Source organism: Dermacentor variabilis, chromosome 2 (assembly GCF_050947875.1).
Source record: "Dermacentor variabilis isolate Ectoservices chromosome 2, ASM5094787v1, whole genome shotgun sequence".
In the NCBI taxonomy this organism is placed as follows: Eukaryota; Metazoa; Arthropoda; class Arachnida; order Ixodida; family Ixodidae; genus Dermacentor; species Dermacentor variabilis.
The window spans coordinates 63,681,085-63,739,454 of record NC_134569.1 but is presented as its reverse complement, the minus strand read 5'-3'; the positions used below and the strand labels follow the sequence as shown (position 1 = coordinate 63,739,454).

At 47.6% G+C, this 58,370-nt stretch overlaps 1 protein-coding gene across 1 annotated transcript; it reads left to right on the top strand.

Annotated features, from left to right (window-relative positions):
- Nucleotides 1-16,559: 16,559 nt before the first annotated feature.
- On the top strand, nt 16,560-57,832 carry Vdup1 (arrestin family protein Vdup1). Its single transcript, XM_075680794.1, has 6 exons — nt 16,560-17,603; nt 48,876-49,001; nt 50,218-50,441; nt 51,320-51,502; nt 52,965-53,150; nt 54,542-57,832. Exons 1-6 carry the CDS (start codon nt 17,483-17,485, stop codon nt 54,716-54,718), a joined length of 1,017 nt encoding a protein of 338 aa, XP_075536909.1. The 5' UTR covers nt 16,560-17,482; the 3' UTR covers nt 54,719-57,832.
- The last annotated feature ends 538 nt before the right edge of the window (nt 57,833-58,370 follow it).

Below are 58,370 nucleotides of genomic sequence, written 5' to 3'. Positions count from 1 at the left end.
TCTCGCCGTTCGGGCTTCTCCATGTCCAGTTTCGGCTATCCCGCTTGGGGTAGAAGGTATTCATTATCCGCGTATTATTCTTTTCCGCAAACTCTACTAATAACTCTCCCCTGCTATTTCTAGTGCCTATGCCATATTCCCCCACTGCCTTGTATCCAGCCTGCTTATATATATATATATATATATATATATATATATATATATATATATATATATATATATATATATATATATATATATATATATATATATATATATATATATATATATATATATACATATAGCCAGAATGCAAAAATGCTCATGTACCGCGCTCTGAGCTCACAATAAAGAACCCCAACTACTCAAAGTTAGTCGAGAGTCCTCAATGCGCTGCAACTCATAGCACCTTTGTTAGTTTTGGACGTTCTTACCACAACCGCAACTGCGACCTATCGTTGGCGAAAAGTAAAGAGCATTCCTGCAGCCAATCGTCCACAAAAGAGAGAATGGCCCAGAGGCAGCAAACCCTCCAGGTACCGTCTCACTATGGTGCATACGACGAGAGGACTATAAAGAATAGCGTTCATAGGGCAGCGAGCCAGTCTACACCATATTCCTTGGGTTTATTAAGGGCAACAAGCCTTATAGTTTCATTTGGTGAATAGGCCCTGAGGCTGTGCGTAAATTAATTTTCTCATCCTTCGTTTTTTTTTCCTTGTATTCATTTAGTTTTCAATAGAGACGTTTTGATCGCTCACTCACTTTTTGACGTTAAACGTATTACTAAATCAACCTACTTGTCGAACCTGTTTGGCTGCATTATCTGCTTCAGCTGCAATACGCCGACAACTTGCCAGAGTTTCAAATGATCCAACCAGCAAGCCGGCTGTGTCGCAGATTTAGTCTGTCCCATTATCTTAAGGAAACAAGCAGCCCCTTTCTGTTTTATAGCTAAAGACCGCAGTGATCTGCGAATTCACGCAGCCTTCAAACCATATCCATTCATTTTTGGCCTTAAGCTTTCAGTTTTCTCGAAAGGCTCAAGGGTAGACAGGGGATCGGATGTTGTTGCAAAGCAGCTATTTTTATTGATTCACGCGTTTTTTTGCGCGGCTCGTTTCATCTAACGGTACCAAACGCAAGCATGACGGCAAAAATGAAGCCACGAATACTCGTCCCACCTGTAGAGTTATTCTTACGCTTTCTTTTTGTTCGTGCCGCGTCGAGTGCTTCCACAATGATAAAGAAAAGCGCGAACCACCGCTAATGTGTAAGGAGGAGGAGGAAAGAGAAAAGAAGAAGGCAGGGAGGTTAACCAGAATAACGTCCGGTTGGCTACCCTACACCGGGGGAATGGGAAAGGGGAAAGCAAAGATCACAGGGAGAGAGAGGAGGGAAGGAAAGAATGAAATTGTGGCAAGTTCGCTGACGCGTGCGGTTTTACAGAAATTGCCTTAATAGTCACAGGTGGTCGCACAAACCCGTCGTCCTTAAGAAACACAAAAGTGCCTTCACCGCTTTATGGGCCGATGGGCGATGGGGGCGGTGTTCCAGCAGCACCTGCACAGAAAGCGGCCGATTGTCCAGTTTTTGGAAAGCTTTGGCAAGTTCTTGTCGCTCTAGAGCATATCTTGGACAGTGGCACAGCAGGTGGTCGATGTTTTCTTCGGTGCCACAGACCTCGCATGCTGCACTGTCAGTCACCCCAATTAATGTAGAGTATGCCTTTGTGAAGGCCACTCCTAACCAAAGGCGACAGAGAAGCGTAGCTTCACGTCGAGGAAGTCCGGGTGGAGGTCGGAGCTGCAGGGAGGGGTTTAGTCGATGTAGTCGTGTAAGTCGTAAGTTTTGCGAGTTCCAGTCGGTCACTGTGAGGCTACGTGCCAGGTGTCGAAGCTGCCTTGCAGCGTCAGTCCTCGAAAGCGGAATCGGAATGCTGTGCTCTTCTTGATGAGCTGTGCGAGCAGCGTTATCGGCGGACTCATTGCCACTGATTCCACAGTGGCCAGGTACCCACTGAAAAACGACTTCGTGGCCTTTTTGTTGGACATCGTGGTGAAGTTTCACGACTTCGTATGTGAATTGGTCATGACATCCGTGTCGGAGAACTGACTGCGTGCACTGTAATGCCGGTTTTGAATCACAGAACACAGCCCATTTTCTGGGTCTTTCCGAATCAATGAATTCCAGTGCTCGACGCAGGGCTGTTAGTTCTGCCGCCGTTGAGGTCGTGACATGCGATGTCCTGAACCGCAGTGTCATTCCTCGCGTTGGTATAACCACGGCACCACCAGAACTGCACGACGTAGTCGATCCGTCGGTATAGATGTGCACGTAGTTGCTGTACTTTTCATGCAGAAGAAGTAAGCTCAGCTGTTTTAGAGCAGGGGCCGGTAGATCTGTCTTCTTCTGTAGTCCTGGAATCGTTATCTCAACTTGTGGACGGCTCAAACACCACGCAGGAAACGCTGGCTTGGCCGCAGGTGCGTACCCTGAGGTAAACGACGCACGATGTGCACTGAGAATACCGCTAAATGTCGAGCAGGGCCTTGCAGCAGTGAGGCTCGCCAAGTGGTGGGAAGGGGTCCTAGCATAATGCCTGAGATGCATACGCAATGTCTCAACGGCAATGTGCGTCGTGATCGGGTAATCCTGCGCTAGGGCAATGGTTTCAGCCGTTGATGCACTGCGTTGTAAGCCAAGACATATCTTAAGGGCTTGGGCTTGAATACTCTGAATCGTACGCAGGTTAGTCTTGCAGGTGTTGGATATTGCAGGCAGGCTGTATCGCAGGAATCCAACGAACAACGCCATGTACAACTGTAACATAGCGTGTATAGATGCTCCCCAACTTTTTCCTGCAAGGAACCTGAACAGGTGACAGATAGCAGTCAGCCGCTTTTTCACGTAATTGACGTGCGGAGTCCAAGACAGGTCTCTGTCAATTACGACTCCCAAGAACCTGTGGCTTCTGCTGTATGGTATAAGTTGTCCGTTAATAGATACGCCGTAACCAGACATTGGCTTCCTCGTGAATGCCACCATTGCGCACTTTCCGCATGAAATTTCAAGTCCTTGTTGACGAAGGTAGCAAGATGTCATTGTGGCTGCCTTCTGAAGCCGAGCACGAAGCTGAAGTCGTGTCACACCTGATGCCCAAATGCAGATGTCGTCCGCATAGATGGAAAGTCGTACGGTGCTTGGCAGGTTGTAAACTAGTCCACTGAGGGTGAGATTGAAAAGAGTCGGGCTAAGCACTCCTCCTTGAGGGACTCCTCGGCTACCGTAATGCTCGGACGTCGGGCCATTTTCTGTGTGCATGTAGAATGGTCTCCTCTGTAAGTAGTTGCACACCCACATATACATCTTACCACCAAGTCCGACGGCTTCCAACGTGCTAAGGATGGCTTCATGGGTGACATTATCATAAGCTCCTTTAACGTCTAGAAACAGAGCAGCAGATAGTCGCTTACAGGCCTTTTGGTGTTGCACAAATGTTATCAAGTCAACAACACTGTCTGTTGACGAACGGCCCCGTCTGAATCCGGCCATAGCTTGTGGATAGATTTCATAGTACTCTAAGTACCATTCCAGACGTGTTAAAATCATTCTTTCCATAGTTTCTCCGACACAGCTGGCAAGTGCCAGCGGACGGTATGAGGAAATGTCCAAAGGCGACTTGCCAGCTTTGAGAAGTGGAATGAGGCGAGTTGACTTCCACTCTTGCGGAACCGTACCCGTCTGCCAGGAGTCGTTGTATAGGAGCAAGAGTGCTTTCCGAGCTTGGTCTCCTAGGTTACACAGGGCACGGTATGTAATGCCGTCAGGTCCTGGCGCTGAAGAACGCCTGCACAAAGCCAGCGCAGCTTCCAGTTCTTCCATAGAAAAAGGGCATTCCATGCGGGGATCGCGTGAGAACAGTGGGTCGTCGAGCGTTCCCGTACCCGTTCCATCGGAATTTGCCTCGCCAGCAATCTTTCTGCAGAAAGATTCAGCGACGTCAATATCTCTACATTGTAGATAAAGTGCCAAAGATTTAAACGGGTGGCGCTGACCAGAGGTTGTGCGAAGGCCACGAACAGTCCTCCATATAAGCGACAAAGGTTTTCGCGGATCCAGGGACTCGCAAAAGGATGCCCATTGTCGCGAAGCCAGCTTGTTCATGTGACGCTGTATTTTCTTTTGTGTTCGTCTAGCCAATCTCAAATCATGATTTGACTTCGTGCGTCTATATCTTCGCTCCGCACGACGGCGAATGGCGCGAAGTTTTGCTAGTTCAATGTCGAAATCGGTGCGGGAAGAACTCCTCGAAAGCAGATGCGTGGTTGTTTGTATGGCATCCTTTATCGCGCCCTGTAGGTTATAAGAGGTGCCGTCACGACAACAGTCTTCCATTATTATTTTGTATTTAGGCCAATCGGTGCACTGGACGGTTCTGGAAGACTTGGAACTAGTCAAACCTTCGATCTTCAAATAGGTTGGGATGTGGTCGCTACCCCGTGTTTCTAAATCGGAAAACCAGTGCACTCTTCTCGAAAGCGACCGTGACACGAAGGTTAGGTCCAAGCAGCTGCTATACGCTGATCCACGCAGATAAGTGGGGCTACCATCATTTGACAAGCGAAATTCGCGTTCAGAGGCAATGGAAACCAACGTTCGGCCTCTAGAGTTAACTTTGGAGCTTCCCCATAGATAATGGTGGGCGTTAAAGTCACCAGTGAGTACCCACGGCTCTGGAGTCGATGTCAAAATTCCCCGTAGGCGCTCACAATCTAGACGGCTTGCTGGAGATATATAGGCTCCAAGAATTGTAAACGTGAGCTTTTTCTTCTTCACTGTTAAGCAAACGTATTGATTTGCTTCGTCAGGAGGCACTGGGTGATGTACATAAGTCAAGTCACGGCGTATAAACACAACAACCTTGCTGCACTCTCCGTAGGTAGAGGACATAAAGCACTCATACCCGGACAGTCTGATGGGAGCTGACAGGTTGGGCTCGCAAATCACGATAATAGGGAACTGGTGCGTAAAGACAAACTGTCTAAAGTCGGACATGCGTGACTTAAGCCCTCTGGCGTTCCACTGCAAGACAGATGCATGCTTGACCTCCTCTTGAAACGACGGCATCTCTCGTGCCATGGTTTTACCCTAGAGCCGCAAGCACCGGACTCAAGGTGTCCAGCACCTGCAGTGCGCTCTTTGCCGACGGGGTTTTCATGCTGCTCAGTAGAATGCGCATGGCGTCCATAAGTGACTTCAGCATCACTATGACTTGGCGATCCTCAGTCGTCGTCCCATCCGCGGTTCGTGAGGTTATTGTGGGCGGCGCACTTTGGTGTGACTCCGAGGCAGGTTGTGCTCTTGGAAGTGTAGGCCACTCTTCAGGAGGTGAGCGTGTTGCCGCAGTCTTCGTTTTCGCAGTATCTGTTTTTGTGGAAGTCGGCGTTGATACGGTAGCCGCTTTGCCGGAAGATGGCGTATATCTTTCAGTAGACGTAACTCTTCGTGCTGCTCTTCGGGGCCGATGTCGTCGTCGCCTGAGAGTAGCGGCAGCCTCTTTGTGTGTTGAATGGTCCCGTACCATACGTTTGAGTACTGCTCGCTCGTTCCTCACCCGCGGGCAATCATTGGATGAGGCCTCATGAGTACCATGGCAGTTAGGGCACTTTAACACAGTTGCGCGGCAGGCATCTGCTGAATGGGATTCGGCACACCGTGGGCACACGAGGTTATTCCTACAGACACCTTTTACGTGTCCCATCTTGCAGCATTTGTAGCATTGCAGGGGCTTCGGTATGTATGGGCGGACTGGATGGCGGACGGGGCCAACTTTGACATGTGAGGGAAGGCTGTCTCCATCAAACCACAGCTTCAGGCAACGGGTGTTGCCAAGTCTTGTGATGTGCGTGATAAGAGTGCCTTCTGTAGTTGGCTTTATTAATATTGGTAAGTCGTCGGTTGGTATAGAAATATCAACATCATAAATGACGCCGATAGTCCCATTGCAGCCAGTAGGTATCATGGATCGCACCTGTACTTTGTCGATCTCCGTTACGTGCGGCAGGTTTTGCAGTGCACTACGGTGTAGAACATCTACTGCAAGGACATTCTTCCGTGTGTTTATTCTCACGTCCTTTATCTCATTTGGCGCGACTCCCTCAAGAAACGCAGAAAGGACTTGCCTGTTTAGGAGTCGCAGATTTGACACTGGGTCCACAGGCATGAAGAGCATAGTGTGCGGCCAGCGCTGTGATGTTGTCTTCACGGTAGAGACACTTGGCGACGATGACCTCCGCAGTAGTCTTCTTTTTGTGGTTCGGCTCATGACACGCGTGAAACCGTCGTCCGACGAGTCGACGCTGTCCGAGTACAACTCGGTTGCCTCGCTGTCCGTGTCACTTGACGCATTTCCGCGTTTCCTGGACGCGACCGCACGTCATGGCTTGGCTCCAGGAAGATCTTCGAGGGCTTCTTCGTCCATAGCCACAACACGGGAGCGGCAGCTCCCAGATTTTGGAAATAAACAAAGCGAGACAAAGGTACAAGCGTTCTATGATAGAAACACTTCGTCCGCTAATGTGTATCGTGTGAATGTTGCTATCACCTAGCGACCTGTACACATGTCCCTGTGTACAGACCACAGAGCTAGAATGTGAAGGACATTTCCGTGGGAAACGTTCGAACTTTTTTTTCGCTAATGTGTATCGTGTGAATGTTGCTATCACCTAGCGAAAAAAAGTTCGAACGTTTCCCACGGAAATGTCCTTCACATTCTAGCTCTGTGGTCTGTACACAGGGACATGTCTCAGCAATCGAGAAATTTTTTTTCTGTTTTTCTTTCTCCGACGAGCGAGAAGGCCTTTGCGCGAGCCTGATTTAGGGTCTAGCGAATCGCATGTCTGGCCTCGCTTGGAGAGCGAGACCGGCGAATAGGTGATGCACGCGCCAGATATTGAGGATACGTGTCTGATGATGCAGTCCGCGTTATCATATGGCGGTCGCTCCGTGACCGCCGTTACTGTGTAAACTGTAAAAGGCGAGCACACGTGTCTGGATGTCCCGGAAGTGAAAGAGAGAAGTCAGTTCCTGCGGTAGCGTTTCGCTTAATCCACGTAACGCTGAGCATTCTTTTTTTTTTTTATTAGAATTCCAGATGCTTCGCGCTTCATGATAAAGGTTCGTTAAACCCGCAAAGTTGGCTTGGCGCTAACATCAGCTATTTCTAGGCGCACTTAACTGCTAAAGTGCTCGTAGCACAGAATCTGAGAAAGAAAGAAATTTCGTAGCAGCCAGTATATCCTTGAATTAGAAAGCTCAGTGCACAATTGCGTGTACTGCTATCCCATTTCTAACCTACACTACTGGCTGACTTTAGAAATTATGAGAAAAGAACATTTATTTCTCGACGTCCGTGAACCGGAAGCGTTCGCGATTGGCTACTTCCACCGCTATTTAAAAGCTAAGAACATTAAAAACATTCTTGCGATCTTGGAACGTCTCTAGGCGCTAACAGGTCTGGACACGGGACGTCGATATGTGAAGCACGCGGAGGTGCGCTGGGGCCGTGTTTGAAACTCACGATGTGCGCAAATAACTCAAAATCGAGACATTTAGAAAGTAAGTGAAACTTTGCTCCAATGTGCGTAGCCTACAAAACTTACTTCGTCAAGGGTCTCTCAGGGTTAGGTCAAGAGCCTTCGAGAGTCGTAATGGTGGTGCCTTACTTTTATTATTATTATTATTATTATTATTATTATTATTATTATTATTATTATTATTATTATTATTATTATTATTATTATTATTATTATTATTATTATTTTAAGGACGGAAGAGAGAGCGTCGCACTGGGACGGGGGTCCAGTGGACCGATGGACAGTGCTACTTGAGGATGGGTGTTATATTTTATTATTTCTGTGTGCCGCTTCTTTTTAACTACTGTGAAACTCATCGAGTAATCACAGCATGTAAAACCTCGGCCAGCTTAGCGAGACATAAAAACTGACGTAGCAGCACAGTTTCCTGTTAGTAACAATGACGTAATGTAGGCATCAATATTTACTGTTTCATCGTGCTGCTCCTACATTTTAACTTTAGAGCTTACTCTAAATAAATACCGGTTTATCAGCCTGCAAAACCTCGGCCAGCATAGCGAGACATAAAAACTGACGTAGCAGCACAGTTTCCTGTTAGTAACAATGACGTAATGTAGGCATCAATATTTACTCTTTCATCGTGCTGCTCCTACATTTTAACTTCAGAGCTTGCTCTAAATAAATACAGTTTTATTAGTGACATGCATATCACACTTTCTATAGCGCTTTCAAGGCCGCTTCCATGTGAATGTGTGACCTACTCTAGGGCAATGATAGAGTACTCACCGCCTAGACATAGAATCACAGTCAAATACAGTCATCGTATACCGTCACCACACAGCACAGTAGCACTTGCAGCACTATAAACATTTGTTCAGGCTGCAGCCGCTTGTCGAATTCTGTTGCCCTTAAAAAGTGCAACAGTGCCCTCGTCGTCCTACGCTGCGATGGTCTGTGATTTCGGCATTCTAAAATAAGTTCCTCTCTTAGAGGTCTTTGGTCAAATCGCGATTTCGAGCGATCGTCTGTAAATCTCTCCCTCCCCAGCGTAGGGTAGCAAACCGGATCCACCCATCTGGTTAACCTCCCTGCCTTTCTCCTTTCTTCTGTTTCTCTCTCTACTCAGCGCCTTTGTAATGTGCTTACCGCCTTTTTGTCTTCCCGTCGTATGTAACAGAATCTCATCCCTACGCACATGATGGAGAAAAGCAGCGCCAGTCCAGAAAACATAACAAATTCATATAACAAAAGTCCACTTCGGGTCGCAAATGATGACTGAATAGTCAGAATGATCATTACTACGCAAAACTGTGCTTTTTATTCCCTTCTCAATTGTGCAAGTGATCACTCAGCATGCGTCATATTTATTCTAGTACAGACGTCAATAACCCTGAAAGTACCTCCCTTCACTATCACCCTGTCTCAGGCAAACCTTCCTACCAGTACAAGGTCACCAGTTGTGTTTAAGGGCAAGTATTGATATTTTAAACTGCGCGCATCGTGGATGTAAGGACTGTGTGTGAAAAGAGTAGAGATTCTTGTTTTCTGAGATGCGAGGGAACATCCGAAAGATGCCCAAATTAAAAGCGACACTTGTTCCACAACGTAACCCCGTATTTCGCGTGAGCATACTTCCTCTCATGTCTGCGGTCATTGTTTATCTAATTATTATTTCATTGTTTATTTGTTTATCTTATTGTTTGTCTAATTACTTCTCCCATTTTTTAGCCCGCTCCGCCGACTGCGCGATGACTTGGCGCGGTATTGGGCAGGACGGGAAGCTCCCCGGGGGGTCCTCTTGGCACGTCTACCCCGAATGTATTGCCGACCATGGTCGGGCCGGGCTTGGCGTTTAGCGACGATTTTTTGACGTTGTTCTAGACGGTGCTTGTATACGAAAGATAAAGAGGGCGCGCTGTGGGGTCGTTCTTTGCCATCTTGTCGATGTTGTAAATTCTCCGTAAGCATGGTCAATCGGGAGTAATCATACGAGTAGAGGAAAAACACAACGACACGCATGCGCACCCACACACACGCCCGCGCGCGCGCGATAACATATACACACACACAAAATACGTTGCGTATTTCCTGGCGTCTCTTTCAAACTTGCGTGCGTTTAGTTATTCAGAACATTCAGAAGGTAAATTGTTGTTTAAATGTACCGAAAATTTACCCCTTTTTAAAACGCAACCTCTGAGCTTCGTTCTTCAGTTATTCAGTGGTTACCATGGTGGATGCACCACACACTCGGTATGTTCGACGTGCCCTTTCAAGTAGTAAGCGATGTGCAAACCCCATTAACCTTGCGAAAAACTTGCGTTATTTATTCGCTTTGTTTTCTCGCGTCATTTCTTAAGGGTAATAGAGGGGAGTAATGTTATTTACTGTAGCATAACCAAATTTTAATTGCCATTATTTTACAGCATTTCAGTCACCCTTGCGTGATAGTTCAATGGCTACGGCGTCCTGTTGCATATCATACGGTACCGGACACGATTCTCTGCTTATATATCGACCAAGCAATAAATAGTTTATTCGGGCCTGCTTCGCAGCGAGCAGCATTCATTAGAAACAACGTCCCACACATCTAGAAGGGAAAAAAATCGAATCGGTTGACCAAATGATGCCTGCCTGTGCAGTAAGAGACTGCCTATTGTTGCACTAATGGCTACTCTTAGATTAATACCCCGGTTTCGAAAACGTTCTTGTTTTTGACGCGTTTCGCTGATCGGATTCCCGGTAGATGAGAGGGAAAAATTATTTTCTCCCCAGCAGCACCGTTATTGCACAGTCTAGTGCTTTAAGCCTCGACACATTGAAGAAACGGCAGCATGTGCGGTAGCTAGGTATCATACAGAGTGGAGAGACTTATCCGGGTCTGAACGTGATATCGACGAGGGCTCCAGAGCTGGGTCATACGTTGCAGAAACTTTAGTACGACACGATTGGAGCTTGAACCTTTTCCTCCTGACATGAACACTGCAACAACCTTACACTCTTACAAACCATAATAGCAGCAATATACCTTGACTGCTTAAAATGATATCCTCCTCCACGACCTCACCCCCCCCCCCCTTTTTTTTTTCAACTCGGGTATTTTGGGGGTGCGCGGGCAGACTCATTTCACCACCAAATGGACACACACAGTAATACACTTTACAGTTTGCGTCATCTCGTGTATTGCGAATGTGAAAAGCCATGCTGCGAGGTGGAGACCCGAAACTCCGCTCAAATGTCTCTGATTCTCAAGGGATATATATATTTAAAGGACTCACTGCTCACTCTGGATCTTCTCACTATGTGCAGAATTTCATCTCGATACTCAGATTCTCTCCGTCTGGAGATTTTTTTCTTCTTTTTTTTCTAGAAATGTGTTTAAGAACATAACTTGAGGTCTGTGACTCTCCGAACGGAACTTTGCCATAGGTTACTCTCGCCCCAGTGTGCTTACACGAGGCTTCAATGTTTCTTGCAGCGTTTCTATGTGATATTGTAGGCTTCAGAATTTCTCCATACAGATTTTGAGATTCTCACCACTTTTTACATATATTCTAGTCTCTTTATTCGAGGTTTGAATTCGCTGTGCGTACTCGTATCCCTTTGCGAATTCTTTCAAAATCATCCCTGATGCCACGACCACTTGGAGGATGGAGGGCGGAAGCGGCAAAACGTGAATGAGCTTTTAACAGCTGACGCTGCGAAACCAACTAAGGCGGTGACCGATCCTGACTTCTATGTATCGGAACATGCACTGTGCGAATTCTTTGAGCATGCCTTCGTACTTAACTTGCGCACCAAATAGACCAAAAGAAGCCAAGTTTTGGGGTATGTCGCAGCCCCGACCGGCGTTACTCCTGTGCCACACATGTCGTACGTCTGAATGTCTTTCATAAACGGGTGTTTTTATTTCATTTAAATTGCAGCATGTAGAGTTGTTTACCTGTTTCCCTCTTTTCGGGCGCAAGGACCAGCGTCATGCAAAAGAGCGACGTATGCGCTATAAGCGAAATTATAAAGCTATCAATATGACACAAGTTTATGTGCTTGCGCAGCGTTCTTATATTTGTTTATGCGAAAGCTGCTCATTAGCACAAAGCCTCTTACGCCTCTTCTCTAGTACACAAAGCCTCGTACGCCTCTTCATTAGCCTCGCTATATAACTTGGCCACTCTGGACTTACAAAGGAAAATTTACAATTTCGGCACTCACATATAAACAATGTGTACTTGTTGGGAATTTGTGTTAATCGTTATGTAAAAAATGATTTTATTCCGATAGAGATGGCGGCCTGTAAAAGCAACCCGTTACTCCCAACATGATGTGAAGATTGTAAAGCCGAACCGCCGTGATTGCTGTGTGGTGGCGGTGTTGGGCAGCTAAGCACGAGGTCGCGGTATCGAATCCCGGCACCGGCGGCCGCATATTGATGGGGGCGAAATGCAAAAACACCTGTGTACTTATATTTAGGTGCACGTTAAAGAACCTCAGGTGGTCCTAATTTCCGGAGTCCTACACTACGGCGGGCTTCATACTCAGATCGCGGTTTTGGCACGTAAGAACCCGATAATTTAATTTTAATTTAATTGTAAAGCATGCTGCCTTAGGTACAAAATATCATTCTATTATGAGAAAAAAGACGGTATAAAGCTTTCTGTAGATTAAGCTTAAGAGGACGCCTGTTTGGTTTATTTTCTTTCGCACCACAAAACCGTAGCAAATCTTGCCTATACATATACGGTAAGTTATACGCTTACGATGAAAAATAAAGCTGATACAGTTACGCGATGTTTTTCGAGACGCGGGAGACTTGAAAAGAAGCGAAGTAGTTTCGAAAAATCTAGCCAAGCAACCACTCTATGCAAGATTTCCATTCCTGCATCTTCCGTGACGCCTGTCGTCCTTGAGCTTTATATTGAAGCAGCTAGTCAAAGAGAATTACTGCAGCTTATACCACGCAAAAGAAAAATATTACCGCGAAGCTCTCTTTTGTTTGTCTTTTTAGCGAGTCGCCAGCTCTCGTCTACACTCGAAAATCCTCGACCCGTCGGTGTCTGATGTTTCACAGCATGCACCATCGGTCGCTATAACGCTGCTACAGGTACGTCCGCGGGCTCTCGGCAAAGCTCTGAGGCACGTTTGTTCCCGGTGGAGAACTGGTAAATCCTCTTCGTTCGACAGCGCCAGGATTAGCACCTGTGCAGGAAAGAAAAAGAAAAGAGGAAGAAATGTAAAGACCCCGACCTGTCTTTTTCCTTCCCGTCGAATGGCGTCCCAAGGTGAACAGCGATCTGAAGTTGTCCAACAGACGTTCTGATCTCGCCTTCTTCGTTGCCTTCTTTCGCAGCTTCCGTGGTTTCTTTTTCATTCGATACAGCTCGACCGCTGGCCACCGCCGCTTTCAAGGCGGCGAAGGACGGAACGACGAAGCCTTTAATAATGGGTATAGCGTGCGGCTTCATTTTTTGCGGTCTATCGCTATCCTTCTTCCGGGATGGGGGACACAAACACAGCCTTCGTGTTGCTCTTCCAGTTCCTTGACCCCTTCCAGCCAGATTAACATGAAAGGTTTCTCGATGATGCAGACATATATTAATTTTGGCTTTGTGCGTTCGTGATTACCATATCCTCACCCACAAATATTCCTTCTTGTGCCCACCGAGATACAAATTGTAATGATAACAGGAAATTGTGAATGACGTGATAGAAATTGGTCGCAGGCTTTGCATGCGGCACGAAATGCAAGGTGAGCGATAAAGTGGCACATGCTGCGTATACGGACAACGCACGCAAACTGGCGAGCTCAAACTGAAATATATTCTTAAAAGCCTCTCTGAGATGTACGACCTTAAAGCGAAACTCAGGAGAGGCTCCCCTCGCAGCAATGTTCACTGCAGACTTTATATCGACATTGCAGTGCCCTAAACCAGAAAGAAAGAGGGCTGTAGTTTTCAGCCCTGATAGATGCAAGGCTGTAATACTTAAGCTGTAGGTGACTGAAGCTATAATAAAAGAGTGCAGTAATAATTAAAATTTATTGATAGCAGTAATTCAGACACACAAATCAAGTCCGTGCATTGAAATGTCAAAAGGTTGTTCAATAACGAGGAATTCTTTTAATTCTTTCGGAAGTTTTGTGCCCAGTAGCGCACATATGTTGCTTTCTCGCAGGCTAAAACGCTCATTGATGGTTATGCCAACTGTCTTATTAAAAATATAACTACCGTTCATATTTTTCGCTTACTGGAGCTTATCCTAACGTCCCGAAAGATGCGATTGAGTTATTGCCGTCGCTATAGGCGTGTTGTCCCTCTTTGCCGCTTTGTTGTCCGGTCACCGGGAAGCACTCATGCGAAGCGAACGGCCTCGTTCTCTCCTCCGCAGCGTAGCATGGCTCTTCGGCGCATCTAAGGTGCGGCCAAGGTATACGCCTTGTTCGACGGGAGCGTTATGGGCCGCATCAAGCACCGTCCCGTGAAGTGGGCAAGATTGCATCTTACATGTTTAGCTTCGGCCAGTCGGAACCTGTTCACACCCTCACACTTATTCGTGCTGCTCATATGCTGTCCATCTAGTGTAGCAAAGAGAGCGAGAGAGGAGAATTGAAGCGTGACGAAGCCGTGTTCTGCCAGGTCGCCCTACCGAACCCGAACGGGCGCTGCATCGGTCAATGGGCCAGGCCGCTCCCTTCTTACAAGTGTAATCGCTATTGCTATATGTCGGAGAAGAAGAAGCGCCATAACTGCAGAACACGGCCGTTCCATCGTTTTTCTTCCAGAACCATAGCCGTAAAGCACGTGAAACACGCACTGTCCCGTCTGTACATCGCCGCATAGTATAGCCAACAAGAACATCGTAACGAGGCTAGCGCTGTGTGTGTTTGCGCTAAAATTCTAGTTTCGTCCTAGTTTTGATACTCTTGTCTCAGTAACAGCTAGTCCCTTGTACAATGTTAGTGAACAATGAGCGCAGAGAAGAATAAAATGAAGCGATATACTTTGCTTGCAAGCGCAAGCGCTATTCGGGTGAAAGCCACGTTGCTCTCTTTTTCAGTTTTTTTTTTTGCGCACTGAGTTTATTTTTCTTAGTGATGTATCTCGGGCGTCTGCGAACGATGAGGTTTATTTACGGCCTCGTACCATGTCTTTGAGCTCATTAATTAAGGTACAAAAGGGAGACAGCTTAGTGGGCGGCAGGCAAGTTGATCAAGCGTACGTCCAGCTGTTAGTGACCGCATGGGTAATGGTAGACGTATAAAGGAAGCTGCCAACAAAGGATACCGTTATTGTTACTATTATCAGGTTTAAAGACGAAAGAAAAACAAATTTTGTAGCGAGGAAGCAAAAAGAGCTAACGCGGTCAACTCACGCCCAATTACAGTTCATACAAGGTTCTGTGCTACACATAGTTTGTCTTTGGGCCGCTTCTTCCAAAGCAATGAGAATGATCAGGAACTTTCTGCGAAACCTGCTTTCTGTCTCGTCTGCTCTTCAGCGCATGTTATTAACTTGTTTTATTATTAACAACTTTTGAAAACAATAGCATGAGGAATTACGCAAGCAAAGTTGTAACGCAAGTGTCAAAATTCCAAAATGAAAGTGAAGTGAGTGGTTTTCGTGAAACTTCTGTAAAATATTTCTCACTAATTGCCATGCGTGGGGAAGTCAAAGGGCTTACACCCCTCTGGATCCGCCAATGTTCTGATGTAATACAGCTATGACCAAAAAGAAATGATAAACCAGGAGTTCCCCGTGAGTTCTCCCAATGGCCTTGCGGTATCTGCACTACAAATATTCTTCTACAATTTGTTGGGCTGCTATAAAATTGTTAGATCGCAGCGGTTACCAACCGCCCTCCACCGACTCATCTGCTTTGACCGGTTTGCGAAGTTCTTGCGTTTGCTCAGAGCAGTTAATAGCATTCAACCATTAGCGGCAGGTCAGGCGAGGTTTAGATGCTATTTCAGTGTGCACCTGAAGATAACTATCTGAACCAATCGCCGTTAAACTGCGCAGTTTGCATCAGAAATGTACCCTAGAAAAATGGGTGGAGTTCACGCAACAAGGAAAGCTGCTTTTCTCTAAAAAGGAATAACCATACAGACGACAGGTAACTGGCGTATGCAGCCCTCACATACAGCCAGCCACTTCGGAATTCTCGTAGATTACGATGATATACACATAGCGCCTGTAAAATAAAATCTCAACTAGAAGTCACGGCACAAGACACATTCAACTTACTCGACCATTTAGCGTTATGACACATCCAATCATCCGCCCTGTTGGCGCTTCAATCGGGCTCGTTTACTTGGCCAGCCCCAGCTGAACGCTCCATCCATCATAACGACGAGCGCCGCTCGGCCGCGACGCCCGAACACGTACGCGTGGCCCAGAACGCTTAATGAACGGTTATCCGAAACTAGAGGCCGACTGAAGGAGCCGGCTAGTTTGGCACGAGTAACCCGCTTCCGCTGCAGCGTGACCTATGGCCAGCCGCCACCGCCGCTCGCCTTGTGAGCGACGCTTCGAGGTCACGGACCCACTTCGGTCCACCGGGGGTGCGCACATAGGAAGAGGAGGGCCCCCCCGCTGCCCCGCGAACGGCTATAGGCAACGAGCACACCCATTGGGAATGACCGCTCGCCGGAGGCCTCTTGAAGGAGAACAGTTAGCCGGACCGTTGCCTAGACGCAAACAAACACCCCGCGCACGCTCTCGCGCAAGAACGAGGGGGACGAGGGAACGCAGTTCTCGGCCAGTTCCGCTGGGACCCCGGCAAGGGCCACGGCGTTCCCGCCGCCCCTCGCCCCAATGCCAGCCCGAGGCAAAACCTGTTCGGCAACTGCGTCGCCGCTAGTCGTTGCGCTGGAAAGACGCTCGCGAGCGCGCGTACCTGTCACGTGCGCCTCTCCCCCCTTTTTCCCTCCGCTGCAGCGGCGTCGTTGCCGCTACCTACCTGCCTACCCCCTCCTCGGCTGCCATCGAAGCGGCGCTGAGGCTCTTCTCGTGGCCGGGAGTTGTCCTCATTCCGGGCTGGTGTACGTACGCGAACGCGAGCACACGCGCCGGAGAGAGAAATGCTGCGCGCTTCACGGTTCCTGGTCTCGCCGCGCGACACACGCGCTCCGTGAGCGCCTGGTCGGCCGTCCACGTACTTCTGTGCACGTTAACCTTTCCCCGAGTGAGACTGCCGCTGCAGTGAGTGTCCAGACACGCGAATCTGTCACGGCCTGGAGTGTGGCGGGAGTGAAGGTCTCGAGCGCGCGTGTTGGACTCAAAAAGGAAAGTTCTCGCTCCCATGAAACGTCCGGTCGACGCTGAGAAAGGCTCTCGACGCGCGCGGAAGTTGAACGAAGGGTCACGTCACTGGTGAGCTCGCGTTGCCACCGCTTGCATCTGTTCTCTTCTGAACGTGCTGCAGAAGAAAGTTTGCGCGGCTGAAGGCGTCGGGGCGCCAACGAGCTGTGCGGTCCTCCAACGTATCCGGACAGCTGTTATTTCGGAAGGTTGTGTGCCCGTTTCGCCTGCCTCCTTTTATAGACAGATATTCCAAGGCCGTAAACAAGCCTGTCTGCTGCGTGCGATTACAGACGGAGACAACGCCCTCGTCCAATATGGAACTCTCTTAGGGCAACCCCAAAGGCCCGGACGCGTCACACGACGTGGGAAGTGGCCGCCTCGCAGGAGTTTGCTGTCCGTGTTGCGCTTCTGTTCGTGGGACTGCGGTAACTACCAGCAACACGCAACTGCCAAATTACAAGCGAACTGCCTGGAAGGTCGTGTGTGTATGTGGTACCAAGACTTGTTGATGATACTCAGGACCGTGTTCTGAGATCCGTGGGTGGCTTCCGTGTGACGTGACCGGCGTGTGAGTTCGGCAGAGTAGAAGCAAGTGACGTCACGTCGACCATGTCTCGCAAACTACAGAAGTTCCTGGTCCTCTTGGACAACGAAAGCCTGCTATACTTTCCCGGCTCCTTCCTATCGGGAAAGGTTGTGGTGGAGCTGGATGAAGAGATACCTGTCACAGGTGGGGAGCTCGGCAGGCATGAGAAGGCCGGTGAATGCTGTTCATGTTTCGCTTTCACAATGCTATCAGCTAAGTAATAGTGAAACGCCCACTTTCGTCAATTAGTATTTATTTTTGGCCGTACTAGTTCTAACATCTTCGTCACCGAGGTCTGGCAACCTGGCGATGGCACATTGCTAATCTCTATGCTCAATTAACACTTCATAAATGCTCACGGAATACACTTCGTGGGCGCAAGTATTCTGACGTTCTGCTGTTTTTCGACAATTTTCGTAAAGTTCACGTATCACTGAAAGCAGGCTATCGGATCATAAAACTACTGTTATTCTCAAGACATCTTACACAGGGCTGTTAACAACAAGAAAAGTAATGTTGGGCATTATTTTTCGTGTATCCATGCACTAAAACGCATTATGATCTGTGTATGGCCGGAAATTTGTGACGTAGCATTTAAGCACTGTGTTTCAGCTTTCAAGTAAACAGTGATTTTTGAATGTGCACAGCTAGTTAGTATACTGGTATGGGTCCTGGGTTGGGGGAAAGCGTAGCATGGCTAAAAGGGGGTCTCACTTCGAAGTTGCTGAGAATGTGCTACCTACAAACAGATCTATCGCCATCATTCGTAATTCATACATGCCTCTGGTTCGTTCAAAGCCGCGCACACTTAGCTTTAGTAAATCCTACTTCGATGGCAGCACGCAACAAGCTGATCAGCTTGTCGAGTTAATTAAAATTATGGGGTTTTAAGTGCCAAAACCAATTTCTGATTATGAAGCACGCCGTAGTGGAGGACTCTTTCAAATTACCTGCAGGACACGGATGTGGCCTCCACATGGTGAACTTAGGAGTGACCATTTGTAATTGTGAGGTCTGTGTCTGATTTATTTGACTTATTTATTTTAAGTGTCGCTACGGTGGAGCAATTGCCGGCAGCAATTGCAAGGCTAATCCCACCATGTAGCGTACAACCATTCAACTCAACTCAACTCCAGAAATTTCGACCACCTGGGGATCTTTAACGTGCACCTAAATCTAAGTACACGGGTGTTTTCGCATTTCGTCCCTATTTAAATGCGGCCGCCATGGCCGGGATTCGATCCCGCCACCTCGTGCTCAGCAGCCCAGCACCACAGCCACTGAGCAACCACGGTGAATCGTCGAATTAATCAAAAGCAGAATTTCGTACTGCTGTAGAGTCTTGCTTTTTTCAAGAGATAATATCAAGCGACCATGATATAATCAGCTGGTTCTACGGATAGATAATGTTTCACCACTCCTATAAGCCAGACTCTACCATTGAGGACCTCACAGTTGGTACTACATTTCCCCGAGTACGAGACGAGTTTATCTGAGCTATTTCACTTGTTTACGCACTACTGAACTTTGACCATTCGTGAAGAGTCACAGGAAAACACTGTTTTATCGATTTCCTTTTTTTCTTTTTGCATAATTGTTGCGAAGAGTTGACATTGCTGAATAAGGTGGGTGTTGTAGTAAAGCTAATGTCTCATTCCACAGTAATCTCTTTCTCAGCGTGAAGGCTTTCGATTCAATTGTTTTCTCACTTTATTTTTCTTAGTTTCATTAACTATATATACTAGAAGTGGGCAGATATTAACTTTCTCGAATACGAATCGAATACAATATAGCGAGTATCGTATATCAAATCGAATAACGGATAGCCAAACTCAGACGCATATATTTATAGCAGAAATACAGACGAACAATGAAATTACCTGTACAAAGAAGACATAGTTATGTCCCAATTCTATTGTGAATGGTGCGCTGCATGATCTTTACAACGAAGTGACGTGTATAACGAATGATTTCGGAGGACCCAATAAGCACTCCGTTATAAAGGCATCCGACTGTATTTACTTCGGTACAATTAGGTACCACGCTTGAACTAACTAGCGCAAAAAAAAAGAAAGACAGCCACTAATCACAAAAAAGTAGGATCAGTTTTAAAAGCAATATCACGAATAGCTTCTGGGCATCCTTAGAGCCTGGTTGCAAACAAGCCTTCCAAAAACTAATGGCTGCTGTTAGTGCACGTCCGGTCTACTTTCTTGTCCGTGTCAATTCGGGGCTATGACTTCAATGACGGTTGTATGACTAGCTTTTAAAGAACGCTAAATAAAGGGCTGCTGAAGAAATATAATAAGCTGGAGAGAAAGAAAATGAGAGCTGCTGAAGGGTTCGTGTGCTGCAGGCGCGTTTAAGAGGACCATTTCCAAGAAAAACATTACAGATTGCAGTGTAAAAGACAAAACTGTCACATATATCATGGCTAGACTGCAAGGAACACTAAATTCCACACTATTAGCAAAAAACAGGTTGTGATGTCGGCCGCAAAACCAAAAACAAAGCTTTATGCGTTGCCTATTTTGATTCTGCACTGCTTCAAAAGCTTTTGCTGTTTCATTTCAGATAATGGGCGATAATTTGTTCAGCAGACGGAGAGCAACAACCCGACTTTAACATTCGGTCGTTGCAAAGTGTTTGGTTGGTTGCGATATTCGAAGCTACCGCATAGTTCATTTCCGAATGCGAATACGAATGGTTAGTGTGTAATACTTGATACGTGTTCGAAACTTCAAATAATCGTCCACCCCTAATATATCGGTGTTGGAGAAATTAGCAATCTTGAATTTTTCTTTTCTTTTTTGGAGGAGCGGCGAAAGCTTCTGTCTATAGAGAAGCTATTCTAACTGGTAACACCGGCGAAGGAACCTACGATAAGAGTGTCGAGGCGCTCCATTTTGCATATTTGTGGGTGGGCGGTGGCCTGGAGACGTCCCTGCGAACAAGCTGGATTCCACGCGAGCACTGCATAAGTACTTTGGGCGCACTTCGTCGCATCCTCACACTTGCCTCGCCCATGTCGGTGTCGCACACGAAGCTGCATAATGTCGACACAGGGATGCGACGCATCCACCACACACGATCATGTCAAATGTGTGGCCAGCACCGCTTCGAGCTGCGGAAGGTTTACGTAACCAGGGGAGTCGCGAATCATTTTTTTTTTTCGCCTTCTTCCAACCGCGCCATAGTGCGTTCCGGAGCAACCCAAGCAACCTTTACAGTCGAAATGCAAAGCCAGAAATCGTACACCATGAATATCAATAGGATCGGAAGGAGACTTGCCCTCTCTGAGCACTTTCCGGCGTTGGAAGCCGAATTTCTAAAGCAGCAAATCCCGTTCATGCATGTGCTAATTCTCGTAAAGACTACTCAACAGCGCTATAGAAAAGTCGTGTTTACTTAAAAGGAATTGTCTATGTCATCGCGCATCATGTTTCTTTTTTTTTTTTCAATGCGCCAATGCTTACATGGATTTCCTAAAGCCGACTTCTGCTCCTGATCTATACACCCGCTGGCGTTAAGGCTTCTGCCGCATTCCCGTAAACTCGCCTAATGGCACGATCTTGATTATGAGCATATTCATACGTTCGGAGTATTACGCGTAATGCAATATGTCGCACCGTAGGGCCTATAGTAGGCGCTGTAGCACAACTGAACAGCTTTCCACTATATATTTTTCTATATATTTCTATCTATTTTACTATAGTGAGTAACGAAAAATGTTTATCGATTTCGTTGCCTCGAAAATAAATTTCATCGGCTCCATGTCTTTAGTGACCGTAACGATAAAGCTTCAGCTAATCATGAACGATGCAGCCGAACCTTTCACCTGGGAATTTCACACGCCTGCGGCGTGTCTGTGCTCAAACACGAGAATTAAAAGCCTGCGTAAAGAAGCTTGACTGCAACAAAAGCTGTTTTTATTTTCGAAAGCTGCGTGAGATTTCGCTGATTCGCCAACAGAAAAACCAAACCGTAAAGCATTCACTTCTTACCTAGATTGATATGAGAAGCTTATGTGTATGTTTTGAGGGTAAACAACCCAGGCCGCCCAACTAAGCTGCCAATTGCGTGTCATTGAAGTACGTTATCGATGAACGTCGATCTCACGGAGCCGGTGCCAGTGTCCTTGCCGGCTTCTTTCCAGTGATTTTAGCAATCGTTTACGGATAATTGTTGTCGAGTGTCGGTAGCTTATCGAAGTCAACGCGTAGCACTTGGAGCACGTGTTGCGAAGGAATTTAAGTACCCGGTGCACCTTGTGGTCGATTTGTGGTCAGGAAAAGTGCTAAGGCGAACTACCGTAGAAGTAAACGGCCGAAAAATCTACAGAAGGTTGATAGGAATTGAAGCTATTAGATTGCAGTGGGGCACTAATACTACGTATCTCTGGTGCGGAAAGTTTAGGTACGATGAAGAAAAATATATTGTAAAGGTACTGATCTATTCGTCGCTGTGACGTGTTGGTACTTCCTTCTATTTTCTCGTACGGTACGAACAATCTCGCTAATAATAATAATAATAATAATAATAATAATAATAATAATAATAATAATAATAATAATAATAATAATATATTAAGAGACATGGAGACTGTCACAAAGAAAAAGGAAAGAACAGGCTGGCAAATGCACCGAAAGGGATACAATACCCATTCCTCAGAAAGAAAGATACCTCTATTAAGGGAGAACGCTGACAAACTTCGGAATAATCCAAGTTCTGACCAGCTACTCAGCATTTAGGAGTGGGAATAAAAGTAGCAAGAGAAAAGCTCTTCGTGGTGAGGACGGGTGAAAGAGGGGGCAAGGTTTGAGCTTGAACAGCGGAGCCTATTCAGCGTATCAAATCGAATCCGGAAGGAAAAAATAAGAGGAAAAGAGGAACAACACAAGAACAATGCTTGATTCCCTATTCTTGGCCGAACCACCACCCTGGGTGAAGTCGTCGTCGGCATCATCATTTCGAATGTGAGCACTTCGGGATTCCTCTTTGCCTTCCTGGGTGATGTGGCGCTGGGTATCAGCGTCCTTGCGTCAAGGCTCCATTTCGCGTTGCTAAAGCGGGCGCGTGGGCCGAGCTGTCCGGACGACGAGAAAACGCAGGTGTGAGCTACGTTTTCTGTGCGGACGCTGCCTCGCCAGTCGGAATAGGGGATATGGGAAGTTCCGCAAGCAGGCTTTCCCACACAGCTAACTTCTCCTAACCAAGATGGCCGAGCTCTAGCTAATAACCCTGTTAAACCTGAGACACGCGTTTTGAAAGCTTGGATGGTGCGAAGGAGGGAAGGCAGCAGGGATGGTGTCAACAGTCCGCTATCAGACGCCCTAATTACGATTCTAACCCGACGCCCGCCGTCTTGGTTAGGTCAAACTAGGTGTGTGGGAAAGCCTGCTTACGGATTTTCGCGTATCCCCTGTTGTCAATGCCTGCTCCCGTATGCACGCGCGTTGCCGCGCCATCGGCCGCCGCTGCCGTGCGCCGCGCGCTGCCCACAGTCCCCGCGGCGCCACCGCCTTCGCGGCTGCTGCTGCCCGCGCTTGGGTGACGCGACACAAGGTCGGCCCGATACATTTGGTCATGCGCTCGGCGGCTTCGCTCGGAGCCGCCGTCACGCCTGGGTGGTGGCCGCCTCCGTCCTTGCAGGGCAGACGCCGCTGCGCTTCGGACCGCCTGCGACTGCGCCCGCCGGGACGATCTGCGACGAGCGCTTGCACCGCAGGTGTCATCTCTCTCTCTCTTGTAAGGAGGCTACAAATTAAACAAAGAAGAAAAAGAAACGCGGTGACAGACTCTTGGAGCGTAGGTACACTCGTGTAAGGAACCCGTCCGATGAGGGCTGCCAACATTTCCATTTCCATCAAATAATTAAATAAATGGATCTACCAATCAGCTTTGACTGGCACTAAAGAAAAAGAAATATTGACAAGCAGGCTACTCGCTTCTATCTGACTTCAGTGTTTGAGTTATCCAAATTTTTCAATGGTGCTTATTTTTATATTCGTTTAATCTTTCTTTAGTGAGTCACCCGATTCTTCGCCAATACCCCATAGTGGGTATGAGCCACTCGTAGAGGCACGCAAGCAAGCAAATAAACAAACAAACAAACGAAATTCAAGTTATGCGAGTCTTGAGCAGAGGCTCGGTAAGTCAAGCACCTAGAAACAAAAAGCGGCCGGTGGGCGCGCCCACTTCGAAGTTTCCACTCCATCTCCTAGCGACGTCACGAATTTCGGCAGCGTCTACTCGGCGCTATTTCGACGTTCAGCGGAAATACAAGACAAACTTAGCCTACAGCTAGGGGCTTCTGCATCTTTATGCTGCCTTCGAGTGGTGGTATGCACATTCGCTGGAGAATGTGTTCATTGATCAATGTTGCAAATCTGACCATAGTTCGCTAAATCTTCTTAGAGGGGCGCCTATGTAGTTTGCACAGGACAGGAGCATTGCCTCCTCAGAGGGACCGGGAAATTGAAAAGTGGGCGTTGTTGTTTGTGTGGCGGTTTTTTGCTAGCTCCGAAGTATAGGGAAGTTTCACCATTAAACAGCCGGCTGCCCCGAAATCTTAACTAAGCAATCAAAAGATCAGTTGCATATTAATAGTAATATAAAGAGGGGCAAAGAACGCCAACATATCTAAATATTAAGCTTGTGAAAGTCGGAATTAATTTCTTTTTAATTCAAATTTTCCATGCATGCACGTGGGCCCTTCAATTGTATCGAGTTTTGCCAGTATAAATCCCGAAAGCTTATTTCATAAGAAGCCAACAAACACTGACGCCAAGGACAACATAAAGGGAATTACTTGCGCTTAATAAATGAAATAAAGAAACGATAAGTTAATGGAAATGGAAGTGGATGAAAAAAACTTGCCGCAGGTGGGGAACGATCCCACAACCTTCGCATTTCACCCCTCGGTTAACCCCCTTTCTTCCCGAAAGCTTATTTGGAATATGGCTCTCTAGAGTCTTCTGTTCCTGGCTGGCCTCGGGAACGTGGTGGTTCGGAGCCGTCTGCTCAATTTTTCTAAGCTGTGTCATATCTGTAACACCACTGCGTTGCCCCCGAAGTTGTGTGTCGAGTTCAGTGTATAGGGATTATTATCTCTTGTCTTTCGTAGCCACTGTACGCTACAAATGCTTGGCTTGTGCTACGATATTGAGCAAGCGAAAATATTCTGGTGCCAACTGCGTCGCGCAAGCATCTATGTCTATAGATGAGCATAAATTCAAGCGACCGCGGTAAATATGAATGAAAACTCCATTTAGGTGTTATTAATTGACAGCGTTAGCCTGAACTGTTTGCGGAACCTCGTTTAGCGTCAGTATTAGCCTCTGGACCCATATTTCGGAAGTTCCCTCCAGACGCAAAACCACACTTTAACTAAACTTGAATGCTGACGCTGCGTTCTCCCAGCCTCCAGCCCTCTCGGTTCTCTGCACTTCTGCTGGGCACCGCAGCATCCATGGACGCATGAACCGTAACATGGCTAATTTCGTGCAGGCTAAATTACCACAAAGACCAGCACGACAAAAATTACTTCGTACAGGAGCTGATGCTCCTAAATTGCAGTGACGCTTTTTTGCCCTTCCGGGCCATGACTTGTTAGATGCCGTCGTACGAATAGTTCAGATTGGAAATGAGACTCTCAACTCTTTATCCGAAGTTCTCACTTGATTTCTTGGCAAACAATGTTATGTATATCATAAAGTAATTCAGTGCGGCCGTAAAATGTCAAGAGCAACAGACGTCGGTCCCCTATGTACAAGTAAGCAAGAGAAAAATCAATGCAGCTGGAAAGCTTACTGTCACCTGTCGCCAAACGACGGTTGACAGTGGAAAGCAGCCGCAGCAGCAGTCGTCGAAAACCATATACGAGAAACCAGGCCGCCCCGCCCGCGGTGCTGAATTATGCCTCGAGAAAGAAACAACGCTGGCAAGTAGCAATCGCAGAGCGTGAGGGAATGCGGAAAAGCTACCACTTTTCCGCGTAGAAAGCGTTTCGGTAGCACTGGGCCGTCACCATCGAGGGCTCACGCATAAAAGCCGACAAGTCGCCAACGCGGTCCTGGTCGGGCTGGCCGTTTCTGTATTGTCCGGCTCCAGTTTTCCAAGAAAACAGCCAAGGGCGTATTCTCCGCTGCTCTATAGGCATAATATACAGCTTGTCTCAAAACAATTGCCTGTGAACAAAGAAATGGGCCGTCGAAAGGACGCCAGCCGTTCGTAGCTATATACTATGCAGCGGCGCGGCCATTGTACGTAGGCAGAAAACGGGCTGCGCGGCACGCACGAAAGATGGATTGGTTCGACGTTGACGTATACACGCGTGCCTGCGCCTGTGCAAACGCCCTTGAGGGCTAGTATATAATACAGCCTCTGTCGATCACCGCCATGGCTTCGAGAGAAATGTGCGATAGCTGCGGCAAATGCTTTAGGCAATTTTTCCCCGATTTCCAGCCCTTGCTTTACGAGTGCGTACACGCGGCTTACGGAAGGCGCGAAGTTGTCGATGTCCTTGGTGGACGCGCGACGGCGCACTGAAGCAAGTGCCTGTGTTATGCTGTCGTTCTCTCCTTCTTTATATTTCGTCTTATGTTGGGGCACATCTCGCGATCCTAGAAGCGATCATCGCTTTCCTGTAGCAAAACACCCGGTCGATGGCAATCTTTACCGGTTCAATGACAGCTTTATGGCTTTTTTCGCGACAGCCTCGTGTATCTGACTTGACCTGCAGGCCGCCGAAGCACTGGCGCTCTCCGGATAGCTTTGCTGCTATGAATCGAGCGGCGGGGTGAGCTGACGCCACACGCGGGCACGTCGCATTTGCCAACGCTTTGCTTATACGCTGAAACACCGCCACGACCCTGCAGTGGTTGCCGTCTGAGACTCATCCCTCTCCATTCCTGGATTGCAAAACGCGAAACAGGTGAGGAGCGCGTCTCCATTCGCGATCACCGACGCGACGGGTATACAGAAAAAAAAAAAAGAAAAAAAAAAGAAAGTGGCGCTTCCAGTCGCCGCCGTCTGCGCCGGTTGCGGAATACGCGTTGCCGGCGACGGTGTTTCTTGAGCTATACTTCGGAGAAGGCCTCACCATCAGGCACGCACTGGCGTCACACTTTCTCTGTCGTTCATCCCGTCGTGGTGCCTTCTCCATCGAGGGAAAAAAGAATAACGAAGTGGGCAGTGTTGCGCAGCAGCAACGTCATACCCTGAGCGCTTTATGCTTCTCGCATGAATGCTTCTCCTTCAGCATAGAGTCCACCAGCGCGGGAGGTGCAATTACGTTCAGGGGAAAATGTCGGCACTTCATTCCTTATAGAATAACACGAAAACAACCCGCGCTGGAACACATGTAAAAGACTAGCATACATGGGACGACAACTACACACAGCTTACAACTTATGCTCATTTAGAAGAGATGAAAGACGCAAACACTAAGTGCATACGCCATGCCACATAGCAGAGGAGGGAGCAGTCGCGAACAATATTGAAATCATCAAAATTAAAAAGAAATATCAAGGTAGCAGTCCCCTTTGTCAAACAAAGCCAATGAAATCACACTGAGACATTCTTCCTGCAACCCCCATTTTGTGATGTGTATACAGCGTGTGAGATGACACAAACTTGAACGTAATTCATTACTTGGACTTAATTACTTCTATTATTAATTATTTTTTTGTTAGTTGAGTACCTGCATCGCCTTGGAAGGCATTGCAGCAGGGGGGCGGGGGGTGCACACACATATCTACATCAGTTGACACTCATTTCAACACACAAAGCGCGGTAAAACTTTTCATTACATTGTATGCGTACAATATTTGACGGGAGAGCATTCCACTCCCTCGTGGTCCTATAAAAAAATCATAACGCAAGGTGTCACCTTTAAAAGGAAATTTATGAAGTTTCAAGGCATGGTCTCTTCTACGTGAGATATACGACGGTAATGTAATATATTTGTTCCTGTCAATGCCTGTTTTATAAAAGTAAACACTGTGAAAAAATTTGAGTCTGAGGCCCTTTCTTCTGTCCTTTAGCTAGGACCTGCCAATGAAGTCTGCGCTTGCCTTCGGTGATACTGAGGTTTATGTCGTAATTCCCCAGAACGAATCGAACCGCCCTATCCTGAATTTTTTTCAAGTAAATCGACTAACTGACAGGTATGAGGATCCCAGCAGATACAAGCGTACTCAAGTACCGAACGTACGTGAGTAAAATACAGCCGTTCTTTCAATTTACTAGGTAATTGGCCAAAATTTCGATGGAGGAAGCCCAACTTTTGTGCCGCCTTCCTTCTTACATCCTGTACACGCCTGTTCCACCTTAAATCCGAGGTAAACCAAACTCCCAAGTATTTGCATTCCGTAACACTGCTTAGAGTAACGCTATTTAATTTGTACTCGTATGTCTTGTATGAATGTTTCCTTGTAAAGGTGATGTTTAGACATTTTGAAACGTTTAGCGACATTTACCATTTCGCACACCAAGTTGAAAGTCTATCTAAATCACTCTGAAGTGCATAAAAATCACAATCTCTATCAATTCCTATATACTACGCAGTCGTGTGCAAACGTCCTGAAAGATGACGTAATATTACTAGTGATATCATTTATATATAATAAAAATAAGAGGGGCCTCAAGACAGAGCCTTGGGGTACTCCAGAGGTCACTGCAGAAAGATCAGAGGAGATGCCATTGTGAACCACAGACTGTTGTCTATGTGAAAGATATGCAGATATCAATGCAATTACCTTTTTGTGCAACTTGTGTTGCACAAAAATATCACTTCAAAAATCAGTTCTATATTCTGGTAGTTTTGTAATTGATTGATTACCTTTCTTTTTTCAATGACCAATTGCATGTAACGAGTTACTTGACTGACGATACAAGCTGAAATAAACGACGCAGCTTTGAGCGCATGAATTTGGCTGAAGTTACGGTAGAACGACCGCAGTCGTACCAAGCAGCAGCCTCGTGGGTGCGCATGTTCAGGCAGGCAAACCCGGCGCTAAGTGTTTGTTTCCTCATCTCGGAGACAGCTCACGCGACCTTCACGGTGAGCACCAGACGTTTCATCTCGCCGTATGTTTTAGCGTTTCTACGCGTCACAAGTGAGACCACGCCAGAAAGATCATGTTCGGTGAGTTTATACTTCGCCTTTTCCATTGTCGTGAAATAGTTTCCCGTCTGCGTTCGCCAATCCCAGCGCCCGGTGTTCCCACAACTACTCCTTTCCCTTTAGCGCTCCCATCGAGCGAGTGCTCCGTGTCTCTGCTTATTTAGTCACTCGAAAACGAGGGAAGACGGCCGTCGAATATTTTGAAGAAGCAATCGCCTGTGAAGATAAACAGGGTGTAAAATTCTTCAGAGGAGGCACTCGAAACTAATCAGTCCAATCCGTTCTGTTTACTGTGCTTTTTCAATGTTAAAAAGGCTGGGAGCAAAGTGTGCAGAAGTAATTGATTGCTATTTAGCATTTGCTCAGTACTTTCGAGGGGCAGTATTTGGTCAGCGTAATCAATTATATTTCTCAATAAAGTAATTGTGATCGGCTACATTTGCTTTCTGCAACGTGTACAGGCGTGCCCGGCCAACGTAGGTCAAGCTAATAAATAAACAGGCTAGATACGAGGAGGACCAACGGTGTCCTCTCACGGGCCGTTTTCTGCAAACTGGAGCATCTTCCGTCTAACTTCAACTAATTTAGCTTCGTCCAACAAACACCTACAGAGGGATGGAGCCATGCAATGAACACTAATCGGTAGCACTGAGAAGAATGTTGTTCGAGATCTTTAGAAATATACAGGCTGATATTATAAGGAACGTTGGCGCATTGAATGGGTGCTGACTATTACATATCTTACTCAAGAGTAGTTCAGCAACACGCGCACAGACGGAGAGTAACGCATACAACGCTACACAGACAGTCCAGCACACGAAACGAGACACGTTACACGCACGCACAACGCGCCGGACACCGAAAAGGACGCGAACGGGGTTGCCAGAGGCGTCTAGTGATTATCGCCGTCCGAGACCACCCGCCATCCGAGAAATTTGCATGTGCGTGGCGATGGCGCCACGAAGAGGTTTACGCATGCATACGAAACCCCCGGCGGGCAAGCAGTCTCCGCATCGGGGACGGAGAGTCCGGCCGAGAGACGGCGATTTATCCCCGCCATTGTGTATCGCACGCTTACGTGCGGCCGATAGCGAAGCCACGCGCACGACGTATACGCGAGACAGTCCGCACAAAACGGGCGGCAAAGATCATTCAACCGCGGAGGGCCTGCCGCCGAAACACAAAGGGCGCAAAGGCCGAGCACACCCTGCTCCTCTTCCTTCCTCCTCCACACTCCTTTTTCTTTTTTTCTTCTCTTTACCTCTAAATCATCCAGTGCACAGATAAGAAGGAAAGAAACCGCCGCCAGGCCAAGTACAGCAAGAAAAGAAGCGGGCACACACCGTAGTGTCGAAGAAACCGCAAGGTACCCCGTTCGTGTTTTGCTTCGGGCCATCTCATTGTATATCCTTCCCGTTCCGCCGCCCGGCGTGCTATAAAAAAACAGGAACTTCCGCGTTTTCTTTTCCCCCACGTATTTTTTTTCTTTTATCTCGTTTTTCCGGCCAGTGCGTGCATGTGCGTGTGTGTCTCTCCCTTTCCTTCGCCCCCCTTTGACTTCGAAAACACGACTCGGGTGAAGACCTCTTCGAAAAAGAGAGAGGGAGGAACAACGCTCGTCCCTGGCGGCCATCGCCTCTCCGGAAGCACGACTCGGTCGTCTGAGCAGCGGAGCTCCCGAACGGCACTTCAGTTAACGACGTCGGTTTCGTCATAACTCACGCGTGTACTCCCTGCGTGGAGGCACCAGCGTGTCCGCTGGAGAATGAGAAAGAGCCGCCTGGTACTTCGAAGGAACCGCGCTCTGTGCGCGCGTGCGGGGGATTACAATGCTTGGGCGGTGCGGCGAATAACCGTTATCGAACAAAGGAAGCTGAGTCTGCGAGACGAGTTAAAAGACCCGCGGGTGTTGATACAGAGCTCGGAGTCAGACATCCATACCCTGAAACGACGTGTGATTATCGCGTCATGCTGTGTGCTGCAACGAAAATAGAAAACCTATTTCACGCCCTGCACGAATAGGAAACGTCGACAACATGTCTTCGTTTCCAAGAACTCTGCCCACCTCGCCAACATCCGCTAAGCTGATTAGGAATTTCGGGCTGTGAGTCAATTTTGTCTCCCGCTGCACCCTCTAGTAAATCCTGGTTAGCTCTGTCAGTCAAACACCTTCACTTATCGCCTTGGTGCTGTCGGACGAGAGTCTACAATTTGAAGGAGGTGATTTTTTTTTAAATTATAAAATGCCCATGAATGGTTTCTGCTGTTTCCGGGTAGTTTAGGTGGTCATGTAGCCATCGCTCGATCGTATAACGGGCAACCTTAGATTGTGGGGGTCGACGTGGAGACATATGAGGTGTGACTGAAAGCAACGGCTACTGTTCTACACTAGTTGAGCAGGAAAAGCAATTCGCTTCAAGAAATTCGGTGGGTGCCAGCATCGGCGTTCCCAACATACGCGTACATGAATGATTATGCGCGGCAATTTACGGCTGTGTGTTTGCGAGTCATACGGTAGATTCGGAGAGCGGCGATAAACTTTAAATGGGGTCCCATTAGTCTATGGATGCAACTATGATTACGTAGAACAACCAAGCCTGACTAACAAGCCCTACGACGTGCGCAATTACGGAATTATTTTGATATATGAATGAACGCTTTCACGGAGAGGCATGTAGCCCTAATGGTTATGAGAAGCATCTACCTTTTATGGTTATCCTTCATACCTGACAGGCTGTTTAGTCGAGGAATACGATTTCTTTGTTTGGTTCCGACGCACAAAACAGACATCGTAGATACAAATGTAGCGATATCTTTTTTCGTTATTTGTATTTATCTTATTTGTACCTGCTCGATATACGCACAAGCAGTTTCAAACGATCGCGCACCTTCTTTGCGAGTGCTCCCGTTTCAATCCGCAAAGAGCAGCCCTCTCAGCCACGCTAGACCAACTGGACAAGCGCCAACCCATAACAGACAACATTCTTGGAAACTGGCCCACACGAACATGAGTGCGAGTGCTGTGAAGGCACTGCTGCGTTACTTAAAATACGCCGGACTGTGTGACAAGCTGCGACTTGGCACTGTTGGGACGTTGACATTGTGTAACACTATGTAACGCCTTCGCAGACTATGTGACAGCGCCCACAGAAACTGCTCTGTATTTTATTTTCGCATTTTTTTCTCTCTCATCTATGGCATCCCTTTTCCCCTCCCCCAGTAGAGTGTAACGAATCGGAGATGTTCTCTGGTTAGCCTACCTGTCTTTCATTTGCCTTTCTCTCTATCTACCTCTCTTCATGTTATACATATATTCCAGGCACTCTTGCCACTTCCACAGTGCAGAGTAGCTAACCAGGCTCAGTTAGGCTCAGACAGTTAACCTCTCTGTCTTTCCCTTGTCACTTTTCTCTCTCTCTCTCTCTCTCTCTCTCTCTCTCTCTCTCTCTCTCTCTCTCTCTCTCTCTCTCTCTCTCTCTCTCTATCCCATTCAAGCTGCGCGCCCTTCCTATTGGACACTGTTCACGCCGTTCCGTGGTGTCGTTCAGCAACAACAGGCAACGATCTTCGTGGCACGGGTAGCAGGTTGGACCCGACTCGCATGCGCCACGCGCACGAGGTGTCACGCGAGGAGAAAGAAGATGGTTCGAGGCCAGTTTTGAGAACACGACTGCCGGGGATTTCTTCGCGACCTCAGTGACTTTAGGTTGTGGGCACAAGTTCGCCCTTAATAAACATTGTTGTTTTATTAACATCGTTACAATATATACGGCAACTTTTCCACCCTTATCACAGGATCATAGTCTCTCGCATATGATTATAAAGTGCGCTTACCTGCGCCACTGGTAACAACAACAATGTGACATCTGCCATTTTATACAGTTGCCTCTGCCTTGTAGTGTCAGGCTTATTCCATTGCTGTCACCACGGTAGCTTCATTTATATACTTTTCTTTTTGATTTCTTCTTTCTTTTTGGTCACGTCTTCTACTCGTGTTCTGCATTCGTTGTTAGGCCACAGTCCTCCTCCGTCGCTAGTTTAGACCTGCAGCGCAACTAGGTCTCTTATCGGGCATCAGAAATTTACCCCGATCTCCCTTCCCCATTACCCACTTCCTCAAATAGGCATCTAACCGTCATTTAAATGGGTTACTCTCTCTATCAGCCATCCCACGATGTTGTTGCCGCAGCAAATCGTAGTATAGTGCCCACTTGAGGAGACTGGATAATTTATTCCACAACAGCCCATCTCGATGTGTCGCCCTTGACCAAACCAGTATTCTGTCCCTTGATGACGTAGTTTTGCGAAGTAAGCAGTAATCTCCTGCGGTGCAGTCTGTATAAGTGGCCGTGGAGTCTATAGACGCGATTCCTTGCGAAGACCCACGAGATAGGCATCTAGGGGGTTTTCAGAAATACACTTGTTTAGAACTTGAAGCTCGATCGCGTATATATCAAGCGGTCAAAGTTCGTACATCTCTGGCGCACCGTCATTTCTCTTGCGTCTGAATTTGTGTTTGAAGGTATGCGCCGTTCCTTCGAGCGCACACAGGCCCTCGCATAATTGTCATACTTTGCAGATGACGCAATGTGGAAGGACTCAAAACAACGGTTTCTTAGGGTGTGTTGTTTATTACTTACAAGCAACAGTAAAGGGGAATGCTAAGCTGCATTAGTAAAGTACGTTTCTGCAATAACAAAAAGGTCCTTTTTAACATTAGTGAATGTTATACTTAAGCCAGAAGAAGACACGAAAGCGAAAAGGCGGTTTCAAAACTCGACGTCTATGACGTGTTTCCGGCTCCTTCAATCGCTTCCGGCGCATGCAGTCGACCAAAGCATAATCTTAGAGATATTTTTATATTACTCAGAAACTACTGTCGCTAAGGCTCGCTAAGGCATGGATTTGTACACTACCCAATTGCTTATCGATAGTGAATCATGGCGTTTCACTCTAAAGGAACATACGAACATGACAATCTTCGAAAAATTTTCGTGTGCTAAGGCAGCATTAACACAAGAAAATACATTGTAGTTTGTGACAACACGCTAACGTAATGTGTGGTGCCTTGATTTAGGCGCGTAATTCAAAGAAGGGAAAGTTCGCCTTACATTTCTCTGGTAGTAATCAACCTTTTTACCCTGTATGTATAAAAGTGGAGTTTTCAAAGATCACGTTACCATTATAGGCTGATTTAGTGTTCCAGTTTAGTGACCCTATAATATGCCTTCTTTTCGAAAGTTCTGCTAAGCAGACGGTTTCTTGGCTGCATCCCTGCCCATTATCATTATTAGCTTAATTTTACTGCCTCCCCTCCGCCCTCACCTTCCCCTACTTACGCACTCATATGGCAGTGTGAAGGCGAGGATGTACACAAAGGCAATAACACTCGGTATAGAATCCTGGCTGGGGACGCATAGCATTTTCTTTTCTTGACGCTTCCTATTATAAGGAAGCATAAATTATGATAAACTCCGTGACGATACTTGAGACAGACGCCACAAAAAACTGGCTGAACTAACCTTAGTACGTACGCATCGCTGTAATATACAGGATTGGCCAAATTGGAAAAAAAAAAGAGAAACACTAGAAACTGTCTCTCGATGCAGGCGTAATTAATTCACTCTGCTTCTCCGTTCCTCCGTCAAGGACGCCCGTCTATCACCGCGTACGCGCTCTCCTCGTCTGGTCTGCGAACAACGATATTCGGCGCACAGCATTTCCTTCCTTCTGGCGACCTTGTCACTGCCGCCGTCCATCCATATCCGCGCTCCGCGAGGCTCTCGAACGGTGTGCGCCTGCTCTCCGGCGCTCGTCAAGAGCGGGGCGCACGCACATGCACGCAGGCGCACATGCGCTACGCGACACGTCGTCCACGAAGGAGAACGTGCTGCCGCTGAATGTGGAGACGACAGAGGAGCCCCCCCCCCCCCCCCCCCCCTGCTCCGCCTTGCAGCGCGGCCGCCGCTTTGGCGCTCGAAGAGTGGGCGCAAAGCGCGCGTGGGCAGCGCGCGGGCCAAGGTCCGTCGCCCCGACGCGTACTCGGTGGGGAAGACGGGCTCGCCCCCGACAACACCGTGCCTCCGCGACACACGGGCTGCGCGCTGGCTCGTCGACACGTAACGATGACAACGGCGTATACCGCTCTGGTGGCGCGCGTCCGCGGGGGTGGATGGTGGCGTCACTGGCGAGCTGCCCAACACAGGTGTAGCGAGGGAGGAGGAGACGGGTGCATACGTGGCCTTGGGCGGGTTTCGCGCAGCCCAGCCGGTTCAGGAGGTTTTAGTGTAGAGTTTATTGAAACGAGACGACGAAAACAAAAATGCGTATCAATTTCAAGAAGGCAGGAATGCAACGGAGGCTTCTAGGTGGTGCCGGAATAGGCTACGCCAAGTTCTTTGTTCTTAAGCTCTATTTTGGCCAACAACTTGTTCCTCGAACAGTTCATGATGCTATAGGTGGCCGGTCAACTGATAGTTTACTGTAGTTTACTATCGGTAGTATACTACTTCGCTTCAAGATAGCATTTCGCAGAATTATTATTATTATTATGTTTTTTTTTTGTCCGGCGATTCTTACCGCAAATGACGCGGTATGTGTACGTCCTGTGGAAAGAGCCTTAGTTTTTCATTCGCTCGTTAGTCTGTGGAAGTATATCATATTGTTGTATTGTGGCGTTTAACGTGTCTCGAAACGGCAGAGTGGGTTATGAGAGACGCCACTGTGCAAGGCTCTACGGATCAACTATACCGTCTGTTTCAGCGAGCACTTTCAATATTTTTTTTTAATTTCCTGTTGCAGATAGCACAATTCTAGTCCATGAGCTGATCTACTCGAAGAGGCGGACGTTACTAGAGCAAAGAATTGAAATGCATAATAGAATAATTAAAGAAACCACTTATTAATTTTTTTGACTGAATACCTTATGTCACATATTGTAATTTACAAATTCTAGCCGGGAGTTCGCAAAGCGGATCCACTTGGAGCGAATTCACGGGATGACATCATTTGCGAGATATTAATTCCCGAACTTTGCGAAGAAATGCGTTGGTGTTCCAGTTATATAGTTCCATAAAGTAAATGGAACGACAGTGTATTTTTACCGCTAGTTTGACGGCGCATATCTCGTAAATGTTGTCACCCACAAAATTCTCTTCAAGTGGATATGGCTTGCAGCTTCACCCGCTATAATTTGTAAATTGCAATATATGCCACGAGGTAATTAGTTTAAAACATAATTAGTGATTTTTGTTAATGAGTAGATTATGCATTTCAAATTTTTGTTCAAGTAATACTGTCCACCTCTCTGAGTACACCAGCTCATTGACTAGAATCACGCTGTCTGCCCCAGTACAGGGTAGCCAACCGTAGGTAATCTCTGGTTAATCTCCCTGTTTTTCCTTTGCCTCTCTCTCTCTCTCGCTCTCTCTCTCTCTCTCTCTGGTGGTTTTAGAAAGAGACTGCATGCGCTCACTTTCTTTACCTCTTTCTAATATATCTGGACCTGGTACGCTTCAAAAGTAGCGTATGTTCTTTAAAAAAAAAAGAAAAAGGTAAGATGACTGAGTCAACAGCTCAGCTACCCAGCGGGCGATATCAGCATGCCGAGCTACCAATTTTGTTACACAGGCTGCGTGCCGCGGCATAGTTGCAACCGGAACAGTCAACGCGCACTCGTTATAGGAGGGCGACGGCTACAAGAGAGCCGGCGCCACGCTACTCCCCCCCACACCCTTCTCCTCTCCCTCTCCTTGCCACTATCCACAGCTGCCCTGTTAGTTTCGGATGACTGCTCTGCTTTGGCTCCTGCTTTCCTACTGTTGCGTTTCGCCTGCGACACGTGGTTTTGCCGGCGCGACTGCGGCGGGGCGGCAGACATTTTGGCCCGATCGTCGTCGCCACAACACTCATCGCCAGGTGTTTCCAGGCGCGACTGCGGCGATGCGACCGCCTAGGGATCATCCTCGCATTCCAGTCATTGTGCCCGAAACAGGCGATGCCAAAGCAGGGATCTCGTTCCAGTCATTATGCCCGAAACAGGCGATGCCAAAGCAGGGACCATCCTCTCATTACAGTCATTGTGTCCGACCGGCAGCGCCACGACAGGGTGCTACGAGATCGTGCTCGACATGGTGCTACGGCATCGCTACGACAGTGTGCGTCACCATTAGCCCATTGTACATTCACGTGCTCGTCTTTTGAGGGGTTCCTTCTTGCCCTCAACTGCGAGAGTATAAAAACAGCTGCCCCCGGACGCCAAAAGGGAGGGCTCCGATTTCTTCTGTTGAGTGAAGTGCTCTCCCGTCTCTCTACTTCGGTCAAACCTGACCGCCAACTCTTTGCGATGTTAAAATAAACAAGTTGTTTCGTTGTTACCAGTCGACTCATGCTTTGCCGGGACCTTCGGATGCTTCCAGTTGTACCCCAGGCCGCCAGGCCAACGCTACCCTTGGGGCTTGCGACCCAGGTACAACCACGGGCGTCAGCGCCGAGTTCCCAACAGATCGTGACAGCAGTCCGATCCAAAACATCTGGTTGGCAGCGGTGAGATCGCCTACGACTTCAAACAACTGTCTGCCAGCGGTGAGATCACGACAACGGAGGCCAGCAGCGAAGAGATGCAGTTGACGGTATGCTGAGCAGCTCAACGACGATCCGGGAGCAGTGCAACGAGCCCTGTGTGATGACTGGTTGCCTGCAGCGGAACGACTGCGCGGAATTCCTGCCTGCGAGGTTTGGTGAGTGCGGGACTTTCTTCTTCTGAGGTTTGCCAGGCTTTTGTTAGTGTTAGAAACAGAGCTGGTAATTGTGGTTGTCGTTGCTGCCGGGTTAGTTTGCGGCAAGACAATAGTAAGCAGTAGAGAAAGCAGCATTCAGAGCAGCCATGGATTTGAAGTCGTTGCGCAAACCGAAATTGTTGGAGCTTGCAAGAGAGTTGGGTCTGGATGTCTCAGACAAACTAAGAAAACCTGAACTGCTAAAGGCTATTCTTGAGTTAGAGGCTGAGGATGACGAGCTGTCGGAATGCCTTGAGACTATTGAGGAGAGGTCAAAAAGACAGGAGCGCGAACTTAAAGAGCAAAAAGAGAAATATGAGCGCGAACTTAAAGAGCAAAAAGAAAAAGAAGAGCGTGAACGTAAAGAACAGAAAGAGCGAGAGCAACAAGAGAAAAAAGAAGAGCGCGAACACGCTTTGGAAATGAAGCGTCTCGAGATAGAGATGGAACGCGCTCGTAATGGAAGTCAGGCACACGGTGCAGGAGAACGAGTATTGTTCAAAATGACTGACCTGATGCGGCCGTTTAAGCTTGGAGAGGACATTGGTTTGTTCCTGGTTAACTTTGAGCGAACGTGCGAGAAGCAGGGGTTCTCTCGGGAAACGTGGCCACAGCGCTTGCTCACTTTGTTACCCGGCGAGGCGGCCGACGTAGTCGCTCGCTTGGATAGAGAGGAAGCAGAGGATTTCGACAAAGTAAAATCGAGTCTGCTAAAAAAGTACCGGCTGTCTGCGGAGGCGTTCCGTCGGAAGTTTCGGGAAAATGAGAAAGGCAGAAGTGAGTCTTATACAGAGTTTGCGTATAGGCTTATGTCGAACATGCAGGAGTGGCTCAAAGAAGAGAAAGCGTTTGGTGACCACGATAAAGTTCTGCAGTGTTTCGGGCTAGAACAGTTTTATAGTAGGTTACCGGAGAACGTGCGATACTGGGTCTTGGATAGGCCAGACGTTTGTACGGTGGCTAAAGCCGCTGAGCTAGCCGAGGAGTTTGTGACGCGTCGGGCTCGCGGAGCTAAGGACGGTCAAAAGGGTGAATTTGGCTCGAAGTTTGAGAGGCCGAAGTTCACACCCATGAGAGTAAAGGGGGACACGCGTAGTGCGGATGCGAGCGAAAGCAGTCCGACCAGACGTAAAGAGACGGCGGCAGCCAAACGCAGAAAGCGGTTCGAGATGAGGCGAGCGGGCGTTTGTTATACGTGCCAGAAGCCGGGTCACTTTTCGGCGCAGTGTCCGGAAACAACACCAAAAGTTGTTTTTTTTTCAATAGGCAGCACTGACGAGAACATGAAGCTTCTCGAGCCTTACATGCGAGACCTCCTCGTGAACGGGAAAGAGTGCCGAGTGCTTCGCGATTCCGCAGCTACGATGGATGTAGTTCACCCATCTTACGTAGAACCCCATATGTTCACGGGCGAGTGCGCATGGATCAAGCAAGCCGTGGAAGCTCATAGCGTGTGTCTGCCGGTAGCAAAAGTGCTTATTGAAGGACCTTTCGGAGCGCTTGAGACGGAGGCGGCAGTGTCATCTATGCTGCCACCCCAGTACCCGTACCTATTTTCAAACAGGTCCGATCACCTCCTGCGCGAGAAGGGGCTTTTGTTTGGTGAAGCTAGTGTTCAGGCCTTAACCAGATCGAAGGTTCGGGAGCTCGCTGCAAAGGCGGTAGTTGCGGGGCCGACGTTATCAAACAACGAAAAAGGGTCAGAGGCGCAGCAAGCTGATATTCCGAGCACGCCCGAACTGAATAAACTTGAGTCTGTAACGTTAAAGGCGCCAGATACTGGAGAGGAAATGCCCGACACGGGAAAGTTAGAAGAGCTATCTACTGATTTGCTCATCGCGCCTACGTCAGACGGACTTGATAGGTTGCTAAAAGTCAGCCGGTCGGCTTTGATAGCCGAGCAAAAAAAGGATGGCAGCCTGGAAAACGTGCGCTGCAATGTCAAAGAAGGTATCGCCAGGAAAACTGCGCGTTTTGTGGAAAGGGGTGGAGTCCTGTACCGGAAGTATCTAGACCGCCGAGGAGTGGAGTTCGATCAGCTGGTCGTGCCTCAATGCTATCGTCAGGATCTGTTGCGCTTGTCACACGGGGGTTCGTGGTCCGGACACCTAGGAGTTAAGAAAACTAAGGACCGTCTCTTGCAAGAGTACTATTGGCCAGGGTGTTTTCGGGACGCAGACCATTTCGTGAGGACATGTGACACTTGTCAGCGGGTGGGCAAACCAGGGGACAAATCGAGGGCGCCGTTGAAATTGGTACCTATCATGACGGAGCCTTTTAGACGGCTCGTTATTGATACTGTGGGACCTCTGCCGGTAACAGCCACGGGGTACAGACACATTTTGACTGTGATCTGCCCAGCGACAAAGTTCCCTGAAGCAGTGCCGCTTAAAGAACTCAGCTCAGTTGAGATAGTTAATGCACTACTGTCCATATTTGCGCGAGTTGGTTTTCCTGCAGAAATTCAATCAGATCAGGGCACAGTGTTTACTAGCGCTTTGACGACAACTTTTCTCGAAAGGTGTGGGGTAAAGCTGCTACACAGCTCAGTGTACCACCCACAGTCGAATTCCGTTGAGAAGCTCCACTCCGTCATGAAGCGCGTGTTGAGAGCGTTGTGTTTTGAACATCGAACTGACTGGGAGCTGTGTTTGCCTGGGGTGATGTTTGCGTTAAGAACCGCGCCGCATGCGGCTACGGGGTTTTCGCCAGCTGAACTGGTGTACGGTCGCTCGCTTCGATCTCCGCTTCGCATGCTTCGAGAATCGTGGGAAGGTAGGGGCGACGACCCAGTCGTGGTGGAGTACGTGCTTAAGCTCCTCGAACGCTTAAGAAGGGCACAGGAGTTGTCAGGTGAAGCAATGACAAAGGCCCAGCAGAGGGCCAAGGTTTATTATGATCGGACAGCCAGGGCCCGTCGTTTTGAGGTTGGCGATGAGGTCATGATATTGCGCACATCGCTAAACAACAAACTGACGTGCAGTGGGAGGGCCCAGCGCGAATTGTTCAGAAACTGTCGGACGTTAACTACGTGGTAAGTCTGCCAGGAAAGCGGAAAGCACAGCAAGTTTACCACTGTAATCTGCTCAAACCTTATAGACAAAGGGAAGCAGTGGTGTGCCTGATGGTAAACGTTCCTGAAGAGCTTCCGGTCGAGCTTCCGGGACTAGGCTCAGTGACGAACAGGGAAGACACTGGTCAAGTCATTAGTGACCTTATCAGTAAAGCACCGCTGTCGCCCGAGCAGAAAACCGAACTACACCAGCTATTACAAGAGTTTCAAGGTCTGTTCTCTGAGAGGCCTGGTAGGACTTCTGTACTTACTCATGATATAGAACTTACCTCCACAGAGCCAGTACGATCCAAGGCGTATCGGGTGTCACCCCGCCAGAGTGATATTATGGAGGCTGAGGTAAAGAAAATGCTACAGCTCGGTGTTATTGAGGCAGGTGAGAGTGATTATACCTCCCCTTTGATTTTAGTTGAGGTACCGGGCAAGGAACCTCGTCCTTGCGTCGACTACCGCAGGCTTAATTCCATCACTAAGGATCAAATTTATCCGATCCCTAACATCGAGGAGCGCCTTGAGAAAGTTAGTAGCGCTCAGTTTATTTCCACCCTAGATCTTGTCAGGGGTTATTGGCAGGTTCCACTTACAGAAGAGGCTAGTAGGTATGCGGCGTTCATTTCACCAATGGGAACATTCCGTCCTAAAGTGTTGAGTTTTGGTTTGAAGAACGCGCCATACTGTTTTTCAAGCCTCATGGATAAAGTGTTACGGGGACAGCAAGAATTCGCTTTACCGTATCTAGACGACGTAGCGATATTCTCCGCATCCTGGTCTGAGCATATGGCACACTTGCGGGCAGTGCTAACCCGCCTGCGCGAAGCGGGCTTGACAGTCAAGGCTCCTAAGTGCCAGTTAGCACAGGCCGAGGTTGTCTACCTCGGTCACGTGATTGGTCAGGGTCGTCGCCGCCCCTCTGAAATAAAAGTGGCCGCTGTGCGAGACTTTCCGCAACCGCGCACGAAGACCGATATTCGGTCGTTCTTAGGTGTCGCCGGCTACTATCAGAGGTACATCCCTAGGTACTCTGATATCGCGGCTCCCCTGACGGATGCTCTAAGAAAGACAGAGCCTCAAACAGTCGTCTGGGACGAGACCAAGGAAAGAGCTTTTAGCGCCCTAAAGAGTGCCCTAACAAGCCAGCCTGTGCTACGATCGCCAGACTATACAAAAGGGTTCGTTGTTCAGTGCGATGCTAGTGAGCGAGGCATGGGCGTTGTACTGTGCCAACGGGAAAATGGAGAAGTAGAACACCCCGTCCTGTATGCTAGTCGTAAGCTGACCAGTCGTGAGCAGGCGTATAGCGCCACCGAGAAAGAGTGTGCGTGTCTCGTGTGGGCCGTTCAGAAATTGTCATGCTATCTAGCCGGCTCGAGGTTTATCATTGAGACGGATCACTGCCCTCTCCAATGGCTGCAGACCATCTCTCCCAAAAATGGCCGCCTCCTGCGCTGGAGCCTCGCTTTACAACAATATTCCTTTGAGGTGCGTTACAAAAAGGGGAGTCTCAACGGTAACGCCGATGGCTTAAGTCGAAGCCCCTAACGTAGGAATCAGCCTCAAAATTGTTTGTTACTGATGTTTTCTTCCTGAGGCAGGATTTTTTTTTAACATATTGCTTTTGTTTAGTGTTTCAAAGTGATGATATGCTTTCTAGTGCAATTTTTCAATTTGTGGACGCGTTCTGAGTGATGCTAGACTACTGTAAGGAACTAGGCAGTGGTATAAAAAGGGGAAAGAGCCTGGCAGGGCTTAGTGAGGGTTGTGCCGTGCTTGCTGACTGAGCGGTTGAGTTTCAGCGTAGTTCTAACGCTTGCCGGGAACGAGAACAAAAATGTGAACTCTCCCGAAGTCACTTTGCAGTGTCCCGTGCGAACCTGAACAAGAGAACGAGGCCTTCTCTGTGCGCTGCGCTCAAGAAACGTCGAGGGACGCCCGACTTCGGTTATGAGCATCATCGAGCGACATCCCTCCGGACAGCGGATGCAGTCCCCTGTCCATCGGGATCTCCTTCCCCCGGCGGGGCGGTCTGTTGCGTTTCGCCTGCGACACGTGGTTTTGCCGGCGCGACTGCGGCGGGGCGGCAGACATTTTGGCCCGATCGTCGTCGCCACAACACTCATCGCCAGGTGTTTCCAGGCGCGACTGCGGCGATGCGACCGCCTAGGGATCATCCTCGCATTCCAGTCATTGTGCCCGAAACAGGCGATGCCAAAGCAGGGATCTCATTCCAGTTATTGGGCCCGAAACAGGCGATGCCAAAGCAGGGACCATCCTCTCATTACAGTCATTGTGTCCGACCGGCAGCGCCACGACAGGGTGCTACGAGATCGTGCTCGACATGGTGCTACGGCATCGCTACGACAGTGTGCGTCACCATTAGCCCATTGTACATTCACGTGCTCGTCTTTTGAGGGGTTCCTTCTTGCCCTCAACTGCGAGAGTATAAAAACAGCTGCCCCCGGACGCCAAAAGGGAGGGCTCCGATTTCTTCTGTTGAGTGAAGTGCTCTCCCGTCTCTCTACTTCGGTCAAACCTGACCGCCAACTCTTTGCGATGTTAAAATAAACAAGTTGTTTCGTTGTTACCAGTCGACTCATGCTTTGCCGGGACCTTCGGATGCTTCCAGTTGTACCCCAGGCCGCCAGGCCAACGCTACCCTTGGGGCTTGCGACCCAGGTACAACCACGGGCGTCAGCGCCGAGTTCCCAACAGATCGTGACAGCAGTCCGATCCAAAACACTACTGACTCGGTCCACTGGCCCACCAACGTGGATCTAATTCGTCAGTCCACTACTCTGGCGGGCGCACACGCAACTGAAGCAGACTTCGCCGGTGGTCCACCACGCCCCCATCGTTTTGGCTCCGAAAGACTCACGCCGCAAGGAGCAGAGCGGCGCTTCCGAGCTCGCCGGAGAAGCGAGAGCGGTACGGCGGGAAAGATACAAAGTTCCCGCATAGCTACTTAAAGGCGCCAGAAAAGAACCGTCCTCCCGTGCTGAAGAGCTCTTGAGATGCGCGTGTGCCTCATCAGTCAACATCGTTGTTAAGGCGGTTCGGTTCCAGGAAATTACACCATAGAGAAAGAGATTAGTATCAGATTGGTTTTTCGAGTCTTAATTGAAGCTGATACACGTAGTGAGGAAAATGACTGGGGGCGGCCTATCAGGTTTTTCTTTTAAATGGCTTAATGTTTTTTTTTTTCGCTGCCGGGCTATATTATGTTTATCTTATTATTATTTTATGTTTATTATTATATTTTGTGTTTTAGCGATGCCTTGATTTGTAATGTTGTTACTACCACGGACTTGCAGTAAGCTGCACGCCGTACCTACACTAACGTAAGCTGTGCCCAAGTTCCTGAGTTTCGGATTGTAGTCAGCGACGTAAGGGGGCTGTAGGTATTTAGCATCTGTTTCGCAGCGTGCAGTCTTAACTACGATTTGATTATGAGGCACGCTGTAGTGGGGGATTCCGGATTAAGTTTGACCACCGGGTGATCTTTAACGTATCCTCAATGCACCGAACGTGGGCGTTTTTGCATCTTGCCCCCATCGAAATGCGGCCGCCGCGGCCAGGATTTGATCCCGCGACCTCGTGCTTAGCAGCGCATTACCGTAGCCGCTAAGCCCCCGCGGCGGGTAACGTGCCATCTTGGGAATCAATTGCCCTATAATTGTACCGGAACAGACATGAATATGGCCTAGTAAAAAAAAAGAATAGTTAACCTTAATTACTTTTAGATGAATTGGTGGAGATTAACATCCACCAAATGTAGTTATGTTTGTTATGGTGGAATAAGGGGGAACGTATAGCGGTCACAGACGAGCTGCCGACCGCGGCAACCCCGACCTCATGCCGGTGGCGGTGCCGCTTAGGCACAGCCCACTCTTCTTTAGTTAAATAACTCGTTCACTGCAGAAATTGCTTATGCAAGCGTTCGATGTACTATACTGATAATATTGCATTTGTGGCAGAGCAGAAGCGACAGAATTTGTGGGAGCAGCATTAGCACCAACACTATACAGTATATATTCAAACAACCAGTAAGGCGTGCTGCTATGCATAACATATGCATTCATCTTGATTACTTATGATCACAAAGGTGAAATACGCGCTCTCTAACGAAGCGAACGGACCCTGCAGGCACAGAAGAGCGAGCGTCGGCTAAAGATAGCCACAGTGAGCACAAAGTTCGAAAGGGTAACTTCCGCGACACCTTCCACGCGGCAGCAAGCATCTCGTGAGCACTTCAGATTGCGCGCTTTTATCCGGCTTGCGCAGTCTAGTGTGCACTGACCGGAACCGGCGAGGCCAAGCGCAACGGGGCGTGTTCAGCGGACAGCTGCGCATTGTTCACATCGTTGAATCTCTATAAAATATGACAAGGCGAAACGGGACACTAAAGCGGCGATTATTGTTTGCCATTCTTCCTTGTACCGCCCGCTCTTCAAGGAAAACAATGCGGACGCCTACAGAGGACGGGTAAACTGCGCCGTGAGCGCTCTCGAATGATCCTTTTAACTTTCGGTTGGAGGTATATATGCGCGCGCTTTCAGACACAATGTACGTGTCTTATTCAGTATTCGCGAGGTCATTGATTCGACACGCCACGGGACACGCTTTATACGAGTGAAGTGACCAGTTGCATGGTTTTGCAGTTGCAGAGCAGTTGCAGGGGTGTGCCAATATTCGAAATTTCGAATACAAATCGATTAGGCTTTGCTATTCGATTCGTGTACTCAATTCGAGAATTCACTATTCGAAATTGCCGAATAGTCGTTCAGTTTGAATATAAGAAATAACACTTGTGTGAGTCTAAAGTGGAAGGATGCGTGCCACAAGTTACTGATGCGATTGATTCCGTTGAATGAGAGCATCGGTGTTTCGCACGGCCACTAGTTTCTGAGCGAACGCGTGGTAAGGCAAATAATGGTCACCCAATAATTTCTTCTCATTCAATAAGAAATCTTCGCGGGTGGGCAGCCTACGTACGAGTTTTCTTTGCTGCTTTTTTTTTGCTTTCTTTTCTCTCTTTATTTTGTGAGTGTGCCTCGATATAGGCGAAGGAACTTATTATTGTACGGCAAATTTCACCATTTCACCTTTTTGTGCAACTTGTTCCCATCAACAAACATAGCTCTCACGAGAATCTGCTAACATGTTGTCTCATCATTTCATTGCTGTAATTGTCTTGGTGTACCAGGAGACTGAAAGCAGTTGTTTTACCGTTAAAAAATCCTCCGTTAAGCAGCTGACGTCCAGTGACGATGGTACATTACATGCGTCTATCAAATAGGGTAAATAGTCCTCTCCTGTTAAGCAAACTAGTTCCACGCAACTTTTTTATTCGCTGTACTTAAATATGAGCAAATATACATTCAACTCGATATTCTAACGTTGTTTTTCTGGAACATTTATACTTGGTTCAATTCGAAAATGTCATTATTCGAATGCCCTCTATTTAAGCTAACGTTGCCGCCTCGGATATTCAGTTATCGCGGTTACCTGAAATTGGTGCCTGTCTGGTGGTCGCTTATATGGCTATGGTGTTGAGCTGCTAAGCACGAGGTCGCGGGATCGAACCCCGGTCACGACGTCCGCATTTTGATGCGAGCGAAATGGGAAAACACCCTTGTGCTTAAATTTAGGTACAAGTTAAGAAACAAAACCCCTGGTAGTCTAAATTATTCCGCGTTCCCACACTACGGCGTGCCTTATAACGAAATTATGGTTTTGTCACGTAAAAACCCATAATTTAATTGTTTTTTCTGGAGAGGCTTCTTTTTTAAGCGCTATGCTTTCTTTGTTCAGCGGTGACAGAAAGTTGCGTCTTGTGTAGTAGCGGTATTACGTCGTTCTTCACGCCCGAGCATGTGCAGGTTTGTTTTCGTCGAAAAAAATAAAAGACCCCCTGGAGTTGTGTACTTATTGGTTTGCGCTTTCTATACACGAACTTCTGCTTTGCCACAGAGCGGAAACATAACTAGTCACAAAAGGGCGTGAGACGAGAAAAAAAAAAAAATAGGAGACGACTCTAGCGTGATGTTATGTGTTCTTATCCTTCTCGTCCCATGTCTCTTTAGCACAAGTTAAATATGTTTCAATTTATTAATACTAGCCAACTAGCCCAACTTTCTTCTCTAATTCTGCTTTCCTGTTTTTCGGCCATCAGATAAATAAATATAAATGCCGCGGGAAAAAATTGCGAGCGCGTGACCCATTCCAAGAGGAAACAGTGAGATGTCGTTCAGTAAGCAGCCGATAACGCCAAATTTAAACTCCGGAAGATTGAGGTGCGAAACGTCGAACGGGCGCTGGGAAGCGGTATGTATCTGACATAGCAGGAAAGCTCAATGGGCGCTTATATGTTGTTTTATCTTCGTGCAGCGTTCTTCTGCGCGGCTCGTTTTGCGCTTGGGTTTTCGTATTTATCCATTTGGGGCCTTTATTTCACTTCCCTCTTGCTTCCATTCTATATTGCTGGTATTTTCCTTTGCGAACTGTATGCGAGCGTCACTTATGTGCGAAATGGTGCGCCGAGAGTGTAGGCTTTGTTCTTGCACTCGCAGCACATTTCCGTTGAAGCCCGCGTCGCTTCCGCCTTCAGTCTTTCAGCGGAAGCGTTTGATCTGCAATATAGACTTACAGGACTCCGCTTTCTCATATATATCCACTTTCTTCCGGTTATATGTAGACGATTTCGAACGCCGTTGTCTGAGTGTTGCCATCGTGGGCGCCTGTCCACAGGTTAAGGCACCATTTCGCATGCACATCCGTCACTGAAATCTGGCTCAAAAGCCTTTTCAGCGACAGTCCCTGGCATCTTTTCTAGCGCACCTTGACACTAGACCACTGCCCCTCGACACGATTTTCACATGCCGCCGACAGAAGACATCGCAGGTGAAGGCGACGAAGGGACTACTTCGGTTTTTGAAAGAGACGGGATTGGACAAGCGGCTGTAACACTGATATCACGTACCATGCCAGATTGACGGACTCCAACGGACGATGTGTGTGTGCTGTGCTATGTGCTCTCTCTCCCTCTGCCCCTTCCCCATCTTTCATCTCCCCCTTCTTTCTCCCATGTGTAGGGTAGCAAACCGGTTAAGCTAAGCTGGTTAACCTTCCTGCCTTTCCTTCTCCACTTTTTCCTTCCTTCCTTCCTTGCGCAGACCACACGTGGCATTTTTTCTCGTTGGCCTAAATCAGCCCATTGTAGTTCTCTTTTCCAACGGGTGCTTTATGCGAGTTCCACGTCGCGAGTACTTTTCATCGTACCGTGAGACGATGGAAAGCTAGCACATGATGGGGTTCCTTAGAGGAGTTACGCAGGAACTGTGGGAACGCGAGATTTCTTTACGCTATCGCTTCCGCTTGGACGGGGAAATAGCGCGCGCAAGACAAGGACAGTAAAAGACCAACATCCCAGATGTGTTGTTGATAATTTATTGTTTCGCCGTTCAAATATGACACCAACTAGCCCAACGTCGACCCCTTATGCAGTTCATCTCTTTCATGCAGAACAATGGAAGCAACCGGTGTTATTCAATAGTCCGCGAGTGGTAAAGTATGTCAAAGTGGCATTCATTCGGAACATGAGTGTCTTATACCTCAGGGCAGCATTACGAGTATTGTTGCACTCTGTCGTCATTAACTTTATCTAGTGGTTAGCGTTTCCTTCACTATGTTATTGCGGCTTAAAGTGGGATTCCTGTTCTGCGAGCAGACATCCTGAAGATGCACGACAAGATAAGACTTTGACAAAGGGCTACGAGCCCGGCACCGCATTGCGATTACGCTGATGGAACGCGCAATGCTTAAGCCCAAGTGTCCTTCACCATGGGCGCATATATATACTAAATAAAAACATGAAATAATCATATGCGCTGTATACCACTCTTTAGAAGCTCTCGCTCGTGTACTGTGCGGTATATGTAGCGAAAATTTTGATTACATGGCAGAGAAAATGAAGGCCCATGTTTCGCTTCACATATTTCGCCCAAAATTAAGCACGGCACCAGTAATAACAGCGTGGTGTCAAAAATGTCGCGCTATGTTCGCATTTTTTCTGTCTTTCTGTGTTTTTGTGTTCTCTCTCTCTCTCTCGTTCATTATTGCTGTTATTTAGTTTTTTATTGTTTTTTTTAACGCACTACAAAATTTATTTATCGTTGCCAATTTCGTGACGTCGCGAGCAGCTAGCTCGCGAATTTATCTCTATGTGTGGGGACGCCACTCATACGTGAGCCACCGATTGAATCCGAGTGACACTTTATTATTTCTCAACCTTCAGGCACGCCCCGTTCGTAGCGTCCAACACTAAACCTGCAAGGCATACTTACTGTCGTCTTTAATTGCGCGCACTTGCATGGTTCGTTGCGTGCGGCATATACTCATCTCCCCATTTCTCTCTCTCTCCCTCTCTCCGACCATCGTGACAGGCCTGTACTTCCACATTGTCGGAGAAGGCGTGGTGCGGCTCACGGACAAGTCCAAAGTGAACACGTCGGACCGGGAGAACTACATCGACTTCCGCATGCGGCTGCTCGGCGAAAACACGCCCAAAGGTGAGCCCGCGTGCAGAAACAATAAAGACGCCTCGCCGTGCCAAATTGTGCGTCCGCGCGCGGTGACCCAGTTTCACTGGATACCCGGGCGGGCAATTACAGTGCGCCGACGCAAGGTACACATTATACGGGTGCAGTTTGCCGATACTGAAACATTCCGGGCCGCGTGAGTACGCCGAGCAGCCGCCTTCAAGGCTCGCGGTAAACTTATCGGCGCTTTAGTTATCCGGCAGTCTCATTGTTACAAGAAGTAGCCAGTGAGCAGGTGCGGAAACACAAATTATGATTTCTTCCAGGCGTCATCGCTTAGAAATGAGAGCGCCTCAAGTACACATAATGGGAACTCACAGTGCAGTGCATGAACTTCGTAAAAGTACGGTAGGTGTAGTCTTTCTTTCTTTCATTACTTTTTTACCATTACACTGAATTCATTCTGCCATCATCCGAAGTGACGTTTCCTCGCTTGCTAAGCTGTGATCCTTTCGTACCTTTAAATTGAAAAAAAAAAGGGGGTTATACGTAGCAAAACCGCGATGTTACTATTAGATGTGCCGTAGTGGGGAACTCGGGATTAATTTTGAACCCCTTGGGTTCTTTAACGCGCACCCAATGCACGATACACGGCGTTTTGCATTTCGCCCCCATCTAAATGCGGTCGTCACGGCCAGGAGTTGATCCGTCGCCCTCGTGCTGAGAAGCGCAACTCCAAAGGGACTACCCCACCACGGTGGTTCTTTTCACATTGTGCCATGAATATTCCCAAATACATGTCTGTGAAAGTTCTTTTGCTGCCGAGATTGGGATATCTTGTTCGGCTCCCGATTCCTAATGTCTGGAATTCAACGGGAAAAAAATACATAAATGTCATAATACTGAGATTTTCGCGCATTTAGGTAAGTTCAAGCGGTCAAGAGTAATCCCGAACCCTCCTTCCGCCATTTGTCATAGCATCCGTGCAACGGTATACAATATTCTCGCCCCATTACAACATACAGATGACAACGGAATAGAATAAAAACCACTAATTCAGTTTCACTACATATCTGTGTCCCCTAAATTGGGGACGCTTACATAAACAGTAACGTCGTCAAACCAACATGTAAGTCAACTAACAAGTAAACATGTTCGAGGAAAGTATAAGTAAAATCATGCAATAGCGTAGAGCACCGGTCAAAACCCTGCATCTCTTTGTTGCGCACACACCCCTTGCACGCAGGCTCACCCGCTAGAGTGGTGTTCCTATCTCCGGGCGTGCACTCGTTCCCGTTCAAGCTGGGCCTTCCGCTGGGATTGCCCTCCACGTTCTTGGGCAAGCACGGCTGGGTGCAGTACTTCTGCAAGGCGGCTCTCAAGGAGCCCAGCGGCCTGACGCATAAGAACCAGCAGGTCTTCATCGTCATGAGCCCCATCGACCTGAATCTCGAGCCAAACTTGCTCACGGTATGCGCTCGTTCTTTTCTTATTCTGGCGTTCATTAGGCCCCAAATGCTCAGTACCTCCCAGGCGAAATCCGAGGCTTGTGTCGCGTAGCTTACCGATCAACGTGATTGAAAATATCAGTGCATTTGTTCTGAACTATACGCAGCCTATCCGCCATATGCTATCGCCGCCACAGCACTTAGCTTTAGTTCCGGATTCGTGCGGTATATTTGACATTTGACCTTGTGGTGCACGAAGGAAAGCAAAATGTGAGCCTAAGGTGAAGGTCAACGCTCACGGAAATTGCGCGCGCCAAGAGGCTCGTTCCCAGGGCCGCGTGAGGATCCAGATTCGGCCGTGGCATCACCGAACGCTTGTCGCCGGGATCCTGCTGGAGCCCTTTCGCTGGCTGGCGCTTGACCATCTCCGCAAAAATATAGCACAACTTTCTAGTGTGCCATGTCTGTGCCTTCATGTCGTGTGCCTACAGATACATTTAATACACTTAAGGACTATACGTTCTAAATGTAAACCTTAAACGTTCTAAAGAAGGCCATGCGTGATCTGAAACTTTGTTAATACGTAGTGCGGACATACATTTTGGCAATCGAAGAAAAAGGCAGTTTAGGCATCTAGTGGCCAACTATTAGAAGTCCAGGACAAATTTCTTTCTCGAACCTAAGTATTTATTTTTTCTGTGGAAACATTAAGGGTATCGTCCTCACTGCATACGGGCGCAAACTTTCATGAATCTTCCCCTACCATTTAGTTAATGTTCAATTAAGTTAGGATGTCAGCAAAGCACGTGTGACTTTTTTCGAAGAGCTCATCTCTGTCTGCCACTCAGTCCTTTGTTCTGTATTTGCCAACACCGTGTATATTACCACTCGCGCGCGCAGCAACCGTTTCACTGCGAGGTGGAGGAGAGCCTGGGCATGGCGTGCTTCTCGTCAGGCCGGCTGTCGTGTCGTGTGAGGCTCGACAAGGGCGGCTACGTGCCGGGCGAAAGCATCTGCATCTTCGCCAGCATTGAGAACAACACGCGCGTCTCCATACGCAAGACCAGGGCCGTGCTCACCGAGGTATGTGATGCGTACGCATGCCAATAGCTGCGCCCATGCAGCCTTGGCTCCCGGGTCATCGGCGACGCAATACAACACCGCGTTTGTGCTCATTCAGCCTGTGAGCTTTTCCTTCTCTCCCCTTCTGACGGATGCTGGGTATTTTAGTGGCGTGTCAGGATTGATGCCTTGACTAAAATAACTGTGTGCGAATAGTGACGTATAGTGCAGGTGGTTCGGAATGAACCAAGAGCATGGCTGTCGGCGAATGCGTCAGAGTTGTCGTTCAAGTCATTAAAATGCCGGACGACCGACGCGTCAGACCAGGCCTATGCATTTAATACACAGGGGGTCCTACGTAACTTGAACCAAACATTAAAAATATGTAAATGTCATGTAGCTGAACAGAAGGAAGGTAATATTGTTTGCCGTCCCTTGGAGATACCCAAATTACTTTTTTTTTCATTCCGCCTAATTAGATAATTAGCCTTAATTAGTAAATCAGCTTCTCAAATGTTATAGTTAGATTAAAAGTGTCAATGAGAAAATTGTATAGAAACAGGAAAGACTTCCGATACAGTTTTCTGTTGCTCGATACGTGCTACATAAAAGCGTTTTTTTTTTTTTTCCGAACGTGAAAGCAGCCCGCGAATACACGCAAAGTACCTAGAGCGACCAGTCGCGCGGCGATTTTGCGTGTTTATTTGCGGGCTTCTCTCACGCTCGGGAAAAACACTTTTATGTAGCACGTATCGAGCAACAGAAAACTGTATCGGTAGTTTTTCATGTGGCAGTACAATTTTCTCATTGGCACTTTTAATCTAATGATAATATCCGAGAATATTATTAATTAATTAAACTAACTATGATTATGTGGAATGAAAAAAAAATATAATTTGAGTATCTCCAAGTGACGGCAAACATTACCTTGATTCTGTCCAGCTACGTGGCATTTGCATATGTTTAACGTTTGGCTCGAGTTCCGTGGGACACCCCGTATACCGTGTACGGCCAAGAACCGTCTGATGCGCGCCGAACTCCCGAAGCTTTTTGTTCGCTAAAACTGTTGCCGCTTGACCGGTGAGTAATCACCCTCTTACCGCTCTTATCTCGGCTGGCTGTCACCAGTTCTCCCGAAAAGCTCTTTCGTACAGTACGAACGCTATTGTGACCGCTATTCTATATTGAAACTTCCTTTCTGGAAGAAAGCCTCGCAGCTTGCCGGCGCTCATGGTGTACGACTATAACATCAGAGTGAAACGGGGCAGTGAGGCGACACGCTTTCACACGAAAGCGTCGTGAGCCCAGCCCTACATGCTAGCAGACCCGTATCGATCACTGGTCCGAAGAAACTACGGCCTGTTATTTCTCGCTCGAACGACTTCGACCGTTTGTCCGCGCGACGTCTATAGACTTGCGGTAGTCGGTGCGGCGGGGCAGAGAGACAGCCGTTCACATAGGCCATTGTGTGCTCCCCCCGCAGACGATCCAGTACACGGCCAAGAACAAGGTCGTGCAGGCTGAGACGCGCGAGCTCGCCTTCCTGGAGAAAGGCCGCATCGAGGCCGGCACCACGGACCAGTGGCGGAACGAGATGCTCTACATCCCGCCCATACCGCCCACAAACCTGCGCGGCTGCCACCTCATACGGATCCAGTACGACGTCTACGTGAGTGATACGTCTGCCGCTGCCCGCTATGATTACAATCGACACTTATGATTGTGGGTATTGAGTAACAATTGCACAGGGCGGCTCGGTGTCTGTGATAACTGCGTTTTGACCATCCGACGACAATAGGACAGACACTCTGGAGCAGTCACACTCTCAGTCATGAGAGTCTCTCTCCGTTCGTATCTCACACGTTTTGGTTTACTTCAATTGCCTTATCTGACTCTCTTGGAATGGTGCACAAGCAAACAGGTTTTATCGAGACCTGATACTCGTGGCATCATCCTTGTCGTGTGCACATTGTCAAGCTCTTGATGAAATGGAACATTACATATTATAGTGACCTGAATTAGAAGCGAACCGTAAGAAATTAATAGATGGACTGAAGCGCAAGGCGGCACTACACTCAAATTCAAATGATATTTTGCTCCGGCGAGTACAGTGGATATTTAGGAGGGAAATGCTTCGGCTCCTCCTATAGAGTCCCTCCGTGATACAGAGTTGGCAAGTCAATGGTGGGCCGTAGAGGTCGCCGTGGTTCGGATAACGCGAAACATATTGGGCTCCGTGTCAACATGTTTTTGATACCTGGTGCTGTTAGTTGGTCTGCGAAGTTTTTGAAACAGTATCGCGGTTTATAGGTGGCGTTCAGGCGGAACAATTGCCGGCAACATTTACGAGGCTATAGGTCCGCCTGCAGCAAGCAACACCACTCGTCCTCCTCCTACAACCTCCCCACCTACAACGCTCAGTCGCATTTTCTTCATTATGACATTTGTAATTCATCACAGCCTGTGATTGACATCAGCTGTATAAAGCGCGCGTCATATCGACCACGAAACTCGATGGAAAGCGCACAATATTTTGCTGTCTCATTTTCAAGAAGACAACTTTTCTCACCACAACTTTAATTCATAATCCTTATACAGCATATTTTTGAGACAACGCTGCAGAATGCATTTGTGATGTTCGGAAATTTTTTGCCCTGGAAGGCACAAAACCGTTTGATCGCCTTACTAGGCTGACCTGTTGGTCCTGGTACTTTTGAGTTGTGGCTCAAAATTTATTTACTGCTATTTTATTTGCGCAAATACAAGTAGGACTTCTTTACACCAGTGGTATACTCACGTGATTTCCATACTTCAAGAAAGCCCGCTCTCTCGTGAGTAGTCAGCCTGACGTAATTTAACGTCTCCGAGTGGCTGATGCTCTACCCGCACTCCACTATCTTTTCTTTTATTAAATGACAACTCAAATAGTGAAACATTTCCCTACTGCAGTAGCATTTCAACAGCTCCAAATCTTGCTTACGAATGAAACCCTACTGTATATGCGCTGTTTCCGGTGATGCATTCGTGTCGACCACGTTCTCTTGCACTTTGTGGACGCAGTTCATCATCTCGCCCAAGGGACCCGGCAAGGAGATTCGCCTGCAGCTGCCAATCATGATGGCCACCTACCCGATTCGCAACAGCGACGGCACGCTGCAGCGCAAGAAGGGCACCCACTACCCGACCGTGCTGCCCGTCTTCAGGCCGTGGCTGAACACGGACAAGTTCAAGACGTAGCCAGACATCGCGTCTGCGTATATCTTTAGAATCTCCGGATAGCCTTCGAATCTCCAGCAGCTATTCCTTCTGCGTCCGCGGAGGAGTGTAAGCTCGGCATCGGCGAGCATCGTAGTTGCCCGATAAGACATATTTTTGCAACTGCTGTCTGCTCCGTAGATTTAATCACGGTGCTCTTGTCCTTGCTATCCCGGCACAAGCTTCGATATTCACTGTATCCACTTCCGGGGATTGACCAACTGTACATAACGTTCAGGAACAGCCCATTCGCAAAGCAACAGTGCAAGTGCTGGTTCCTTGTTAACTAAGGAGACCTCCGACCGAGTTGCAGCTTCTGTTATCCACATTCCTCCTCTCCGTAAAAAGAAATAGAGAGATAGAAATGGGAATAAAAACAGAGTGAGGCCTATGTTTGGGCTTAACCAAATATTTGTTGGTGCCAGCTACACAACAAAGTGGGACGAAGCGATAAACATGTATAACAATGTTTGGCCCATAAAAAGGGTTTACCATGATATTAATTAAGAACTGTAGTGTCTAGCTTACCATATTTCTCGTAAATCAAAGCGACAAAATTCAATATTAATTTTTGTTCCCTCTGATCGCCGGGAGGTGACTTTTCTTTAAAGTATATTTCAAAAAAGAAAGTGATTTGAAGCTGTGCGAGTAGATGTGCTGCCAAAACTGATTAAAAAAAGTCGCCTAGTAAGAACACGCCAACTTGTCTTCTCACTTCCGAGACTTCATTCTTTTTGCGAAAGCCAAGTGTATTAGCACTCAAATCCAAATCTGGCATTGCCGCGGCCGAGTTGACATTTTTGATTGTTTGAACGGAAGGCTTCTATTCATGGATTCTAGACTAAGCTTTTCGAGCATGTATGACGATGTTCATGTTAATGTGAGCCTGTGTTCGTTACGAATAAGAGTAATTTAATTAACAAAAGCGTAAACTATACTGTATAGGGTTTTATTTTTACAAGTGTGCATGCCTGGGTACAAATGTTTTGTAACCATGGCAACCAGCAACGACAATATATTATACAAAGTTTGCTCTACGGCGTGAAAGTTTCCGGCTATATGTGCCAAAGCGATCATCAAGCCCCTGCGGTACTTATAGGAAGTTGTGTGTCATTCCTTCTTCTTTCTTTTGTTTTCAGTACAGTACGTGACTTGCGCTGTACATAGATGAAGCTTATGTGAAAACACCAAGTTTTGCCGTTTGTTTGCTCTGTCCATCCTAATCTAAATACTTCAGCTGTAGTCAAGTAGTAAAATATATTCGCCACACAAAGTTGTTTCGACAGCAAGGGTGCGACCAGTAGACGCTCAAGGCGGCTTGTTATTACATTGTAACCCTATAGAGTTCCATTTCTAAGAACCAGTACCATTTACGTTTCGTACGCATATGAAGCGGTCACTAACACAATAGTCGTTTGCGAATCGGTAGCTAAGCTGGCAGACTTGAGGTTCGCTGCTTTGTTCTTTGTGATCATGTGTACCTTGCCATCAAATATGAAGGAACAGGTACTTTCCCGTGCATTGCCGCAGAAAGTTATTTCCTTGCGGACATCCTTGCATTGCGCGCCATTTCAGATGCGTGATCTGAAATGCAAGATTGCATCTAAACAACTTGGTTTCGTTACACGGCGGCTTAGATTAAAACGAGCCTAAAGAGAAGCACTAGACCAATTTACGGTAGCAACATATCCTTTCAAAACTTTACTTGAATTACATAAACAGGAAAAAGCGTTTATTATTAGCACTGAAAATGAAGTGCATACTCGTGCTACGTGAACTTCATGCCCGAACAGAGGAATCGATTATGTCAGTGTGACGTCAGAGAGTTCACCGTTTTTGTGCAATTCAGCCGTTCTCGTGCTAGAAGTTGGCAGCTTGAGCCCTTGGGCACTTTCGACTGCTGCGAAAACCTACTTCCTTGCTTTACACTAATCTAGCATCAAGTAGACGCTTTCAAAACACGTGACATCACGGGGATTTATTGCAGGATTTTCGAAGTGTTGTAACAACCCGCCTTTTATTTTTGCGCAATTTGTGACTTACTAAGCCTCCACTTACGGTAAGCTTTCCTCATGTCTAGTTTTTCAGAAGTGCTATCTACCAACATATATTGCTTAAGATTGTGCTTTAGTGTTCTTGTAACACAGTGCGCCGTACGAGCGACTGCTTGTAAGCAAGCATGAAAGTCAAGCTGGCAGACTATCTACAAATGTGTGTGAAATACTTACTTTTACAAGACAAAGAAAGTGTTGGGCGCTCGCGTCCAAGCAATGAATATTCTGGTCCACAGACGTGTTCTTCATAAAGCTTAGACTGCCATTTTATGTAGCAGCATTTGTCTGCTAAACGTCGCCAGAAATGGATGCGAGTCCTGTGCACTGTTACACTATAATGAATGAAGCGATTTTGTTAGGCTTGCTGAGGTGTCTCATGTTTTCACACCTTTAGGGTGGAAACAGGTTTGCGGGATATGGAAAGTTCAAGAATGTCTAAAACTTCTAAATGCTAAAACGGCGCTATAAGTATATCAGCGTTGACAGGTTGGAGTAACGCAGGAGTAAAGTTTCTTTTATTGATATCGAACTGAAAATGAAAGGAAGAAGTCGGTCACCGATAATTGTGACTACTCCTTTTCACGTAGTAATAGTAGTATCAGTAATAATAATAATATCAAGAAGAAGAAGAGAAAGTAGGAGTAGAAGACGAATAAAAATATTGCAAACTAAGGAACTAATAAGTAACGTCATAGGTTCGGAAAATCTAGACCTGAACCAGGTTAGAGAGCAAAAGAAGTCCACATAAATCCTAGGCACATTGGAACGTGCTTTGTGCGATTGACAACGTTTTCGATAATAACGGGACCACTTGACGCTGAGTGAGTGACAAAGACAAATGCGCGAATGAAGTTGGGCATTTTAGGACAAAGCTCGTGGTTGTTTCAAGAAACCTCCCACATCGTTTAGGTTCGCGGAGGGCAAGAAACTGGCGTGGGTTTGCTCACTCAGTGAAGTTTGTGTGACGCGAATGAACTGCATATTTTTTTCATGTTATGTTGTTGTTTCTCTTTGTGCAAAATAAAGAACGTATACATGCACATTGTTGTGGGACCACAGTGTCCTTAGTTCATGCCATCGAAAACAACAACGATGGATAAAAATCAGACATAACAGTGTCTGATGGGTGTGCTGCTCCAATGGCAGCAACGTTCCCAATATTAAACATTGAAACGAAAGTTTACGACATGCGCGCAGTACACACACACGCACACACAAAAAAAAGAGAGACAATTCTCTTTTTCTCACAACATTTTCCTTTCGGAATGGGCGCAGTGCACAAGCGTGTTATGGTAAATCCTTCGCTTTTGCAACGGCCGCAGTTGTTCTGACAACAAAACAGCCGTATCGGAGGCAAATGAGCCATCTCTCAGAAGTTGACATCCAGGTTCGTCTGCGCTGAAATACAACGCATTACGCGCAACTCACATGCACGCTGTGGGGATTCCTGGCATGTATGGGGCCATAAGTTGTACTAAGTGTTGCTTTTCTGGAATGCTAACCGATGGCACTTTGCTCTCAATGACATTAGAAAAGGAGCGAAGAGGTGAGACAGGTGGCTGGCTGGACGAACGTGGCGC

Coding starts and splice junctions, on each gene's coding strand:
- Vdup1 (XM_075680794.1), top strand. CDS start 17,483: ATGTCTCGCAAACTACAGAAGTTCCTGGTCCTCTTGGACAACGAAAGC. Junction 50,442..51,319: donor TCGAGCCAAACTTGCTCACG/GTATGCGCTCGT, acceptor TCGCGCGCGCAG/CAACCGTTTCACTGCGAGGT. Junction 53,151..54,541: donor GGATCCAGTACGACGTCTAC/GTGAGTGATACG, acceptor TTGTGGACGCAG/TTCATCATCTCGCCCAAGGG.